The following is a 72089-nucleotide window of genomic DNA, read 5'->3' as shown; positions in this document are numbered from 1 at the left end:
AATCTAATGAAGGACCCCTGCTTAGAAAGTGGTTGAGGTGTGTGTGGGGTGGGCTGGTGATATCAGTGACTGAGTTTCTACTGATAAAGGGAGAAATTCTAATATATATAAAGCTATCAGCTCCAACTGATTGACACATTTGCCAAAGTCTTGGGCAATGTCCCTGTTGCTATATTTAAAGGGCATGTCATAGTTGTTATTATTTGAATTCTCAGCATCATTTGCTGCTGACTGTCATCTTTTGAATGAACCCATTCTCTTAGTCTCTTAGTTTTCAAAATATTAATTTTTATTATTTTTGTTATGTGCATGGGAAGGTTATATGCACATGGGTGCAGGTATTTGTAGAGGCCCGAGGTGTCAGCTCCCCAGCCCCAGCTGGACTTACAGGTGATTATGGGCTACCTGACATGGATGCTGACACTGGATCTCAGGTCATGTGCAAGAGCAGTACACACTCTTAACTGCTGAGCCATCTCTCCAACCCTGATTGCTTTCTATATACCTTTTGAGTGACGTTTTGCTTGTTTCTCCAGGATTGGTATTCTCCAAAGACATATGTATTCTCTAGTCCCAGGACACTCTCATTTGTAGAGATCTCATCCGTTGTCAAGGCTTCAGATGGGATCTTCATTTGCTGGGAATGGTTTTCCTAGTACCTGTCTTTAGACAACATCTTTCCTTTCGGTTAAGGAATATAAACTTATAGCAGCATCAACTCAAAATGATCCAGATATCTTATACAACATCAACTCAAAATGATCCTGATAGCTTATAGCAACATCAACTCAATTGATCCAGATATCTTATATATAATTGGATGTGGCAGCGCATGTCTGTCATCCTACTGCTCAGGAGACCGAGGCAGGAGGATCACAAGTTTGGGAGTAGCCTAGGTTACCTGTTTTAAAACAGCCATAAATAAATAAATAAGATCCACTACGGAGCATACTGTTTAATCCCCAATCCTCTTGTCTTCTCTGCCTATGAAGGGTGCCTACCTCTAGCCATCTGTTTGACCAGGTCAGGGGCCTGGCCGTCATCTTTGATTCTTCCTGTTCTCTTTCTCTATGACAGCTGCTCGTGTAAGTTCTCTTTCAAACTTGATTGCATCTATTGGTTTGTTTGTTTGGAGACAGTGCCTCTGTAGTCATCCTTTGGAGTACTACACACACAGGTATAAGTCACTATGCCTGACTCACAACTGGGTCTTTTTTTGTTTGTTCCTTTAGACAGGGTTTCTCTGTGTGGCCCTGGCTGTCCTGGAACTCACTCTGTAGACCAGGCTGGCCTTGAGCTCACAGAGATCCACCTGCCTCTGCTTCCCAAGCAGTGGGATTAAAGGCGTGCGCCACCACTGCCTGGCACACCTTTATAGTCTTTACTATGTACCAGGCTCCTTTCCCCTGGTTATTTTTTCTTATCTTTTAAATAAAACTTAGATTATTATTTCTGGTTAATCTGTGCATTCTTCTCGAACAATCAATACCACCTTTCTTCTCCCTACTTTTCTCACTGACGTGACAAAAATACCAAACAGAAGCAACTTTATCGTGGAAGAGTTTGGATCATGGTTTCAGGTAGTTTTATCCATCATGGAAGAGAAAACATGGCAAAATTCACATGACAGAAATGCTGCTCATTGGCAGAGACACCTCACATGCTAATAAACAGGAAGCAGAGGCTGGACTGGAGCAATATGTTCTTCAAAGACCTGCTCTGACTGACCAACTTCTGCCAGCTAGGCCCCACCTCCTGCGGGGTTCATGGCTTTTAACCATAGGTTGGTGGTGGAGAGTTTAAAACATACACCCGTAGGAGGCATTTCTGATTCAAATCACAACACTATCATGATATTAGTCATCATGTGTTGGTATGGTCTGGAGACTGCACTCTGCAAAGGCAGGGGCAGAACAGTCTTTTCTGCTGCTTGCTGTATCCTAGTGCTTTGCAAATAAGAGGGCAGGGGTCTGTGGTAAAATATTTGCTATTTAGATACTTACTCTGGCAGCATCAACATTTACGCTAAAACTTAGTGTCTTAAGACAACAGGTTTACATCGTGTCAGTTTTTGTGAGTTGCGATTTCAGCAGCAGCTTTGCTGGATGTTTGTTTCAGAAGGTTGGAGACAAGATGTTAGCCAGGGCTGCTGCAATCCAAAGGCTAAGGGGTCAAGATGGCTATTCACATGGCTCTTGATAGGAGGACTCAGCTACTGAGAAACTGTATAGGCTTATTGAGATATTTGATGGAAAATCCACATGACAGGCTGGAGAGATGGCTCAGTGGTTAAGAGCACTGTCTGTTCTTCCAGAGGCCCTAAGTTCAATTCCCAGCACCACATGGTGGCTCACAACCATCTATAATGAGATCTGGTGCCCTCTTCTGGCCTGTAATCATATATGCAGGCCGAACACTGTATACACAAAAAACAAAAAACAAATAAATAAATCTTTTAAAAAAAGAAAATCCACATGACAAATGTCTTGGTTTGGTTTCATCTATCTATCTATCTATCTATCTATCTATCTATCTATCTATCTATCATCTATTTTGGGGAGTGGTGGCTTTCGAGACAGGGTTTCTCTGTGTAAGAGCCCTAGCTATCCTGGTACTAGCTATGTAGACCAGGCTGGCCTCAAACTCACAGAGATCTACCTGTCTCTACTTCCCAAGTGCTGGAGTTAAAGGTTTGTGCCACTACTGACCAGTTAGTTTGGGTTTTTATTGCTGCAATGAAACACCATGACCAAAAGTTGGGAGGAAAGGGTTATTTGGCTTATACTTCCACGTGGTAATCCATTATTGAAGGAAGCCAGAACAGGAATTCAAACAGGGCAGGAATCTGGAGGAAGGAGTTGATGCAGAGTGCTACTTACTAGTTTGCAAGCCATGGCTTGCTTATCCTGCTTTTTTATAGAACCCAGGACCACCAGCCCACAGATGGCACTACCCACAGTGGGCTGGATCTCAATTGAGGTTCCTTCCTTTCCGGTAACTCTAGCCTGTGTCAAATTGCCATAAGAACTGTCTAGTACAACAAGATAGCTTATTTATCCTATGGTGATGATCCATAAGAAAGAGCAAAAAACAAACTGCTGTATCCTTCTGTTGTTGTTTGTGGTCCTGAGACTTGAACTTAGGGCTGCATACGTGCTTGGCAAGCACTCTATTACTGAGTTACATTCTCAGTCTTAACTGCTGCACCTTCCATGACCTAGTTTCACTTGAATAATTATTTTGCTTACACTGGCAGTAATGAATTCATTAAAAATGACTAAATGCCACTTATTATTAATGAGAGAAGAATTAGTTTCCACCTTTTGAAGGGCAAGACACCAAAGAATTTGTGCGTATATTTGGAACTCACTGCAGGACTTGAATAAAATGATCATGTGTTAAAAAAAATGCACTGTAGTGGTTTGAACAAGAATGGCCCCTATAGGTTCATGTATTTGAATACTTGGTCCCCAGTTAATGGAACTGCTTGGGAAGGATTAGGAGGTACAGCTCTATCAGAAAAAAAAAAAAAAAAGTGCCACTGAGGGTAGACTTGGAGGTTTCAGAAGACTTGCATCATTCCTAGTGTTACCCTTTCTGCCTAGTGGTGTCTCAAGAGGTAAGTGCTCAGCTTTTGCTCCAGCTCCATGCCTGCCTGCCTGCCACCATGCTCCCTGCCACAGTGGTCATGGACTCACCCTCTGAAACTATAAGCCCCAATAAACTCTTCTATAAGTTGCATTGGTCATGGTATCTTATCACAGCAATAGAAACTAAGATATGCACTAATCTAAGACCCTGTCATTCATTCATTCATTCATTCACTCACTCACTCACTCACTCACTCACTCACTCATTCCTCCATTGAGTCCCAGACACCAGCTGCTTCAGGAGTTTCTTTAAAGGAAGGCTGGAAATCCCCGTAAGAAGGTGAAAGCATGAAAGTAGAGCTGGTCTTGGTGCTCAAAAATGAGTGACTGTGCTAAAAGACCAGTGCATTCCAGTCAATCCAGTGCATTGGTGTCTCATATTATCCCAGGTTGACATTAGCCATCTCCATGGTTCGGTTCTGTCATCACTCCCAATAACAACTCTTTATGTTATTTGGGCTTGTTAGTTTGGTTCTGCCATTTCCATGAATATCTTTCTCATATCTTCTTTATCTATTAACTCTTGGGAGACAAAGTCAAGGTGGCGCACGCCTTTAATTGTGCTCAGTTTAGGATTTCATACCCATGGGTCACTGTGTAAATGCTGCCAGGCTATGTAGGGTTCTTCTATTGTACATACGAAGTTGCATATTAATAAGTAGCTTTGTGGTCATTTCTGGGGTGATGGAGACACCTTTCTTCACCCCCGGTTCTGTCCCACAGGCATAGGTGAAAGGTCAGATGTCTTTTGCTTGTTTGCTGACCCCAAACGAAATCTTTTCTTACCCCCCACCCCCCCAGACAGGGTTTTTCTATATTGCTTTGGAACCTGTCCTGGAACTCACAGGCTGGCTTTGAACTCACAGAGATCTGCTTGCTTCTGCTTCCCACGTGCTGGGATTAAAGATGTGCTCCACAATGCCCAGCTTCTTTTCTACTTTTAAAAGTTGCTTTGCAAATATTGTCTCATTCTTTTCCCAGTGATCCTTTAAGATTCAGAGAAGTCAGACTTGAGGTGTGGAAGTCCTAGGAAGTTCTGTGTAGCAGCTGCAGATGGATGGGACCATCAAGCTCTTAGAACAAGCTAGTGACAAGTTCCAGAAATAACAGTCTAGGGCCAAGCTGTAACCAATCTGGCAAGAATGAAGACACTTTAAAGAGACACTTGTGCTTCTCCATAGGCTTTCAGACCATTGAAACAATAACCCCCAAGGAACTGGAATTTCCCTAGGAATCTCATGGAGAAGGAGAAAGGCTAAGAGCCTGGTGCTAGCCAGTCACAGAGGGTTGGGTGGAAGGGTGGAAGTTGGGGTGGGGTCAGGTAAGGTCCACACACTCCTTGTCTCCTGTAAAGAGATTTCACACAGTTCTGACTCTATGTCAGACCACCTTGCAGGTGGGAACAGAGCAGGAAGCCAGACAATGCTGCTGGGCAGAACCACAGCTTGACCAGGATTAAGTATGCATACCTTTTGCCTTCTGTTTAAATCTAAAGAGGGTCTTGGGCAGGTGGTGGAGGTGGTCCTGGACATTGTTCTTTCTCTTATCAATGTGGTCAAACTGAAAAACAAAACCCCAAATACCTCCCTTTTCTGTTTTCCACTGTTATATCTTTTTTTTTTTTTTTTTTTTTTTTTTTTGTATTGTTTTGTTTTGTTTTGTTTTTTGTTTTTTCGAGACAGGGTTTCTCTGTGGCTTTGGAGGCTGTCCTGGAACTAGCCCTCATAGACCAGGCTGGTCTCGAACTCACAGAGATCTATCTGCCTGCCTCTGCCTCCTCCCGAGTGCTGTGATTAAAGGCGTGCGCCACCAACGCCTGGCACATTTTTATTTATTTAGCGTGTGTGTGTGTGTGTGTGTGTGTGTGTGTGTGTGTGTGTGTGTGTATGCCTGCACATGAGTGTAGGTATCCACAGAGGCCAGAGGTATTTAATTTGCCCCCAAGTGCTGGAGTTATAGTCAGTTGTCAGCTGCCAAAATGGGTTCTGGGAATAGAACTCATGTCTTCTGCAAGAGCAAAATAAACTCTTTCTTTTTTTGCAGATTTTTTTATTTGAATTAGAAACAAGATTGTTTTACATGACAATCCCAGTTCCTTCTCCCTCCTGTTCTCCCCTACCTCCACACCCCCCCAAAATACACTCTTAACCACTGAGCCATTTCTCCAGCCTCATTGGGTGTCTGTATTTAGCGGTATCTATTAGTCATGTGTCTTGTGTTTGTGACAAGAGCAACATAAGAAAGATAATTTTTAAAGGATTTTTTATTTTTATGTGTATGGGTGTTTGTCTGTATATATGTGTGTGCACCACATTTCTTCCTGATGTCCACAAAATAGAATTTCTTGGAATTGGAGTTATGCATGGTTGATTAAGAAATTTTGTTGTTGTGTGAGGGAGGGCAGGGAAGACTTATTGGAAATTTTTTATTTATGTGCATATGTGTATATCTGTGTGGGTGCCTGAGGGGGCCAGAAGAGGATTAAGGTCCTCTAAAATTGGAGTTGCAGATCATTGTGAACAATGTAGTAGGTGCTCAAAACCAAACCTGGGTCCTCTGTAAGAGCAACAAGTGCTCTCAACTGCTGAGCCAGGTCTCTATTCCCCAGAGAAGGTTTTATTTTAGCTCACAGTTTGAGAAGGGAAAGGGTCTATCATGGTGGGAAAACATGGTGCCTGGATTTTTGAGGTAACTGGTCACATTGCAGCCCTCGTGAGAAAGAGTAGCCAAATGGTGGTACTCAGTTTTCTTTCTCTTTCTCCCTTTTTTATTCAGTCTAGGGTTTCAACCCCTGAGATCTCATGGCTCATATTCAGGGTGGGCCTTTCCTTCTCAGTTAAAGGTCTCTGGAAGCACTCTCATAGTCATATCCAGAAGTGTGTCTCCTAGGTGATTCCAAAACCAGTTGAGTTGACCATGGAGATAAACCATCACATCCCAATCAATCCAAGGTGATTTTATTGAGGAAGACTGGAGATTCTGAGATTCTGAGAGGAGGATGGCACCATGGTTGTGTTTCTACTTTTAAAGTGCTGAGGTGTTCTTTTCCCTTTCTTCCATGTTGTCATCCAATGATGGCCCTTCTTTCCCAAGGGTCTTACATCTAAGTGGACAATGGATTGTAAGAGAATAGTGTGATCCAGTGTCTCAAACCTGGGCTGTAGGTTTGAGATACATGCTGCCTAGTAAATGTCTGATGTGGCCCCAGCATGAACACAGTCCTAAGTAACCTCTTAAACATTTACATAGACTTTGCCTCTCATTACCAGAAGACTCTTATCTTAGGGTTTCTATTTGACTAAAAGCAACTTACGGAGGAAAGGGTTTATTTTAGTTTCCAGTTTCACATCACAGTCCATCATCAAATAGGAACTCTGGTAGGGAGGGAACCCAGAGGCAGGAGCTGAAACAGAAGCCTGGAGGAGTGCTGCTTGCTGGTATGCTCCCCACGGCTTTCTCAGCCTGCTTTCTAATAGCTCCCAGGGCTACCAGCTCAGAGCAGCACTGCCCACAGTGAACTGGATGCTCCCACATCAATCATTATTCAAGAAAATGAACCACAGGCTTACCCACAAGCCAATCCGGTGCAGGCATCTTCTCAAGTGAGGTTCCCCCTCCTCTAATGACTCTAGCTTGTGTCAAGTTGACATAAAACTAGTGAGAACAACACTGATGTCAAGAGTTCACAAACTGTTCTGTCAGCTCACCCCTCCAAAAGTTCTCATTTGTGGATTTTTTGCTCTGCATTGGATAGACTTTGCCCTTTCACTTCCTATCCCATTTTGTCTGCAGCAGCTCTTCCTTTGCAGGCCAGGGTAGCGGAGGAGAGAGTGCATGAACAGCCAAGGGGCAGTAGGAGAAACTTCTCAACCCTCCAGCCTAAAGCACTCAGAAGTCAGGGTCACAGTTGTGCATCTCATTTGCCACTGACGGGCAGCAGCAAGGCTCTGCTGGGAGAAGAGTCCGTGCCTCTATGTGGAAATGTGTGGATGGCCTCATGACCAAACCCCTGATCTGCAAATTAAGTTCATCCAGGGCTGGAGAGATGGCTCAGTGGTTGGGAGCATTGGCTGCCCTTCCAGAGAAACTGGGTTCAATTCCCAACACTCACATGGCTGCTCACACTATCTATAATGCCAGTTTCAGTGGTTCCGACACTCTCACACAGACATGCAGGTCAAATACCAATGCATATAAAAATACAAATTAAAAAATTAAGTTCATTGACATGGCAATGAATATCTCAGCTATGTGTTAGAAGAAAAAAATGCAGGACCAGCCTATGGTCCTAACTGAGAGCCAAAGAATAACAAAGAAAATTGTGCAAAAGTTTAGAACTGGGACTCTTCGATCAAATGTGAAGCTTTGACATTATGACATGGCTGTAAATGAGTGAGTCATGCCCTTTTTAGCAGAAAAATATATGATTTTTTTCTGCTTTTAGCAATAATCTATTTACTATGATAGCAGTGTAAACAATAAAAGAAAACATAAAAGAAAAGTTAAAGTATGTAAAGTTAAAATATCTTGCAAGTCACAGAACATGGTGAAGACACTGAAAAAGGCTGCCTACAGGGTGGGGGGAATGTAGAATGGGATATTTGTATAAAACCAGATTTTTTTCTCTTTAGCTCTTTTTTTTTTTTTTTTTTCCCCAGACAGGGTCTCGCTATGTAGCCCTGCCCAGCTTGGAACTCACTATGTAGACCAAACAGGTCTTGATGGATCTTCTTGCCTTTGCCTTTCAAGTGCTAGAATGAAGGGTGGGGGTTACCATGCTTGGCACTAACGGGATCCCTAACAGGACATTGCTGCTTCTCAGCTTCTTTGTGTGCTTTTATTACATGCTTGTCTTCCATGGATATGTTTATCCTTTTGCATGGCCTTCGGTGTGAATAAAATGTTTTTACAAAAAAATCTCCTTAGAAGTGGGGTTGGGAGACCATGGTAGGCCTGGAACCGTGTAGATTTGAATTAGATTTCTACCATTTACAATAATAGCTATGTGATATTTTATGGATTTCTTGACCTCGGGGCTCCCCAGTTCGCTAATTTTTTCCCTCTTCTCTCCCCCTCCTCCTTTCTCCTTCCTGTCACTCCTCCCTTTATTTCCTTCCCTGTATCCCCTCCCTTCTTTTCTCCTGCCCCCTCTGCTCTCTTCCCCATTCTCCCCTCTTATCTCTTCTTTCCTCCCACAACCCTCTCGCCTCCTTTCTCTCTCCTTCCTTCCCTCCTCCTTCTCTTTTTATCTTTCTTTTGTGTGTGCTTATGTGTGCATGTTTGTGTATATGTGCTTGATCTTGTGAGTGTGTATGTGTGTGTGTGTGTATGTGTGTTGGTCTTTGCTTTCTACCTTGTTTGAAACAATCTCTCTGTTCACAGTTTCTCTGTATAGCCTTGCTGTCCTGGAACTCACTATGTAGACAGGTTAGCCTTGAATTTAATGACTACCAACCGCTGTCTCCTGAATACTGACTAAAGGCATGTGCCACCATGCCTCCCTCCCTTTCTTTTTGAGACAGGATCTTGTTATTCTTGTTATAATGTACAGGCTGGCCTTGAATTCTTGTTCCTCCTACTTCAGACACCTGAGTGCCTGTTGTGTGGCTGTAATTTTTCTTTTAAAAAGTTGCTGTAGAACAGCAAGTATGGTGGCATACATTTTAATTCCAGCACTGGGGAGGCAGAGGCAGGTGGATCTCTGAGTCTGAGGCCATCCTGGTCTACAGAGTGAGTTCCAGGACAGCCAGGGCTATATAGAGAGATCCTGTCTCAAAACAAACACAAAACAAAACTGCTGTCACCACAAACAAAACAAAAAAAAATTAAAACTCTACAAGAATTTCTTAATTTTTTGAAATAAGACCAACAATATACTGCTACTGAGATGGCCCTGTTGAGTCTGCTAGTGAGTGGCACCAGAAGGTACCAATAAAACCACTGCTTTGTTTTGCTATTTGCTTCGTTTTGTTTTTCTTTCTGTGTGAGCACTTGTGCCTGGACTACAGAAGGGTCTTGTTTTAGTAATGAAAGATCCTTCAAATTAATTTTTGCTTAAGGGCTGTAGAGGAACTTTCTAAGAAAGTGCTAGTGAATTATGTGGGCTGTCCTTCTGTGTGCTGCAGATATGTGTTGCCTTTCTTGGTTGATGAATAAAACTGATTTGGCCAATGGCCTGGCAGAATAGAGCCAGGCAGAAAATCCAAACAGAGAGAAAAAAGGCGGAGTTGAGGAGGTGCCATGTAGTCACCAGGGAAGAAAGATGTGAGGTAACAAGCCACAAGCCTCATGGTAAAATATAGTAAAATAGAAATGGGTTAATTTAATAGTGAGAGCTACTCAGTAATGTGCTCGAGTCATTGGCCAAATCAGCTTTATTCATCAACCAATAAACCAATAAAAGCAATACATATTCACAACATACAGAAGGACATCCCACATCAGGTGAATTACTTGGCAAGGTGAAAATAAGTGCACAGAACCACCAGTCTCTGTGGTTTGTATTTCTTTCATCTTCAAAGAAATGGGCAAAGAATAGGTAAACTCTGCCTTCAAAATTATGTTGAAGCATTTTATTAGACCACATGAAATCAACCCCCCCCCCTTTTTTTTTTTTGCCTCGAGACAGGGTTTCTCTGTGGCTTTGGAGGCTGTCCTGGAGCTAGCTCTGTAGACCAGGCTGGTCTGGAACTCACAGAGATCTGCCTGCCTCTGCCTACTGAGTGCTGGATCAAAGGCATGCGCCACCAACCCCCAGTGACATCAGCCTTTTTAAAGGACAAACACAATGAACTATTGGCAGTTTCATATGGCCCAGCTTGGTAGTAAGAGGCAGGAGAATGACACTTAGTGAGGGGCGAAGGACGGTCTGTGTGAGGCATGGATGCTCAGAAGGGCTAGAGCTACTTCCCTGAGTGTAGATGACAACGTACACTTCCCAACTCCAGCATTCTCCTGGATCTCAGGTTCACTCTGAGCAGCCAGCTTGGCTCTTGCTCTGCCCTTACTTGCTGTGAACTTTCCATCTTGCAGCTTAACCCTAGGGAGAGGACTCTCAGCCATGTGGCATTGACCTTGGCTTGCACTCCAGTCATTTTGGGCTCCTCCTCCAGATTATCAAGGGAACACAAAGTTCCTGATTGGATTTGGTGCTCTTCCCCAAGGCTTCCCTTTTTGGTATGTGGACATTTTAGACATAGAGGACAAAGACAGTTGAGGGTTGTGGGCTGGGATGTGACCTATGCCTAGCTGGGCAGAATGTAAGGCTCTCAAAGCTGCTTTTTCAGATCCTGCTCACTAGGAACAGGGGCTGCTCTTGGGGCCCCTTGGGGCTCCTGCTGACTGGTGAGACACCCTGTTCCTTACACTGTACTTCTGTGACACTGATTCCATTTCCTGTTATCGCTGTCCACTTACACTTTCTTCCTCCTCCCTCCTGGCAACTGCAGGGGGCCTGCCTCCAGCAGTGCCCAATCAAACCTCTTGCTGGAAGAACCCTTCAGCCCAGGAACACTCTTGATCAGCAGGGCACGCCCTCGCGCACACACAGACACACACACACACACACACACACACACACACACACACACACACACACACACACACACACGCCCTAGAGGCAGTGGAGGTGTGGGAGAGAGGGTGCCTGGTTGAGCTTGCATCCACTCATCTTTTGTTTGTTAAGCTCTGCCCTGGGTGTGTGCTGGACTGCCTTCCAAGAGGAACCACTCACAGGCTGCAAACAGCAGGCTGCGCCTGTGGAGAGGGCTACACGTGATGAGAGGATGCATGATGGAAGTTGAAAGGCTGTGTGTGTTTCCTCAAGAGAGACAAAAAGATCTGAAAGACCGAGAAGGGAATCCATTTGTTTCGCATGAAGCAAATAGTGTCATTTGAAGGATGCTTGCCAGATGTGGTGGTGCAGGCCTGTGATTCCCTTTACTCAGAGGCAAAGGCGGAACAATAGCAAGTTCAAGATCAACCAAGGCTACCCAGTGAGATCTTACCTCTAAAAGGTTGGGTAGGGGAGAAATGGTAATAAATTATTGCCATTTATACATATATATAATATGTAATAAATTTTCTAATAATGGAAATGACAGCCATTTGCCATGGGTTCTTCAATATTTTTTAACATTATTTAATAATCTCAAAACCATGCTAGCTTAAAAAGATAAACAAGCTTGAATCTTTCTTGTGAAATGTATTTGTCTTCTGGGTCTTACCGTGTCCTGAGTTGTTCAAAGGATGCATGGCTGTGACCCACGGCTCATGTCTTTGTGTCCCTTACTTTATGTTCCTCCCTCATGTCCCTTTCTTTCTTTGAAAAAAATTAAGAATTTATGTGTGTATGTATTTGTATGTGTGTCATGATGCCATGATGTGTGTGGAAGCCAAAAGCCAACTTTCAGGAGTCATTTCATTCCTTTTATCATGTAGGTCTTGGGACTCAAACTCACATTGTCCAGCTTGGCTGCAAGTACCTTTACCTGCTGGGCCCTTACTTTGTAACCCTCTCATCAAATCTCTTAACCTTTGACCTTTAATTTAGGCAAATCATCCCCACCCTTCCGTTCAGTTGACTCACCATTCGGGACAACCTTCTGTGACAGTTTCAGCTGAGTTCTCATTGAGCAATTGTGTGTTCAGTTTCCCAGCAGTATGGTATCTTCTTCAGAGCAGCCAGTCATTCATGGATTTTGTATTCTCTCACACCTCTCCCAAGACACTAATTATACTTAATTTAACATTCTCCTCCTTAATTTAACATTACAGGAGTAATGCTTATTTCCCCAGGGTCTAATTTCCTCAGTGCCTTGATTTTGGTGTTTGCCACTGGACTGTTGGTTTTCTCAGATGGGCCGTGATCCCTGGTCATATTTTACGTGCCAGATGAAAGTCTGGGTGTTAGCATTGGCGGCTAACACATTTATTTTCCAGCCTTGGTGGGAATCCCTTTGCCTTGGGCACTGACCCTCTATTATGAGAATGGGAAATAGAATTTTATGTGTATAGGGGAGGGGTTAAGTGTGGACGAGAGTGAGATCTGGAGCACAGACAACAGGCAAGAACGTGGAGTGCAGAAGAGATTAGGCTGGCCAAGAGATGAACTGGGGATGCCAGCAGATGCAGAAGGAGGCTTGGTGGAGTGGTAGGTGGAGAAAACTCAAGCTGAATGGCTTTTCTCAACTCTGAACAGTGTGAGGTCAGTTTACCATGGTGCGTGGGACTTGAGCAAAGGGAAGTACAGATAACAGGCACATACCAGAGGCAAGAAGATCCCTGGGAGGAGGTTGCCATAGCTGCAGTGACCATAATAAGATGTGGGGGTGGTGAGGGAAGAATGAGATGATGATTTGGAGCTGCTGAGGAGGTGTCAGGCTGGGCTTCACTGCTCCCCTAGGTGTGGAGCACTAGAGAGAGGAGGAGAGTCTTCAGTGTGGGTGGAGTGGGGGAGTTGCTGTCAAAGAGTACTTCTGAAGAAGGAACAGATCTGGGGAAGACACAAGTGGGGTCTGAGATGCTGATGTGACTTGGGTAGGGAACAGCAAGGCTGGGAGAGTGCTCAGGTCCTGTGGGGGGAGGAGGATGGGCCTCAGAGACAGGCTATGACTCATCTACACTGAGGCTATAGCTGTTGTCATGGCACATGGATGGGGTTTGGGGTTTCTGAGCACTCTGAAGGGCTCCAGGAAGTGAGAGGAAGAAGAGCAAGTTGTAAAGTAACTTAGAATGAAACTGTCGAAGAAAGAGAGTCAGTCAAAGCCACAGAAGCTCAAGGAAGGAGTTGTAGGAAAGAGGTGGGTGATAGGGTCGTGTGAACTGTAGCAGTGCAGTAGCTCGCAATGCTGGACTGCCATTTCTGAGCCACACACTTTCCTAGAGGTTACTTGTGTAAGCCTTATGAGGTTGTACCTGCTCTCATTTTACAGACAGGACCACCCAGACCAGAGATGCAAGTGTTTGGACCCACTTCACAACCAGCATGGTGTGTCAACATATGGGACCCAGAGGGACTTGTGTAAGAATGTAGAGCTGGGGTGTGGGTGGTGGCGCACACCTTTAATTCAAACACTTGGAAAGTAGAGGCAGGCAGATCTCTGTGAGTTCGAGGCCAGCCTGGTCTACCGAGTGAGTTCCAGGACACCCAGTGCTACACAGAGAAACCCTATCCTGAAAAACCAAAACACAATCAACCACCCACCCACCCACCCAAGCAACCAACCAACAGCTGTTAATACATTTTAAAAGCTCTGAAACTCAGGATATATTTTGAATCTTTAAAGAGAAGCTGTGCTCTGCATGCTGGACCCTTGTTATGTAGGGACTCCATTGCCTCAGTACTAACCACCATTCAAAAGCCAATGGGCAAGTATGGTTGTCAAAGAACATATCAGTTCCACTCTATTCCCTCTGCAACCTTCAAGATGAAGCCATGGGGCTTGGAGTGTCAGATGAGAACCTTGGTGTGGCATACAGAATTGTCCACTGCCTTAAAGCTCTTCCTTCCAAGTTACCATTAGCTTTTCAACTCACTATCACCTCCTCTGTTCTCCCTGGCCTCCTGGTCACTCTCTGTTATACGATGCATGTTAGTGAGCCTCTTCTTTCTGAAACAAGAGCAATCAATGAGGGAGACATGCATGGCTACATTTAGGGTCTGCTGTCATGTGCAGAACTTGGACTTCTCTTGAGTCCAGCCTCTTCTATGTTGGCTTGTCACCAACTTTGTGAATGACTGCCCACTGTTCCATGAGCTTAGAGGCTCAGGACACATTGATATCTCCCAAGAGTGTTACAGAGTTCCTTGCCTAATGTAGATCTGCAACCAGTGTTTGCTGGCTATTGAGTAAACACGGAAGGAGGAAGTGACAGCTCCAGTGAGAGGAGAATCTCCTGTCCCTGGAACTCTAGGAAAGCAAGCAAGCTTCCTTGGCCTGCCTTGTGGCAGAAGCAGGAGACTCTGTCCTTCTAAAGGGAAAACCACAACTTATGCCCCTGGTTGCCTCATTTCTGAGTTTCTTTGGTCAACATGCCTGCAAACTTTCCAGAAGAGCCTGGTCATCACTGTGTCCCTGTGAGGACCAGCCAGCAGGTACAGACCACTCTGGAAATTTGCCCTCGGGGAGGGAGGGTGACAACCAGAAACTGGCCTGGCTGATCATTATCAGTGTGCTTTCACTGAAAATTGTATAGTGTGAGATAGAACAATACAATTGCTTAATAATGATTGTCTGCAAAAACCATTCTGGCCGAAAGCAGTTTCCACACAAACTGATTTGGGTGAAGTAATTATGAAAACTTGAAAAATCGAATTCCTGGATAGAAGTGGCAAGCACTTTCGAAGAATGAATACAGCTAAGCCTCAGCTTTCTAGTTTGCCTTACTGCCTGTTAGGCACCAGTCCCTCTCAGTCTTTATAGCTGGGTGTGGAGATTGAGGTGTGATTTGTTAACTAATGGGCCTGAAAAGATCTGCTTCTTATGGCTGAGGACAAACGCATTCCAATACAGCACATGGGAAAAGAAACCAAGCAAAGCTGATTTAATGAAGCCATCGTCCTGTTACCTTTCTCATTCCAGGCCCCACCTTTGTCATTTATGACCTTCTACCTCTTGCCCCACTCCCAACTTCTCAAACTGGATTCTAAACCACACATCCTTGTTTAGACCAGATCCCTGAGTGTAGCCTCTGAGGCTGGAATTCAGGTTGTCACAAAAGCCAGGGGAAAGTTTGTGGCTGAAGGGAGCTTTGTGATGGAAAACAAGATTAACTTGTTACACTATAATAGACATCTTTACATGCATTTTATGTGTGTGCACATGTATGTACATGCATGAAAGTGTGCACTTCTGTGTGTGTGTGTTGAAGCCAGAAGACAACTTTGGATATCATTTTCCTCGGGCACCATCCACCTGATTCTTTTTTTCTTTTCTTTGAACAGGGACTTCTGCTGGCCTGGAACTCACTAGGCGAGGCTGGCTGACAGAGCCCGGGGTCTTTCTCTCCCTGCCTCCCTAGTGCTGGGATTACAGGTACACATTAGCATGCCCAGTTTCTTGTTTGCTTTTACATAGGTTCTAGGGCTAGACCTCGACTCTCAGTGCTTGTTTACTATCTGAGCTACCCTACTGGTCCTATGTTCACCTTTTTTTTTTTTTTTTTTTTTTTTTTTTGTGGTGTTGGAGATCAAACCAAGGGTCTTACAGATGTGAAGGAAGTCTGCTACCACCTGAGCCACATCCCTAGCCTGTAACCTACATGTTAATACACATGTAGGTTATGCCTACATGTACATATGCCATGGTACAGTGGAGTGCAGTTATCCTCAGGGTCTGGGCAGTGTGCCTGTGTAGCTGTGTGCTATGTTGTGATGTGATAGGCTTTTTCTATAACACAGCTCACAGACTTTTTCCTTGCCCTCATTCTCTATGCAACACACTGTAACAATTACCGAAATGGCATGCATTCCTATTGTTTTAGGTAGTAAAAAATCACCAAGAGATGACCTAAAGTATGTGGGAGGATATGTAGGTTTTGTGTAAGTCCTGTGATGTATTTGCTGTATTGCTTCAGAATCCATGAGTTTTCATCTCCATGGCAAGGAGGGCTCTGAAACAACTCCCTGTACATGCCAACGAATGACTGCCTAATATTGTATATAGGCCCATTGCCACCCAGTGTCCCAAATCTCCAAGTGATAAGCTCCCCTACAGTATTCTTTGCAGGGATGATGGGAGGGATGAGGTGTCACAGAACTTGGAGGAACTGTCTGGCAGGCCATAGGTATGTGATGTGTCCTGGGTCTGCTACTCCTGACTAAGTGCCTCCATTCCACCCTTACTCCCCACAGTCACTGCCGAGGACCTTGTTAAAGTGGCCAGTGGTCTTTGTCAGCTACTTAACTCTGTTGGTCACATGAGTCATATAGTTGACCTTGAGCCCAGGTGCCCACAGGATTCTTCCAGATAAATGTCTGCACCGCATCACTCATGATCCATATTACGCTAGTAGTTGCCTTCTAGTTCTAACACACAGAGGTGGAGGAGGGAGGGTAACGAATTCAAGGCCAACCTGAGCTACATTGCCAGACTCTGTCTCAAAAACACAAAGCAAAACAAAAGACAGGAACAGCACAAAGACTCTATTGATTCAATCTGTTGACCTTCACATTTTTTTCTCATACTGAAAAAGAGTACAGGTGTTGCAAGTAACATAATGTTTTAAATTGATTCATTGGGGATTTTACATCGTGCACCCCAATCTCACTCATTTCCCAGTCCTTCCATGTCTGCCCTCCACCCTTGTAGCCACCCCCCAAAAGAAAAAAAAAGAAAAACAGTTTCTTCTTCCTGTGTCTTTCCACCTCTCCATCACCTCTTCACCTGCAGTAAACCCTTTCACCCAAACAGCTTTACTTGCAAATGTTTGTTGCAATGAGTTGTCTGTCGGGTTCAAGACCTCCGGCTTCTGGTACATAAATACTGGACCCTCTCTGAAACTTCTCTCAGATACCCTGCGGTTGTCCTGAGTCATGGAGATCCTGTGGCTATGGTCCCACAGAACAGTCCTTCAAGCACTCCAGAGGTCATAGAAGATGGGGCAGAAGTTGGGGTGGGCCAACTCAAAGCCCTGTAAGTGAACCTGGGTGGTAGCTGAGTTTGTCAGTCTGGGCCTCCATGGGACACCCCCCCCCCACCAGGGGAGGGGCGTAGCCAACATCCATACTATCATCAAGGTCAGCTCTCCTCCAGAGCATGGTGAGGAGTGAGGCCCTCTCTCTCATTTTGGCTGGTGGTGAGGGGACCAGCCCAGACATCAGCATGGTCTCAGGTGGTAGTCCAGACCTAGGCATCCATATAGTCTTTGGTGGTATCACGGCCAATGGACATCAATGTTGTAAATACTTTTATGCAGCTTCTCACATTGCCAATTTTTGATGCCTTTACTCCTCTCCTTCCTTCCTTCCTTCCTTCCTTCCTTCCTTCCTTCCTTCCTTCCTTCCTCCCTCCCTCCCTCCCTCCCTCCCTCCCTCCTCCCTCCTCCTGAGACAAGGTTTCTCTGTGTAACAGCCCTAGCTGTCCTGGAACTTGCTTTGTAGACCAGGCTGTCCTTGAACTCACAGAGATCTGCCCACTTCTGCCTCCCAAGTGCTGGGATTAAAGGCTTGTGCCTACACACACAGCCACTAAACATTTCTTGGACCTGTACTTTTGTATCATAGTGACCACCTACTGCTTTGTATTTCTCTCTCATGTACACAGCCTTTTCTTTTTTGCTTTTCTGAGATAGGATCTCACTGGATAGTCCTCTGTAGCCTGGAACTGGCTATGTAGACCAAGTTGGCCTTCAACTCATAGAGATCACCTGCCTTTGCCTCCCGAGTGCTGGGATTAAAGGCGTGTGATACCAACGCCCAGCACAACAGCCTTTTCTTATGTCACCTTTCCCTAGATCTCCTGACTCCCCAGTCAGATTCTATTTCCTATTGTGTTTGGTCTTGGTCATTGCTAGATCCTCTAGCCCTCTCTGAGTAGGAAGCCTTGCTGTTAGGACCTTAACTGTAGCTGAAACCCTAACTTGGATGTGAAAGATGGAGCTGGCTGTTGTCACAAAGCTGGGATTCCCTTTTGAGTTTCCTGTCAAGTGCTACAGGGATGACACACAGAGGTCGACTTCTGTAAGGGACACAAATCTGGGGAAAAAGTAAGAAAAACTAAGCAAGGACAATGACCCAAGGAAAGGCAGGTTGAGGGAGGAAGGCTACTTAAGGCACACAAGCTAGTTATCTGGACCCTCCTTCTGTAGGTGAACTTTTCTTTTCTTTTCTTTTCTTTTCTTTTCTTTTCTTTTCTTTTCTTTTCCCTCTTGCCAGTTCCCAAATAGCCATTACGGAGACTTAATATTAATTATAAATTCTCAGCTGATAGCTCAGACTTGTTACTAGTTACATTTTAAATTAACCCATATTTCTTATCTACCGTCTGTGGTACCTTCTTTCAACATGACATGTTTGTCTTACTTCCTGAATCTCTCATGACTCCAGAGATCTCACCCTTTTCCCCAATGTCCTCTGTGTCTTGCTGTCCTGCCTATACCTCCTGCCTAGCTACAGGCCAGGCAGCTCTTTTATTAAACCAATCAGAAGGTGCCTTGGCGAAGACACATCTTCACAGTGTACAAAAAGATGATCCCATAACATCCTTCCTTCCTTGGGGAAATAACATTGAAGCTTCAGGGTGTGCACCCTGTGTGGGCCTCTTCCCCACCAGGTCCAGTGCCTCTCTTAATAGCTCTCTTCTTCTTTCCAAAGTTTCCTGCTTGATTCCTCCACGCTCCCTTCTTCTACTCCCAGCAGCAATGCACTATTTCTACCCAAGACCAATCAGCTCATACTTCCGGCTCCTCTACCTGACTCTGACACCTGCTCTACATGACAGCTTTACCGCCCTCTTCCTCCAAGTCCTCCTGACATGGCACCTTCTCTCATCGGCTACCTTTATATATAATCCTCTGGTCACCAGGATGGCTTCTGTTCTGGCCAAAGCTGGTCCTTCTTGACTAGTATGTTATAAAGGCAGTGTTACTTTGCTTTCGTTTGTAGCTGTGATTCATGTAGAGGGGTTAGATGGCAAGGACAGGTTGCATGGTTGGTTCTGAATGGCCTTTGGAGAGGCTCTTTGGTGTGTGTGATCTTCAGTTTTGTAGGGCCATCACATTGTCTTCTGGGCTGGGTGTGGTGGTACCACACTTGCCTATAATCCTAGTAGTTGGTAGTTGGATGCAGGATGAGGATTTCAAAGTTGTCCTAGGGTATAGGACCTAGGCTATAATAGGATAGTCTGGAATACATGAGACCCCATCTCAATAAACTGAGATAACAAAACAAAATAAGAAACAACAAAATAAAAACTAAAGTAGATTTTCTTCTGAATTCTCACCAGAGTGTGATTCCTAGTTCCTTAAACATATAACTAATGTCTGTAAATTGTCCTGAATTACTCAGATCTCTGTCTTTAATTACTCAGTCTCCATATCTCCTTGGCCCCTCTGTAAACACAAAAGTAGACTTCAAGTCTTATTACCCAACTCCTTTTTTTTGTGTTGCTATCCTTTCCTTCTCTTCCCTCAACCCCTCCATCTCAGGGATAGAGCAGAACTCAGTCCCGAGCTTGCTAAGGAAGTATATTCTACTCCTGGGTTATTATTATCATCCAGGCAAACCAGGTCCTGCCCCTTGGGGACCTGACAGAGTGACCAACCCTGCTTGCATGGCAGGCAGTACCCTGGCTCTGTATGCAGGTGCAAAGGTCCCTTTAAGAGACAAACCCTGCCCACTCCTGCTCATTCGCTCTCTCTTTCCACCTTTTCTCTGAGGAGGAATACAGATCTCTGTCTGTCTGTCTGTCTGCCTGTGTGTCTGTCTGTCTCTCCTTTTTCCCTTTCTCCACTCCCTTCCTTTCCTTCAATAAAACTTGCTCCCATGTAAATTCTGCCTGGTGGTATGTTTGTCCCTTGCTTGTCGTGGGATCTGCCAAGGTCCCATGTGCAACTGTATCATAACAGCTATCCCCTGCCTGAAGGGTTTCTAGTCTCACTTCCTTGTTTTTGTTTTTTGTTTGGATTGCACAGTGTTTTCATCCCTTGTGGTGTTGTCAGTATATAAGTAAACATATGCTTTCCTTGGGCAGTCATAATCTCTTTCCAGAACTTACTGCTGTTCCCCAGCACGGGTGGGAGCACACCAGAGCTAGAACTGGAGGTGGAAGTATTGCTCCCTTTGAAAATCATCCTTGCTATTGAGGAGTTAAAGTGGCGGCAGTATTGGCAGAAGCTGCTTCTGATCATAGGAATCTTCCAGTGCTTGTGCTCATACGCTACATGAAAATGGAGTTCTTTTGGTCCCAGAAAGCTGCATTTTACTGACAGAACTGCCTCAGCATCATCAGGGACACACGCAGTGTGGAAATTTGAACTTGTTGAAACAAAATGACTCCCTCACTTTGTTAAGGAAAAATTTTGCTAAAGAAAATAATGAGTATGTCTTAGTGGAGAAAGACCTCAAAAATTAACACCTAGACTTGAGTCACAGCACAAAGTCACTTTTGGAAGGCATGTATTTTGGAATGAAGCACAATATAATGTAACTTGCCTTTGTGACCTCAAAGACCTTTTGAGACAAGGTCTCTCTTTATGTAGCCCTGGAACTTATGGTGTAGACCCGGCTGGCCTTGAACTCACAGAGTTCCTGCTTGTCTTCAGAGTGCTGGGATCAAAGGTGTGTACCACCACAATGAGCCCCACTCTCCCTTTTGAAGGAGAGTAATACTATGCAGCTCAGGCTAATCAAGGACTTAAGATCTTTGCCTTCTCCCTCCAAATGCTAGAATGACAGATATGTACAGCTAGCTTAGTCTTGAGCCTTTTTGTTTGTTTGTTTGTTTTTTTGAGACAAGATCTCACTATAGCCTCTAGCCTGGAATTGACCAGACTGGCTTTGAGCTCAGAGGGATCCACCTGCCTCTTTCTTCCAACTGTTGGGGTAAAAGCTATGCCCACAACTCCACCATACCTTTAGCCTCTGAATTTGGTACTGGTGACTGCCTCATGCTTGGACTCCAAACATGACAGTTGTATCTTGTGGAACATCTGCGCTCAGTATTACATACCTCCTGCCCCTTTCCCCCAATTGGTGCAGCTCTGGTCCCTCAGCACCCTACTCTAAGCTTTCTGTTCTGTGGAAAACCAGTCTTTCCAGACAAGGAACTGTGGGTCAGCAATGACTTTCCCTTGGAGCTATTTATATTTTACTAGGAGATTCCTGGTAATATTACCAGTGTCTTCATCCAAGTAAATATATCTCCAGTGCAGGGAATTTGAGGTATGTGACATGACAAGCCATGTGGATAATTTTGCCTGGGAGAGGGGTTCTTTTCCAACATCCCCCTCCCCTTGCAAGAGACTGTGAATTTTATAACCCATCCTTGTTTAGTTTCTTCATGACTGTTTCCTTGTCTGTAAATAAATAGAGATGATGGTTTTATAATCATTTCCTGCTCTAACATGTCCAATTCCATGAAATAAATGATTTCTCAGTACTAGTGTGAGAGAGGCCACCTATTTTATTTTTCTGGACACTCAGAGCTCACCAGTCATCATTTACACTGAACATTCACTCATCCAGGCACATGGCAGCATTACACATGATAGCTGAAAGGCAGAAGCAACCCCAAACTTCCATTAAAGGATGGATGAACAAACAAATGTGAGAAATACATCTAAGGGAATGTTCATGCATCTAAAAGGAAGGAAATCAGTTACATACTACAATAAACCAGTTAAAAACAATAAACCAGTTTATATATACAAACATGTATACACACATGTACACATGTATACACATGTACATTATTTATATATATACCCATCTACACAATGCACACACACATATATGCATACATAAACACACACATGTATACATACATCCATGCATACATACATAGATAGATGTGTTAGTTAGCTTTTTGTCACCTTACACAAGTCAGAGTCATCTGGAAAGAGAGAATGTCAACTGAAGGACTGCTTCCATTAGATTTGTCTGTTGGACATTTCCTTGATTAATTATTGACTTAGAATGGCCCAGCCCACTGTGGGTGGCCCCTGGGCAAGTGATCCTGTTGTATAAAATAGCTGAATAAGCTGTGGAAAACTGGCCAGTAGGTAGCACATTTCCAAAGCCTCTGTTTAATTCCACTCTCCAGGTTCTTGCTTGAGTCTCTACCCTGCCTTCCTCTCATGCTGGACTGTGATTGCAATGAGTAAGCCAAATAAACCCTTTCCTCCTGTGGTAGTTTGAACATAATTGGCCTCTATTATCTCATAGAGAGTGGCACTATAATCTCATAGGAGGTGTGGCTTTGTTGGAGGAAGTGTGTCACTGTGGGGGTGGGATTTGAGGTTTTCTACGCTCAGTATACCACCCAGTTCTCAGTTGACTTCCTGTTGCCTGAAAGATATAGGAATCTCAGATACTTCCCCAGCACCATGTCTGCCTGCATGCCCCCATGCTCCCCACCACGATGACAATGGGCTGAACCTCTGAAGCTGTAAGCAAGCCACCCCAATGAAATGTTTTCCTTTATAAGAGTTGCTGTGGTCATGGTGTCTCTTCATAGCAAGAGAAACCCTAAGACAGCTGGGCGTTGGTGGCACACACCTTTAATCCCAGCACTCTGGAGGCAGAAGCAGGCAGATCTCTGTGAGTTTGAGCCCAGCCTGGTCTACAAGAGCTAGTTCCAGGACAGCCTCCAAAGCCACAGAGAAACCCTGTCTCGAAAAACAAAAAACAAAAACAAACAAACAAAAAAATCCTAAGACACCTCAAAAGTTGCTTTTGGTCATGTAATTTTATCACAGCAATAGTAAACTAACACACACACACACACACACACACACACACACACACACACACACACACACACACACACTCAGTCACATGCATAAATAACTACATGATTCTAATGATAGGAGACACTTAGAAGAGACCAATAAGAAGAAACTGGTAGAATGGTGTTGTCATCCTTGAAGAGGAAGGAGGATTGAGTGATGTTGTCTTAGCCAGTGTTTTTATTGTTATGATGAAATACCATGACCAAAAACCAAGTTGTGGGGGAGAAAGGGTTTATTTGTCTTGCACTTCCACATCACTGTTCATCATCAAAGGAAGTCAGGCCAGGAACTCAAGCACGGCAGGAACTGGGAGGCAGGAGCTGAGGCAGAGGCCATGAAGGTGCTGCTTATTGGCTTGATCTCCATGATTTGCCAACCTGCTTTTTTCTAGAGTCCAGGACCACCAGCCCAGGGGTGGCCCCAACCACAATGGGCTGGACCCTCCCACATCAAACACTAATTAAGAAAATGCCCTATAGGCCTGCCTATAGCTAATCTTATGGATACATTCTCTCAGTTGAGGCTCCCTCCTCTCCAGTGACTAGAAGTTGACATAAAACTATTGAGCTCAGATATTGTTCAATGGATTTAAGAGTTTCCTTTGGACAAATAAAAATGTCTTGGAGATGGGTGGTGCTGAGGGTTACAGAACACTGTGAATGAACTTAGTAAGGCTGAACTATACACAAAAATGAATCAAGTGGTACATTTACTTTATATAAGATGTAAAAGTTCTCATTGAGCCTGGAATGACTCCACAGTATCAGGGATTGGTTAGCAGAGGCTCACAAATGTACCAGACTTCAACACATAGTCATTTTATTTCTCTTGTTGCTTGTTTTAGAAATGCATATTTAAGTTCAGCACATTTTGTTTCTATAGATCATGGGACCCGAAGGGTGTGTCATGTTTTACCAAGTAACATCCCCGATTTAAATGGAAAAAATGTGACATAACATAGGAACCTCACAGGTAGTGAAATATACCCAATTCCTCCTCCTTCACAGTCACACACACACATATACACACACACACACCACACAAAGGTAGTGTAAACAGTGTGTCTTGAATCTTCAAAGCATTTCTCTTACCCTAGGACTTTCCTTTAAAAAAAAATACTGGGAATGACAGGGCAGAGAACTCAAGGACAACAATTAGATTTCATTCTTTTATTTTAACTTCATGTATGTGGGTGTTCTGTTTGCATGTGTGTATGTGCACTACATGGATGCAGATGCCTGCAGAGGTCAGAGAGTGCAACGGATCCTCTGGATCTGGTGTCACAGGTGGCTGGGATAGGCTTCATTCTTTCTACCCAGATCCTGATGCCAACGAGAGCATGGATCTAGATGGTTGTCTTTAGCTTGCCCTGCCCTTGAACTCTTGGCTGCTCCTCTGGGCTGTGCAGGAACATACTGTCATTTGGAGGGCTACAGCTGGAGGGAAAACATCAAGTCAAAACCAGTATGCCATGCATGATTTTCTTTTCTTCCTTTTGGTTTTTCGAGACAGGGTCTTTCTGTGTATGTCTCTGACTGTCCTGGAACTTGCTCTGTACCAGGCTGGCCTTGAACTCACAGAGATCCATCTGTGTCTGCCTCCTGAGCACTGGAATTAAAGAAAGGCATGTGCCACTACTGCCCAGCAATTTTTTAAAGCTGCTTTTTTTTCTTAGTATCAAAGCAAAATATGTACTTAACGTGTGTGTATATATATATATATATATATATATATATTATATATATATGATTTGATCAAACCTTCTTGGTGTTGGTGTGTGTGTGTGTGTGTGTGTGTGTGTGTGTGTGTGGTGGCAGGACTAGAGGCTGGACCCAGGGCCTTGTGCGTATATTCTACTATTACCTTACAGTTCCTTTCCCCCACCCCCGAGTTGACCCTTTTTAAGAATATAACTAATAGGAATTAAGTACAATGTTCTTATGCAACCATCAGTGCAAGCCTAGCCATCCATCCCCAGGCTTTTCCATTCCCTGAGGGCTCCAGAGCTCCCCTCCCAACCCTCCTTTTCCAGACAGAGTCTGTCCTTGTGCTTGCTGGTGGTCCTGCCTTTCTGCTGTGCTAAGGGTACCATCGAGGACAAGACTGAGTCATGGACACCCCTTGTGGCCTCCTCTCACCCCTGTCAGCCTACACACACAAAACTCTTCTTTCCTGTTGTTAGTTTTCTTATTTTTATTTATTTATTAGTTGTCCAGGGACTGTTTATTTAGGGCAGTTGTTGCCTATTTTGCAAACATTTTTAGGGATAGGTACATATTGTGGTGTTTGACCCTGAAAAATAGCATTTATTAATACTCCGTAATGCTTCATATAAAAAAAGCAACTTTAGCATCTACATTTCCCTCCCTGTGGCTCAGCCTGACCAGCCATCTGTGCTAACCATTTTCAGGCTGTCCTCACAGGCAGCAGGAAAAAAGGTTTTCTTATGTTGGTTGTGAGTGGTACGTGGCAGAAAGTTGAAGGAAAGTTAATTGGCTAAGGGCTTTAGTGATTTTTTCCATTTTCAGATGCATAGGACCCCTGTGGACTTGCTGACTGCGCTTTGAAAGAGGGTGGGGAACAAAATTCTGCTTTCTGGATCTGCATACAACCCGTTAAAACCAGGCGCTGCGGACAATCCTCTGTGGACTGTGGCTGTTGGAAAACCATCAGCCCAGACAACGGGCCAATCCGGAGTCTCCTAAATACCAGCAATTGTCCCGTCCAGAGCCCATCTGTGCTTTGTGGGAATGGGTGATGCGAGTGAAGAAAATTATAGGCTACCCAGCCACCAGGCCTCTTGGAAAGATTATGGGGTGACTTGCCGATCTTTAGGTGGGTCAGGGGTTTTGAGGGAAGGTTGGAGTCAAAGCCTGTAGTTAGTGCTGAAAGGCGGAGTTTGGAGTCTCAGGGTTGGTACAGGTACTGCTGAGAGTGCCGGGCACAAAAGAATCTGTCTGACCTCCCGTCCTGGTTCCCACACAGCCGGTGGGTGACTTGGTTGCTGCCCTTCCTGAACCCGCTGGCTCTCTAGGAACACGATCGTGGCACAGCGACTTGTCAGCCCTGTGCCTTACAGAATGGGCAGCTGCCACTACTGGCTTAGATTTCCCCATGGTTGTCTTCAGGAGGGAGGCTACCACCCAGACACTCCAGTGTCTTCTGTGACTTGAGTTGCCTTCTAAGGAGGCCCTTGATGAGTCAGCCTTTTAACGCCTGCCATTCTCCACGGGATTTTTTTTTTTCTTTTTATATCCCCTTAGGCTACTTCTTGGCAATTCAGAGATTCTCCTATTACTGCTCGTGACTTGGGGTAGTCACAGAAAGCATTCAAGAGAAGCTGGGGAGGGTGGGTCACAATGAAATGGCCTTTGTTCAGTGTTGAGGGGTAAATCCTGCCCCACCCGCTCCCATCTCTGTTCATATGCTGAAATCATAATCCATGGGTACCTGGGAGTATGACTGGATTTGGAAATAGGGTCCCTGAAGATGTAATTAGTTAAAATGAGTTCACATTGTCTTAGCATGGGCCTTTAATGCAATATGACTTGTGTCCTTATAAAAAGGGAAATTTGGACTCAGAGAATGTGTGCACATGCTTGTGTTCAAAGCACACACACACACACACACACACACACACACACACACACACACACACACACACACAGAGGTAGAGGGATGTCTTGTGAGGATGAGGATGGAGCAATGAAGATTTAATAATATTTGAGACCAAAGATTGCCACCAAACCACCAGAGAGTGTGAGAGAGAGACGTGGAACAGTCGATTCACAGTGCTCAGAGAAAGAAGTGTCAAGCTGGAAGCTTGGGCTGGAGAGATAGCTCAGTATTAACTGCTGCTTTGGGGGACTACTGGGGTTTGGTTCCAGCGCCCACGTGGTGGCCCACAACCATCTATAGTCCCAGTTCTAGGAGATACCACACTCTCCTCTGACCTCCACAGGAACATGTGGTGTGTGTGTGTGTGTGTGTGTGTGTGTGTGTGTGTGTGTGTGTGTGTGTGTGTGTGTAGGCAAGAGAGTCATAAAGTAAGAGGAGGAGGAGGAAGGGGGATACAGCAGCCTCAACGAGTCATTGCTCTGAGACTTACAGTTGGCCAGGTAAAAAGCTGCAACACAACTTAGTGTCATTTTCATCAGAAAGAGTTGTGCTTCAGCAAATCACAAATAGTGAGACTTCAGCCAATCACAAGCATCCAGCTGATCACACCCCTCCCCAATAAAGCAAATGCCTGGCAGAAGCCAATCACTAGTCTGCTTTTGTGGTCTATAAAAGCTGCTTCTCTCCACTGTCGCTTGAGTTGTGAAATGGTCTTTGCTCAGTAACCTCATTTAATTTAATCTGTCTAGAGCTTTTCCTGAAGCCACCTGCCAACCCTCAGCTTTAAAAACCAGGAGACAGTGGTGGTGTACACCTTTAATGCCAGCACTCAGGAGTCAGAGACAGGTGGAGCTCTGTGAGTTCGAGGCCAGCCTGGTTGATACAGTGAGTTCCAGGACAGCCAGGGCTACACAGAGAAACCCTGCCTTGGAAAATAAAATCAAAAACCACAGCCTCCAAAGCCACATGAAAAACAAAGAAACAACCAAACCAGGGAACAGTAAATCTCTATGGTAGAAGCCAGCCAGACCGTGAATCTGTGTCAGTTAGAGCAAATCAGAGCACTTCAGTGCTTGCTTACTGAATTTTTCTCTTCAGCTATTTTTCTCTCATCAAAATGTTTAATGATCTCAGGGTTTCTCTGTGACTTTGGAGGCTATCCTGGAACTAGCTCTTGTAGACCAGGCTGGGCTCAAACTCACAGAGATCCGCCTGCCTCTGCTGTTCTGGGATTAAAAGTGTGTGCCACCACATCTGACTCAGATGCTTTTTTTTTTTTTTTTTTTTTTTTTGGTTTTTCGAGACAGGGTTTCTCTGTGTAGCTTTGGAGCTTATCCTGGCACTCGCTCTGGAGACCAGGCTTGCCTTGAACTAACAGAGATCCATCTGCCTCTGCCTCCCGAGTGCTGGGATTAAAGGCGTGCACCACCAACACCTGGCTGACTCAGATGCTTTTTAATACTAAATAGAGTTTGGTTATAGAAAAAGTTCAAAGAAAAAGTACTTTCTCCCTTTAAGACTTTTAATTTTAGTTGCTGTTGTTTTTACACTGGGGAAAAAAAATTGAAAGTCTTTCTAAAGCAATTTATTTGACATATTTTTTTAGGCACTTTATTGGCATCTACTGTTTCAGCTTGTGACCTAAGGTCATTCATTCACTCCTCAACCCAGACCCAGAGTTTACAATGGACTGTGTTCTCAGGCCTAACATTTCCCACACTTCCTACCATGTGAGGGCTTCGAGAACTAGGGTTGCTGGTTCCCTGAAGCAACGCTGGGTGTCCTGCTTCTCACTGTAGGGCCTCTTTGAGGTGTGCTTGGTAGCTGTTTGTGGATTTTTCCTTTACTGGATGAGTGAAACACTATAAAACAAAACCATGGATAGGAGCAGACCAGTGTGTTCAATTTGGGGCACACTTACTAAACTTTTGTGAACTTCTGTTTTTTTTTAATCTGTCAGAGGATACTGTGGAAGGTCTTGGAGTCTAGGCCTTGAACATGGCAAACCCTTTGTGTAAAGGTCCAGGTAGTAAAATAACTTACCAAACTCACAGTTTCTGTTACAGCTATGGAGGTACAAAAGTAACCACAGACAATATGTAAACAAACAGGAGAGCCATATGTAGTAAGATTTTTCTTTGGGCCACCAGCTCCCAAACAACAACACAGAGACTTCTAATTATTAAAACTGGGCCTTAGCTTAGGCTTGTCTCACTATCTCTAATAACTTAAATTAACCCATTTATACTAATCTACATTTTTCCTCATGGCTCTTTTTTTTTTTTTTTTTTTTTTGAGACAAGGTCTAGGTAAGTACATCATTTTTTTTTTTCTTTTTTTGTTTTTCGAGACAGGGTTTCTCTGTGGCTTTGGAGGCTGTCCTGGAACTACTACCTCCTGTAGACCAGGCTGGTCTCGAACTCACAGAGATTCACCTGCCTCTGCCTCCCAAGTGCTGGGATTAAAGGCATACGCCACCAACGCCCGGCTCCTCGTGGCTCTTTACCTTTCTTTCATTCTGTATGTTCAATTCCCTCCATGTCTTGTTGGTGTCTACCTCAAGCACCTAGAATCATCCGAGTTCCTCTCTTTGCCCCAAAGTCCTCCTTATGTCTTCTGCCTAACTATTGGCCATTCAGCTTTTTATTACATCAACCACAGCTACAGTATATATTCACACAGTGTACAAATATCCCACAACAGCCATATTCCAATAAAGCTTTATTGTCAGATACTTTGAAGTTCAAAAAGCAAGAAAATTCATGTAATTTTTTGCAAGTTATAATCTTTTTAAAAAATATTTCTATTTTAAAAATGTAAAACTTTTTTTTTTTTTCTCACAGGCAGTAGAAAAATCAAAGTGGCAGACAAGATCTAGCCCACAAACTTTAGTTTGTCAACGTCTGGTCTGATGAACAGACCCTGAACTTTGGGGTCAGAAAAACTAGGATTTCAAGTGTGTTTGTCACTTGCTGGCTGTGTGACCTTGGGTGGATTACACAATCCTCTCTCCAGAACTTGAAGAGTTGGTGTGCACACTGGAGATAACTTATGTAAAGTTTCCGGCTTCCAGAAAGCACTTAGTAGCTGTGAGTTGCTTTTTGATTTCTCTCAGTGTGAATTCATAACCCAAACACACAGTCTATCCTAAGCCTTGCAGGGCAAAAGACACTGAGAAGTAGATGTATTTGGGGCTCAGCACACCAAACATGCTCTTTGCCCTGACTACAAACACAAGTGTGCAGAGTGCTTGTTTATATAGGAGTCTCATGGCTCTCCACAATGACAGGGAGAGATGACCTCTCACTATATCCAAAGACTCTCTCTCTCTCTCTCTCTCTCTCTCTCTCTCTCTCTCTCTCTCTCTTTTGTTTTGAGACAGGGTTTCTCTGTGGCTTTGGAGCTTGTCCTGGAACTCGCTCTGTAGACCAGGCTGGCCTCAGATTCACAGAGATCTGCCTGCCTTTGCTTCCTGAGTGGTGGGATTAAAGGCGTGTGCCACCACCACCCAGCTCTTCAGTCTCTTATAATTTCATAGCACATTAGAATAGCAGTTTGTTGGACCAGGAAGTTCAAACAAAAAAAATTTAAATGTTTTTATTATATGTCCTACAAAAGGGAGATCCCAGTACTCAAACATTCTGCTGTCTTCTATGAGTCCTGCCATGAAAGGACATTAAAGACTGTGAGTCAGTGGTGGAGGCCGTGGTGGTTGTTAAAGCCTTGGATCAGGAATTCTTCCAGACTTCAGAACTTGTTCACTTACCTGTATAGACAGATCCTGTGCCTGGGCATTTCAACACATTATGGAACTTTTTTTTTTTTTTTTTTTGAGCAAGTCTCAAAAATATGTTTTTCTCTGGCTGGCCTGGAACTCATTATGCAGATCAGGCTGGCCTTGAATTCATAGAGATCATTCTGCCTCTGCTTCCCAAGTGCTAGGGTCAAAGGCATATGCCACCATGTCCAGTCAAACATGAAGGAGCTTAAAGTGATTCACATGTTGTTTTGGTCCATTTTGTGTTGCTATAACAAAATATCTGAGACTAGGTACTTTACAAAGGATAGAAAATTTACCAAAAATTTCTGGAGGCTATAAAGTCTCTGTTTTAGGTGCCAGTAAAAGGTTCAGGCAGATACCTAGGCAGCTTAAAGGGCCCTGTGTTACGTGGCCACGTCATGGCTACATCACTCATACAAGGCTGCTTAGGAACTCAGGGCTCATGCTCGAACTCCCCCTTTTAAACCCACAGCATTATTCTCCCCCGTCTCTCTTTCTTTTTCTGGTGGCTGACCTCTCTCTCTTCTCTCTTACTCTCTGCCCTGCTCTATTCTTCCATTTCTCTCCTCTCCCCCTCTAGCTCACCCACCATATAAAAAGCTGGTTAATGTGCTCTCTATAGTCCATGTCCATCTCTCGAATTTCTAATTTAAGCAAAAGAATAACATTTTGATGCCCAATATGGTTTAGGCTCTCCCTGGAACCTCTCCCACCAGGGGTACTGGAAATTTTGGGGATCCTAGAATCTGAACGGATGACCCACTTTCCATCTCTCGGTTTTTCCCAGCCTTTCCTCCTGCCTGCGGCAGCCTGAAATGCTAGAACTCTGTAAACTTCAACTTGCTGCTTTTGAAACTAAGGCTCTCTGGGACTTACTCCTCTGCCAGTTTGCTACAATCTGGTAAGACACCCCTTCTATTTCTCACCTGTCAGGTCCAGTACTCCGCTCCTGGCGGCTAGCCTCTTTTGGACCACTGGGTCCATTTTTTGGTTTCGGACTGCTGAGTCCTTATCTGGCTTTCTGCCCTTGGCTGTGCTCTCAGGCTGACAAGTTCCAACAGTGATCTGTGCCATTTTTGGGCTCACCCATGGGAAATACATTTTGTGGGACCTTTCCGGTTGCGGCCAGTAAACAGGTAAATGATTTCTCATGTTTTTCCCCACCAATGAGGTTCCCCCCCCCCCCCCGAGTTTTTGTAACCTAGCACTGCTCATATAGACCCACAAGGGGTCTCTTGGGTTTTGTACTCTAGCACTGTCCACAGACTGGTGCATTCGTTTCCCAGACCTACAGTGGTCTTTTTGGATGTTGTGCTGCTTGGACTCTGGTGTCCTGTTGGTTTCACACATCTTTCTGCCTAGGTTTTTGGGTTTAGTTTCAGATCCATGAGAGGTCTGCCTCACTCATGGAGAAAAAAGTCACTTCTGCTGGCAGTAAGGAACGTGCTTACGATGGCCGCCATCTTGGCCATGCTGCCTAGCCTGGGGGCCACCATCTTGACCATGTGACCTAGCTGTAGGCATGCCCACCCACTCCAGCAGCCTGTGCTGGCAAAGCCTCCTGCCAGATCTTTTTTGCTTTTCAATTTTTTGTCTCTGATTTCTTCTTTCCCAGACCCTGTTGTGCATGGCTTGTTTACAGGATACTGTGCCTTTCCAGGGTCCCCTGTTTTTTCCTGCTGTGGACCTGCCTTCTGGCAGTTTCTAATCTTGTCTTGTTAAATCTCCTGATGTGTCTGTCTGCTTGTCTCTGTACATGTGATTTAAATTTAAATCTATACTTAGCTAACTCTATATGCAACTTAAATTAAACTGTGCTAAGTCTCATATTTCTAAATTGCTATGTATCTTTAAATGATGGTAAACATTTAAAATCATAAAGGTCTATTTCAAATTAACAAAATATTTATGCCACTCAGTCCATCCTGTAAGCCAATTACAAAGGAACAGCTTTATATTACAAAAGGGGATTTTTCTCTAACTAAAGACAAATTTTTGACGGCTGAGATACCAAAAGACAGACAGCCCTCAAATGCTCAGAGATCAAGAGAACATGGCATTTAAAATGTTTTATTAAAAAGCTTTTTATAACAGAGATAGGCCAGCTGCTGGCCCCACCCCATTTCCTCCAAGAAGACTAGTTGGCACTGAAGAAACTCTAGCCACAAAAATGGCAATGCTGGCCACTGAGCAATCCTGCCCTTCACCTCAGCTGCTGCAAAGGACTCTTTGGACCATGGACAAGAGGACAATGGAATCAACTTTCCCCACGTTTCTTGGGTCAACGGTAGGCAAGTCTTCCTACAGTTCCCGATCCACAGGTCCCATGCTATCACCACAAGGCGGGTGTCCTGCAGCCCACAACTATGGATGGAGGACCTTGGGGATGGCTATCCATGCAGCCTGCTGCCAAGTCTCTGTTATTCTTTAATCATTAATTGAGGTAAAATTTTATCCCTCTCAAGAACTCTGATGCTTTTGACGACTGGTAGTCTTGCCAGCTTAAAGCAAAACAGATTTCAGGAACAGGTATTTTAAGGTTTCAAGATGATAAAGTGAGTTGAGACATTCAAAAGAATGAAATACGTTCCAGATTTCTCTCTTTCTCATGCTACTGTTCATAGTCATAATGCTTTCAGCCAAGTCGCTTCTAACATGAATATCCTGCTAATGTGTCTAAAATTCATGTTTCCACAAACTCTAAGGATTTTTGTAAGTTGCAGGGAGCTGAATTGGATTCAAACAAACAGGTCAGATTCACTCCAAATAAATATTATTCAACCTTTCCCTGGTTTCCCTCATCTTTGGACCCCTTGGAAACCTCTCCCTCGTCTTACAATCTTCCCCTCAAGTACCAGGACCTAAGAAAAATATTTTTTTTCCTAAACTTAACTTTGTCCTCTGCTCTGCCAACATCTTGCCAGGTCTAAGAGGCACCAGAGTTCCATAAAGCCTGTACTGTGATGGAGCAATCAGCTACCAGGACGTGGCAGCACCCCAGCTTTCTCAGGTCCCCCAAAGATGGTCAACGTCCCCCAGGTCAGCAGGAAGAAGTCTTGAGAATTCGACACCTTTATTTCTTAATCTGCCATGTCTAACACCCCACCTTTTTAATAATAAGTAAAGGTGGGAATGAAAGGTTCAGGCAGATACCTAGGCAGCTTAAAGGGCCCTGTGTTGTGTGGCCATGTCATGGCTACATCACTCATTAGAGGGCTGCGTAGGGACTCAGTGCACATGCATTTAAACCCACAGCATTATTCTCTCCCCTCTCTCTCCGGAGGTTGACCTCTCTCTCTCTCTCTTTCTCTCTCTCTTTTCTCTTACTCTCTGCCCTGCTCTGTTCTTCCATTTCTTTCCTCTCCACCTCTAGCTCTCTTGCCTTATAATAAACTGGTTAATGTGCTCTCTATAGTCCACGTCCATCTCTCAAATTTCTAATTTAAGCAAAAGAATAACAGCCAGTATCTGGTAAGGATTGATCTGTATTTTCAAGATGGTATCTCGGATGCCATGAACTATGCAGGTATACTGTGTCTAAATTCAAGGAGCAGGAGAGAGAAAAGCAACAATGCTAGCGCCTTTTGTCGTGATGTAAATGTATGTATTCATGAGTGTGGAACCCTCATGACCTGAGCACATCTTAGTCAGTTCCATCTCTTAACACTGACACATCAGGGATCAAATTCCTGACACATCAGTTTTGGAATACACATTCAGCTCATCGTGGATATATTTTGACTGCTGGATTTAGCTTTTTTTTTCTTTAATTTTTAAAAGTGTGTGTGTGTGTGTGTGTGTGTGTGTGTGTGTGTGTGTTTGCTCATACGCTCACATGTGCCCATGCACAGGTATGTGGAGGCATGTGTCTGGTGGTCAGAGGACAACTTTGTGGAGTCAGTTCTTTCCTTCCACTTTTACTTGGGTTCTGGGATCAAACTCAGCCACTGGGCTTGCATAGTAAGCCCCTTTACTCACTGAGTCATCTCACATGGTTGCAAGCCAAGAAAATTCTGAAAACACCAGTGGCCAGTCTCTGTCTTCAGATACCAGACCAGGGACATAGATAGGATAGTTGATCCAGAACACAATAGGCTTATGTGAGCTGAGAAGATGAGGTTCAGGTACGGGGTAACCTAAATAGAGTGGGAATAAGAGGGAACTTGCTGTATAGCATGTCTTTGTTACATTTGGCAAATCCTTTGGGTAGGGGTTTGAGGACTCCCAGTGTCTGGCATTATGTGCCTAGCATGAGACCATGGGTAGACCAGTAGTCCTTTCAGCCTTGATATCTACACCTATATAACAGAGTAGTGTTTGACCATTGCTCAGATCAGTATGGTGGTACCATTTCAGATATGGCTTTAGTAGTATCTTGTATGAGGAAATAAGATCAGAGGAATTAAGATAGTTCTTGACATCACACAGCAATGGGAGGGACTGAAATGTAGGTCCTCAGCCTCCTGTTCTAGTTCCAAGTCAGCCTACTTTCATAACTTCTAAATCTTTCATTGTCCACCTTGTTTCTTCTTTATCTAGTTTTGGAAGTATGATATATATATTTGCATTTCATAAGAGGTCAATAATAAGTTAAAGAACACAATTTGTTTACTGGCATTTTATAAACATTGATTTCTTCAGACATTCAGCAGCAGGCAGTCTGTCTTTAAAATGTGCTGAGTTTGCTTGTGAGTTCAGGGAAGATCTTGTGCATGCCATGGAAGACACTCAGGATGTGGGCTGTGTGTGTGGAGAGGTTTTCAATCTGCTCTTGGTTTTACAACCAGGAATCTGAGGCATTAAACTGACTCATGTCTAACTCTTCCAGCTTCTAGTCAGATATTGAGGTCATTTGTTGTGGTATTTATATTTGTGGGTTTTTTTGTTGTTTTGTTTTTTGTTTTTGTTTTTGTTTTATTTTGCTTTTCAAGACAGGGTTTCTTTTTTCCCACTTATTTAAAAATTTAAATTAGAAAAAAGATTGCTTTACATGTCAGTCCCAGTTCCCTCTCCCTCCCTTCCTCCCCTGACCCCCACTTATACCCTACCTATCCCATACCCTTTCTGCTCCCCAGGGAGGGTGAGGCCTTCCATGGGGGGGAATCTTCAGAGTCTGTCATATCCTTTGGGATATGTGTGTCTAGGCTGAGGGAGTATCCCTTTATTTGGAATGAGCTCACAAAGTCCATTCCTATGCTAGGGATAAGTACTGGTCTACTACAAGAGGCCCCACAGATTTTCGAGGCCTCCTCACTGACCCCCATGTTCATGGGGTCTGGATCAGTCCTATGCTGGTTTCCCAGCTATCAATCTGGGGACCATGAACTCCCCTTTGTTCAGGTAAGCTGTTTAATACAGGGTTTCTTTGTAGCTTTGGAGCCTATCCTGGAACTCACTTTGCAGACCAGGCTGGCCTCAAACTCACAAAGATCCACCTATCTCTGCCTCCCGAGTGCTGAGATTAAAGGCATGTGCTACCACTGCCCAGTTTATTTGTTTTGTTTTTATGTATCCAGGCTGACCTCCAATTTGTGATCCTTCTGCCTCAGGCTTCCATGTGATAGGATTATAGGTGTGCACCACCAAGCCCAGAAGCGTCAAGTTCTTGAGTCTCTGGCTCTTGTTTCCTCATCTGTAATGTGGGGGAAGAGAATATGTATATCACAATGAGTTTCTACAAATGCAATTGCATGACTTGCAAACAGAGGTAGCAGGGGCAAGGCCTGGTGGCACATATAATCCTATTTGGAGGCAAGGACAGGAGGATCCCTAGTTGGAGGCTAGCCTGGGCAATGTAGAAATGCCCCCATTTCAGTTGGCAACAATGAAAATAAAGAGGAAGAGGAGTGGTAACAGCTATAATCAATAATACCCAGCCAATAACCCCATTAGGTATAGATGGCTAGTCTATAGTGAGGACAGAGGGGTTCCAAATCCTCCTGCTTGTCATCTAGCATGTACTCACAGCTCTGTGTGGGGACATCACTTTCCTTGGGGGTCCACGCAGCCTAAAAAGTATAACACCAGCTGGAAGTAGAGGGAGACACAGAGCTCAGTAAATCTCAAACTGGTTTTTACAGTTGAAGTGACAAGTATCGCTTCTTCTCACTTTTCACTTGCCAAGTCAAGTCACATAATCAAGGCTGCTGTGACCAGGGAGAGAAAACAAAGTTTTCCTCTAGTCAAAGGTAAATATTTTAAAACACAGCCTTCAAGAAGTAAAAGAAGTGTGACCAGAGAAAGTCTGATAGACAGAGTGACTACTAGCACCAAGTAGACTTTAAGTTCTGATTCCTTTCAGAATAAATGATTTGTTGAGAATTTTCTCAGAAACAGTTGTCATTGTCACTCCTTTGTCAAGGTTATTTAAAAAACCAACATACATTGCCAGCAATTGTCAAACACAAGGAATTCTGGGAAGCCAAGCTTCTGCTTGCTGTCTTCAAGGGTTCCAGAGGCAAACAACGATCAAAGCAAACAGCTCATTTTTGGTTAGCCAATCTAGGTTTTAACAATGAATTTGGAAAAATTAGTAGCATTCTGGAGATGTTAATTTAAGTGAGAAGACACCCCTCTCCCCATTACATAATACTGGTCCATCTTTTACATCATCCAGGGGTCCTTTAGTTACAGGAAACATAACTTTTCTAGAAAAGAAAACTAATAACTAAAACCAAACAGAACAAAAATCCCTTCCAGCAACAACCCAGTAATGACACTAAGGCAGCTCGGAGAAGTTCCAGGAGTGTCTGCACTCAGAAACAATGAGTGGCTTATAGTCATTGTGTCACCAGATTGTTCTAGCAGAGACCTTCTGCCAGCAAGGCTTCAGGCACCACTGCCAGCACACCTGCCAAGTCACTCTTGAAACTCCAGAGTCTCCCTTCGTTCCAGTCCTGGGTGACTTCCTCCTAATTTTTAATTTTACTTTGATGGCCTCTCCCTAATTCAAATCTCAGGCATTTACTACCTCAAGTGTGGGATCACATTCATCATCCTCAAAGTGACGGAATCTGCTATGGTAATGCCTTGTGACTCATACAGCATCCCCATTCTGAATTACATTGTTCTTCAATATATTATTGTAAGGATAAATCTTTATGCTAAGCTGCCCGAGCCCCACCCACAAGTGGGTGCCGGAAATAACACACAGAGTCCTATATTAATTACAATGCTGCTGGCCAATGACCAGGATTTCTTATCTGCTATCTCTGTCTTAAGTATCAACCATAATTATTAATCTTTATATTTTATAAAGACTTATCTGATAGCGGATGTTGGCGGCATGCGTCCTCTCTTGTTGGGCTCACTTGGCCACTCCCAGAGAAGAAAGGAGGAGGAAGAGAACAATCTCCTCCTTGTCCCTGCTTATATTCTGAGTCTGTCTGCTATGTTACTTCCTGCCTGGATCACAAGACTTCTCTTTACTACATTTCCCAGAATCTTCCTCCACTCCTAGTCCTGCCTAACTTGCTTCCCTATTCGCCAACAGCACTTTATTTATCAACCAATAAGACAAACATATACACAGAAGAACTTCCCCATCATATTATAACGTTAAAATATATCTTTTAGGGACAAGAACACATATCAGTGGCAGCATGGCTTACCTAGTATTTTTGATGCCTTGGGTTCAATTCCCTACAGTACAAATACATATATTTTAGACTTTTTTGTTTATAGATAGGTTACAATGTTAAAGGGTTTTTTAAGTTTTAAAAAATATTTATTTACTTTATTTGTATGTGTGTTCCTGAGTGGATGTATGTATATCATGTGGGCGCAGATACCTGCAGAGGTGAGAAAAGGTCAGATTACCCCAGAGTTGGAGTTTCAGGTGGCTGTGAGCTTTCTGACTTGCATGTTGGGAACTGAACCTGGGTTCTCTTGCAAGAGCAGTATGTGCTTTTCACTGCCAAGTCATCTCTCCATCCCTGACAGGTAACAGTTTTAATCTCTTTTTAAAGCATATCTTCTCTTTTTTGAAAGGTTTTACTTAGCTATAGATATTATTTTCTTCTTATAGCATTGTATGGGTTTGATCTCAACATTTTTTTGTTCTAATTATGACATTTTAGAAGTCAGTGAGTGGCCGGGCGTTGGTGGCGCATGCCTTTAATCCCAGCACTTGGGAGGCAGAGGCAGGTGGATCTCTGTGAGTTCGAGGCCAGCCTGGTCTCTAGAGCAAGTGCCAGGATAGGCTCCTAGGCTACACAGAGAAGCCCTGTCTTGAAAAAAAAAAAAAAAAAAGTCAGTGAGTGAACATTCAAAGGAAGATCATTCAAAATACTCTGTCTTCTGCTGTATCCATGTAGTGTTTAAAGATACAGTCGCTTAGTTTCTTGGGATTCTCTATTCTATCTCCTCTTTCTTCTCTTCACCCTGCCTCAGCTTTGCTTCTATTCCTACAAGACTCTTGTCAACAGCAGACCCCAATTTGCAGCTTCACACAAGCAGGGCTCTCCCAGACCCTTTGGTCTTTAACTAGAAATGTTTCCTCATGAGCTTGGATCTCTTAGATTTTGGGCTATTTGTCAGCTTCCCATCATTATAACAAAGTCCTGAAATAATCGGTTCATAAATAAGAAAGGTTGATTGTGGGCTGGGGAGATGGCTCAGCAGGTAAGACACATGCTGTACAAGCCTGAGGACCTGAGTTCAGCTCCCTAGAGCCCACATAAAAAGCAGGAGGACATGGTCAGGCACCAATTACCCTAGCGCTGAGTCAGATGCATTGGCAAGGATGGTGGTAGAGATAAGAAGATCACCAGGGTTTCCTGGCTGCTAGCTTTGCTCGAGATTCAGCAAGAGACCTCGTCTCAAGGGAGTAAGGCAGGGAATGATACAGCAAGATGCCTGGCATCTTCTTTTTGAACATTGCATGCATGCATGGATATGCACATCTGCATACATGTATGTATAATATGTACACATAAGCTCACACATGGGAGCACACATACACAAACCGGGGGGCGGGGGGGGGTGGCTCTTAGTTCTAGATGTTTCAGTCCATAGTCAGTTGGCTCTGTTGCTTTCAGGCCTGTGATGAGGCAGCGCATTTTAGTAGGAGCATGCTTTAGTTCTTTAGTTGCTTCTTGCTTCCTCCCTCACTCCCTCCCTCTCTCTTTCTTTCTTTCTTTCTTTCTTTCTTTCTTTCTTTCTTCTTGTGATGAGACACCATGACCAAGGCAATTCTTATGAAAGAAAGCATTTGACTGGGAGCTTGCTTACAATTTTAGAGGGCTAGTCCATGACCATCATAGCTGGGAGCTTTCCATCCTGATCCATATGCAGTAGGCAGAGAGAGAGAGAGAGAGACAGAGAGACAGAGAGAGACTGGGCCTGGTGTGGGCTTTTGAAATCACCTCAAGGCTCACACCCAGTGACACACCTCCTCCAACAAGGCCATACCTTCTAATCCTCTCAAACAGTTCATCAACTGGGGACTAAGCATGCAAATATATGAGCCAATGGGGGCCATTCTTATTCAAACCACCACAGAGCACAACGAAGAGGATGCTGCCTGCTAAGTGGTGGCCAGGGAGTGAAAGACATGAAGGAAGGGATAAAGTGTTCCACAGTTTCTTTTGAAGACATGCCCCTATTGACTTAACTTCCACCAACAGGGCCCCACTCTTTAAGTTTCCACCATTTCCCAGTAGTACCACAGGCTGGAGACCATGCCTTTAACAGTGAGTCTTTGGGAGGACAATACAGATTTAAAACATAGCATTGAGAGAAATGTCTAGTTGTGTTTAATTGTCCACAGTAGTTTGCTTTCGCTTTCTCATTGCTTTATCTATTCAGGCTGTAAGGATGCAGAGGCATTTAAAAGCTGTGTCCCTGATCCACATTCCTACAATTCTCTGACCACATATTCCATTTTGAAACTTTTAGAACACTACTGGAAGTCATGCAGGTGTATCTGGTTGGTTGAGGTTAGGTTACATGTCTTTGTCCTCATAGAGATAAGGAGAAAATAGTTTTTGGACTCAAGCTCACAAGAGCTCTGGACTTCCTAAGATTGGGAATGTAGTGGAGCAAGGAAGATATTGAGAATACATGAAATGTATGCTCTGTGGACACACGTGCCAAGGCTCAGGTTTTACCCACACAAGCCAGGCTGATGCCTTCGCGGTGTTCCAACACTCCTAACTGCTTAAAACACTTGTCCTTGTGCTGTGAACCAGGCACAGGCGCATTGCTGCATGCATAAACATGACAGTTGTTACAGTGAAATTAGAGTATTCGGGAGTTTAAATTGGTTTATCTGAATAGAATACCAGGACACTGGTCAATCATATAAACCAGTTGTTAAAAAACCCACAAAAAAAAAAAAAAAAAAAAAAAAAAAAGAAGAAGAAGACTGATCTGAGTATCATTTGCTGGTTGTGTCAACTCTGACTTGGGAGATGAACAGAAGCACCTAGAGTTGAGCCTGTGCCTTTTAGGGATCTGTATGGACTAAGAATCATTTATGGTCTCTCTTAGGTCCAGTATGCACTTTTTTTTTTTTTTTTTTTTTTTTTTTTTTGAGATGAAATCTCACTCTGTGATCCTGCTGGCCTGAAAAGCCTCTTGCTTCTGCCTCTAGAGCATTGTGATTAAAGGTATGCACCACCACCATGCCCTGCTCCCCACCCCCAATTCAGTGCATCCCAACTGTAGCAAGTCTTTCTCTGTACCACCAGTCCCCACATCATGACACTGAGACTTATAATTATGAAAGCTGGACCTTAGGCTTGTTTCCAAGTAGCTTATAACTTAAATTAACCCATTTCTTTTTCTTTCTTTCTTTTTTTTTTTTTTTGAGACAGGATTTCTCTGTGGCTTTGGAGGCTGTCCTGGAACTAGCTCATGTACACCAGGCTGGTCTTGAACTCACAGAGATCTGCCTGCCTCTGCCTCCCGAGTGCTGGGATTAAAGGCAAGCGCCACCACTGCCCGGCTCATCTCCTCTTCTTTTCTCTCTGCCTGCTTAGCTATTGGCCATTCAGCTCTTTATTAAACCAATCAGATGGTGACTTGGCAAAGACACATTCTTTTTTTTTTTAAAGAATTTATTTATTTATTATGTATACAACATTCTGCTTCCATGTATATCTGCACACCAGAAGAGGGCACCAGATCTCATAATGGATGGTTGTGAGCCACCATGTGGTTGCTGGGAATTGAACTCAGGACCTCTGGAAGAGCAGCCGGTGCTCTTAACCTCTGAGCCATCTCTCCAGCCCAAGACACATTCTTATAGTGTACAAAAGATTATTCTGTAACACTGTTCATTTTCCCCTGTGGTCCTAACATGCTTTGGTGGGGGCTCTTTGCGCTTATGAATCAAACCATTCAGAGAAAACGTTTTAAAATTGAGACATATCTGCATGTAAAGTTTCTTCAGTTTTTTTTATCACTGTTTTTATCCAGGTTGCACTGGAATCACACAATCATTCTGCAGATAAGGCTACAGATTTATAATACATCCATCAAGTCCTTTCAGTAAGTGAGCCAGTCATTCCTGTGCTATCCAAGGTCCTGGGGAAGCATGCTATTTATAGTGCCACATGCATGGGCCCCATAATATAGTGTGGGCACAGAAACTGACAAGTGTAGGCTGAATCCTTTGGGAGGAGGCCCGCCTGGTTTCCTGTTTTGTTGCTATCTTTACTAAAAGTGCCCAAAGCGTGTGATTTTTGGAGTGGCTAGTCTGAAAGTTTTTCCTTAAGAATGATGTCTATCTTCTAAGGTGATGGTAATTGTCTGTAGAGGAGGGCTTCCTGGCTAGAGACCAAGAGGCCTCAGAGGACAGATGGAACTGAACAGCAGTGTGGACAGTCCTCCCAGCTTGTGGGCACTTAACTCTAGGTCAAGCTCATTGTATGCACATGCTTGCTATTGGACTCTTCCTGGATGATATGAAATAGGCACTATTAGCTTCACTTTGCAGGAGAGCTTTATGGGTTATCTGGTTTCTTGAGACACCGTCTATGTTGCACACATGGGACTTGAACTTGAAATCTTCCTACCTCAGTCTCTTGAGTAATTGGAAGACACACACACACACACACACACACACACACACACACACAGAGAGAGAGAGAGAGAGAGAGAGAGAGAGAGAGAGAGAGAGAGAGAGAGAGAGAGAGAGAGCATGCCGGGAATCCAGATAATCTTCTATTAATTAATTAACTAATCAACTAATTTTGAGACAGGGTCTCTCTATGTAGCCTTGGATGTCCTGGAACTCTCTGAATAGATCAGGCTAAATACACAGGAATCCATCTGCCTTTGCTTTCTAAGTGCTGGGATTAAAAGCTTGTGCTACTATACCTCGCTGTTATTTTATTTTACTTTCTTGATATGTTTTTTAAATTTTTTAAAAATTTGAATGAAACAGGATTGTTTTACATGACAATCCCAGTTCCCTTCTCCCTCCTGTCCTCCCCTACCCCCCCCAACTAAACCCCTACCTATCACATATCCTTTCTGCTCCCCCTGGATGGTGAGGCCTTCCATAGGGTGTCATCAGAGTCTATCGTATCCTTTGGGATAGGGCCTAGGCCCACCCCTGTGTGTCTTGGCTCAGGGAGTATTCCTCTATGTGGAATGGGCTCCCAAAGTCCACACCTATGCTAGGGATAGGTACTGAATTACTACAGGAGGTCCCTTAGATTTCCGAGGTTTCCTCACTGAAACCCATGTTCCTGGGGTCTGGATCAGTCCCATGCTGATATCCCAGCTCTTAGTCTAGGGAGCAAGAGTTCCCCGATGTTCAGGTCAGTTGTTTCTGTGGGTTTCACCAGCCTGGTCTGGATCCCAGTTTCTTGGTATTTAAAAGTACATTTGTTTTAGTTTGTTTCCTGTTGCTCTAACAAAAACCATGAGTGGAAACAATTTATGAGTGGGAAGTGTCTTACTCTTCTAAGTCACAGTCCATCATTGAGGGAAGCCAAGGCAGGAACTTAAAGCAGGGACCTGTAGCAGAAAACATGGAGGAATACTGCTTACTGGTTTTCTCTGTGATTCAAGCTGAGATAACTTTCTTACACAGCCCAGGCTGACTTGCTAGGGATGGTGCTGCCTGCATTATGGCTGAGCCATCCATAGATAATCGCTCATAGACTTGACCATAGGCTAATCTGATCTAGGTAATTCCTCAAATGAGGGTGTCTTTTCCCAGATGACTCCTCCCCCTCCCTTCTCTTCTTCCTCCCTTTTTTCTTTTCTTTGAGACAGAGTTTCTTTGTGTAGCTCTGACTGTCCTGGAACCCTCTCTGTAGACCAGGCTGACCTCAAACTCATAATGATTCACCTGCCTCTTCCTCCTGAGTGCTGGGATTAAAGGCATGCACCACTGCTGCCCAGCCCCAGGTGACTCTTAAATTATGTCAAGCTGACAATAAAAAAAAAAACTACATTTACACTACTTGCAAACTGACACACAAGCACATTGCCATTAAACCATAACTTTTTCTTTCTTGTTTTGTTTCCAAGATCTAATGTTACTATCATAATATAAAATATAATACAACTTTAAAACAAAGATTTATTTTTATTTTATTTGTATCAATGTTTGCCTGATATATATATATATATATATAATTTTTTAAAAAAGTTACATACTTCTTATTCCAAAAGGAAAGAACCAGAGCATAGAAGCAATCAAGCTAAAGCAACCCTGCTCCCCTCCCCCCATAAATTAGAAGTGTAAATAAAATCCCATAGTTCATCGTCTGGCATCTGGAGTTCACTCACAATCTTCTGGGCTCCACAGGGCTTGGTAGTCTAACCTCTCCAACTCTGCCATCCATAGCACACACTCTCAGGCTCGGGATGGCTCTACTCTGCACCTGCTACCATCCTTAGTTGATATTTCATGGTCCTGGCATCGCCAATATCTTAGGTCTGTACAGCAGCCAAGGCTTCATCTTCAACAGTGGCCTCTCAGGGCCTCTCTGCAGGGGCTCCAACACTGCTAAGAGATGTCAAGTCTCAGCTGCTCTACATGACTCCTTCATGTCTTCAAAGCCAGTACCACATGGGAGACTCTTGTACATTATTTGCCAAGTTCTACTGCCAGCTTGATGCACAGCCCTTGGGCCCTTTGGACTGTAGTTTCTGTGTGCTGATCTTGAGGAAATACCCTTTCACTGTCCCAGTGAAGCACAGAAGTTTACACTCTAGTGATGCTGATCTTTTATTAATCACAGCTGGTTTTGTAGCTCCAGCTGACCAACATCCATTGTCCCAGTAAATCATAGAAAGTCTTATTTCAGTGGTGGTAGTCTCTTGTTCATCACTGCTGATTCTTGCAACCACAAACTCTTAGTTTAAAATATCACACAAATATGGTCCTGATAGTCTTTGTTTCCCTTAGAAATGTCACAAGCCAGGCTTCTATTGTCTGCATTTCTCTCAACATTCTTAGCTCCCAAGCTTCCACAGAAGAGCTCATTTGGTTCTGAGTAGCCAATGGCTTTTCTCCCTTTCTTTTCTTTTCTTTCTTTCTTTCTTTTTTGTTTTTTGTTTTTTTCAAGACAGGGTTTATCTGTGGCTTTGGAGGCTGTCCTGGAACTAGCTTTTATAGACCAGGCTGGTCTCGAACTCATAGAGATCCACTTGCCTCTGCATCCCAGGTTCTGAGATTAAAGCATGTGCCACCACTGCCCATCCCCAATGGCTTTTCTAAGTCAACATTTCAAATATTTCCACAATTTTCCAGTAAACAACATGACTAGGTCCCTTACAGCAATACCTCAGTCTCCTGGTACCAATTTCTGTTCTAGTTTGCTTTTCTGTTACTTTGATAAAATACTCTTTCAATAGCAATTTGTGGGAGGGAAGGGTTTGTCTGACTCATACTCCCAGGTCACAATCCATCCCTGAGAAGTTAAGGCAGGAGCTCAAATAGGAATTGAAACAGAAGTCATACAGAAACGTTGCTTACAGGCTGGCTCTCTGGCTTATGCTCAGTTAGGTTTCTTCTACAGCCCAGGCCCCCCTATCTAGGGATGCTGATGCTCAGAGTGGCCTGAACCCATCTGCATCAACCTTCAATCAAGGCAATCTCTCACAGACGTGGCTTCACATGGTTAATCTGATGGAGGCAATTCTTCAATTGAGGTTTTCTCTTTGTAGGTGATTCTAGGTTGTGTCAAGATGACAATAAAAATAAAGACATTTAGACTCTGTGTGTGTGTGTGTGTGTGTGTGTGTGTGTGTGTGTGTGTGTGTATGTGTATGTGTGTACTAGGGACTGAACCCAGAGCCTCAGACATTCTATCAACACTCTACCACTGAGCTACCTCTTCCACTTTTCACCCTGTTGTTTTTTGTTGGTTTGTTTTGAGATAGACTCTCTCTAGTAACCCTCGCTTTCCTGGGACTGATATGTAGACCAGGCTGGCCTCAAACTGACAAAACTCCACCTGCCTCTGTCCCAAGTGTTGGGATTAAAGGTGTGAACACTATCTCACTAGCTATTTTTATTAAGAAAGCTGAAACAAAGAGCAATTGTGTCTGAAAATCAGTTTTGAAGATGTATTTAGTTAAAAAAAAAAAACACTTAAATTATGTGAGTGTTTTGTGTATTTGAGTGTAGGTGCCTGAGGAGGTCTCTGGCTGTCATAGGCAGTTATATTTGTGTGTGTTTGTGTCTGTCCTGATGTCTGAAAATCATTATTTGTAAAAACAGTTGTGTGTATGTGTGTGTGTAAGACCTATGTTTGGCATCCAGGGTGTGTGTGGATTCTTCATGTGGGTTCCAGGGACCCAACCCAGATCACCAGGATTGGGAGGCAAATGCTGCTCCTGTTGAGCCATATTGCAGGCCTTGACAATTTGTCTTTCCTTACATGCCTCTAAGGATGGTGTCAACCAGTGGCATTGTAGGCATTGGTGGGTAGACAGTGTTCTCTGGTGCTTTATAGCATTACTTCAGTGGCTTTTTCCTTACATATTAGTCACTGAGACCTTGGGGTTTGGGACATTGTAGTTGCATAAGGGGACAACAATGACCTTTAAGGAGTTTGAGGAAGGGGCTGACTGGTCAACAGCATGTGACATGATACTTTCCAAGACAGCATGGCACTGGAGGTAGTGAGTGGTTGCTTCCTTTCCTTTCATGCAGGAAGGAGAACTGTTGGGGTGTACATGGGTGAGGGCTGAGCCTAGGGCGTTCAGTCTCAGCACTCAACATTTTGGGCTGTACAGTGCTGCACGCTGAGTCCTGCTCTCTGTGTTTTTGGATGTCCACAGCCTTTCTGACCTCCACTCACTAAGTTCTGGTGTTAGCAGCCCTTTCCCCGCCAGGAAAAATGTCAACACACATCACCAAATATCCCCCGAGGAACAAGATGGCCGCAGGTGAAGAGTCAGTATCACCAGGGGGTCAGAAGTCTGGACACTGAGGAGGATGAGGGAGCCTTCCTTTCAGTTGCTCTCAGTCGTCCATACCTGAGTCTTACTCGCTAAGCTGAAGGCTGGAAGTACCAATAGGCTTCATCTTGAAAATCTCCTGTGCAGAGCTCAAGTTAATTACTGGTGAGTAGAGGCGGGGGCTGGAATTGGGGTGGGGGGGGAGCGGTATTCCAAGTCAGGTGTTACTGGGTAGCTTATCCACGGGTATCACTTATAACAGACACCATCTGGCAGCTTCTTTTCTCAACTAGTCTTGCTAAGAACATGATGAGCTCTTCAAATCATCATTTTAAAATGCCACATGCACAAAAGCTCAGGGCCTTGGGGCAAAGCCTAGGCCTTTTTGTCTGTGGCTCTGTTTGAGATGGAGGGTTTTGTGTGTATTCATCAGCAAAGATCCCTTCTGCAGAAGGCTGTTTTAACAAGACCCACCTGCTATGAAAGCTCAGCTGGCGCCAAGGCCGGAGTCTGGGAGACTGGGTAAAAGGTTAACAGGAATAGTAAGGGCCCGAGTCTAAGATAGAATGGATGCTGGAGGTGTGGAGGAGATGATTAGACAATACAACCAGTCGGTCTGGGATGTGGCTCGGAGGAGGAAGTCAGGGCAAAGCCCAGGCTGTCTGGTTTGGGCATCACCTTTTGATAGGTGATGAGAAGGGGGAAGAACCAGAGGAGGCTAGGACAGGAGAGGGGAGAAAGTGGCGAATTGGGGCAGCTCGTTGGGACAGTGGAGGAAATTACTGCCACGCTGGAACCTGGAGCTGAGGATAAAGAGGCAGGCCTGGAGATAAGACCTGTGAGTCACACTATGCAGGTAGCAGTTGAAGCTGTGGGTGAGATTGCCCAGGGGACTGTGTGGAAGGAGACAGAGTAGAGAGGGTATGTGAAGACCAGAGGAGCCACAGCTGTTTTTCTCTCTGAGTCAAATCCTACTCAGGTTCTTTGTCCCACGATCCCTGTCCCAACCCACAGCCCACAGCGATTGCTCCATTCCTTACGCCCTCCTCTAAGGAATCTGAGCTTCTTGTCTTGTTCCACCTAAAGCGTGACCACACTGAGGTGTTTTGAGACAACAACAAAGGTATTTGTTTCCTATGCTGAGTTTTGCTTTTGCCCGGGAAGCCCATTACCAGCTCTAATAACAGCATGGGTTCCATTGGGGGGGGGGGTGTCCTGTTCCTGCCTTCCTCTAAATCAGTTAAATCTGGCCACAAATCCTCCCTCTGTTTTGATGCCCCTTGCTATGGGATTCTTAGTTAAAGATTCTAGGTCCAGTGAATGTTTTGACTAGAGGACAAAGCTCAGGTCCCTTAGAAAGAGTTCACAATTCATTTCCTGACTGCTAGCACTGGGCTCCGGCCGATTCAGTAGTTACCATGTCTTGGGTCTGCTTGGTGGATGTCGAAGCCAGATTTTGAGAGCGTCTAGGAGATACTCTCCTGTGAGTTTCCCTTTAAAATCATCGGATGGCCAGCGGTCTATTTTACTAAAAATAAGTTAGATGGTGAAGCAACGCGCTGGACAATAGAGCATGGGATCTTTGTTTATTTTGGAAAAATCTTAAGATTCCGTTAATCCAGTTGTAATTGGGGATCAGTACTGGAAAGACTGGTTTGGGGCCTTGGCGAGCCAGACTGCTGGAAGGAAAGAAGGACAGCTCAGAAGCACATCAGTGTTTTCTCTCCTCACTAGGGTTATCTGCCAGAGAAGGTGCCTCTTGCTGATCCCTGAGCGATTTTCACCAGGCAGCTTCTGAACTTTAACCTACTGTTGCAACCAGGATTGCGCCTGCGTGGGAGTCACAGGATCCGGGCCCCCAGCAGGGGTTACCTAGGCTACAGGCATGCTCTGACTGCATCTGGCCCAGGCAGTGAGGGGTGCCACGGCCTGTTAGTTAGTTCTGGTGTATGAACAGGGGGTGGGCACCAGTGAGGCATGGTGACTCCCGGAGAAGGCAGTGTGTGGTCTAGAAAGCTTGCTCTTTTCCTCTGCTTCGGGGTAAAGGTTGGCAGCATTCGGGGCAGTGGCTTAGGCTGTCACGTGGTTTACTCATCCGTCTGTGTGCTCTGAGTGTGCACTCTTGGTTTTTTTCCCTCTGAGTTTTTACCCTAGATGATTTTCCTTCCTGCCCAAGTTGCCTGTTTACTGATGGTGTGAGTCACAGGGTGATTACCCAGTGTCCACATCGAGGAGAATCCAGGCGTGTTTCAGCTGGACAGCAGCTGGGAGCTCCAGCTCCCCAAAGTCAGGGCTGACTCTTGACAGGCACTGGCAGGTGCTATCCCCCTCTGCTTCTGCCCAGGGCTCTCTCTTTTCTCTATCTTATCCCTCTGCCATGCCTCCTCCCCACACCCCTGCAATCTTTAGCTCAGGGATGCACAGCGACTGTCTTTGAACTTACTGAAGTTTTAAATACTCCAAGTTGGTAGGATGGCTGCCCCTAGCCTACGTACCCAAACTCATTTCTGCATTTCTGCATTTTTTTTTTTTTAGGTTTAAATACATCTCTTGACGAATAAGGGCAACTCCATGTAGGGCAGTGTCGTTACCATTAGTAGGTCCCACTCTGCCTCGTCATTTCTTCACACATGTGAAGTTTGTAACTGTGGGTTTAGGTGTTCCTACTACATTTTTTTTTTTAATTGCACTTTGGCAGGAGGCACAGTGGGGCAGGAAGAAAGGTGTACCATGTGGGCCTTCCTCGGCTTTACCCCAGATCTGGGGACATGCTCCAGGTGGTGAAGCTTTAGGGCTGAGGTGAAAATGAACTTCAGATGGGAGCGGTTACAGGAATGGGCAGCAGAGAGGCAGAGGAAGGGCCTGCTGGCCTTTGCAAGCAGCCGGGGCTCGCTGGAGGGTCTACAGGTATGAGGGTGGGGTGTTTTCAGCCTCTTATTGGGACTAGTGGACTTTATATGTCATCTTCCGCAGTAGCCCACCTCCTCTGGCTGTGAGCTGGTATGACTCAGGAGTAGTGGAAATGTGGAAGGCAGAGGAAATATACCAGGAAAGCTGTTTTTGAAGCTGCTTGGAATTCCTTATCTCTCCATCCTTTTGGTAGAGCAGCTGGAAAACTACTTTCTCTTTGCTGTGGAAAAGAATGGCCTGGTGGTTAGCATGGTGGACTTGGCCAGCCGATGGCAACTGCAGCAGGAACTATGGAAGCTAATTGACATGACAGCCCAAAAGTAGTTGCCACGTTGGCAGTGAGGTGCCGGCTAGGCTAGGATGGTGTTCCATAGCCTGGCTGAATATGAAGAGTCCCAAGAAGGCCCAGGGCAAATCCAGTAAGAGAGGTGTGGTGGACTCAGGTCAGGTGGGCAGGTAGAGTGGAAGGTTATGAATACAAGAAGTTGTTTAGAGTTTTGGAGGTTCAGCCCATCATCTGGCATACAGGTTGAGAGTCCTTTGTCTCGAAGGCAACAGGAAGTCTAGTGACTGTCACACTAAGTGAAGCTTGAGAAAAGGGCCTCAAAGTCCACCCCCACAGTGACACACTTCCTCCAACAAGGGCACACCTCCTATTAGTGCCACTCCCTGTGAGGGTCATTTTCTTTCTAACTGCCACATTCCATTCCCTGGCCCCCAAAGACTTGTAGCCATATCATAATGCAAAAATGTATTCAGTCCATCTTCAGGAGTCCCCATAGTTTATAACAGTCCCAAACTTGTTTCAAAGTCCAAAGTCTTCTGAAATTCATGCAATCTCCTCGATGTAATCACCTATAAAAATCAAGACCAAAAAGCAGATCACATACTTCCAACATAAAACGGCACAGGGTATACATTACGGTTCCTGAATGCAGGAAAGGAAGCATAATGAGGAAATGTTGGACCAAAGCAAGATCGAAAACCAGCTGGGAAAACTCCAAACTCTGCATCTTCATTTCTGATGTCAAAATGCTCTCCCATCTGGGGTTCCCTTCAGCTTTGTTGGCTGCAACACACTTCTTTCTCTTGGACTGGTTCCACTCCCGGTTAGCAGCTCTACTCGGCAGGTATCCCATGACTCTGGCATCTCTAATATTTTGGGTTCTCCAAGGTAATCTAGGCTTCAACTTCATAACTTTATGCAATGGCCTCTCTGGTTGGCCTATATTCAGGGACACCCCTGACACTAGCCTGGTCTTAGTGGCTTTTATCTCCTTGAACAGAGGATTTAGTTCCATTTCACTTTCTGATGCCCCCTTTCTCCTTAAATATTTTTCCTTGCTCAGCTTGCTCCTTTCCATTACAAATCTTCATTAGCATCCCCACTAATATCCACACGACAGGGATTTGAGATTTCTTCTGCCAACAGAATTAATCCAAAATTCTTCATTTTAGCCTCAGACTCCAGACAAGGGCAAAAAGCTACCACTTCCTTCACCAAAATATCACAAGAATGAGTTCTAGGCAACATGCAAAGATACTTCTCTGAAACCTCTTGAGCCAGCTCCCGACATTTCAAATCATTATCAGTACCACTGTCTTCCATGCTCCTACTAGTATGCCCCATTAAGAAGTGCTTAAAGTGTTCTACTGCTTTCCTAACCCAAAGTACCAAAGTCCACATTACTCCAAACAAAAACATGGTCAGGCCTATCACAGCAGTACTTCAGTCCTGGGTACCAACTTCTGTGTTGGTTTGGATTTCTATTGCAGTGAGGAGACACCATGATCACAGCAACTCTTATAAAGAAAACATTTAGTTGAGGGTGGTTTGCTTACAGTTTCAGAGATTCAGTCCATTATAATTATGAAGGGGTGCATGACAATGTGCAGGCAGACATGGTGCTGTCTACAGCTTGACCAGAAGGCCACAGGATGCCAACTGACTGTCACACTGAATAAAATTTGAGAAAAAGACCTCAAAGCTCACTCCCTCGATGACACACTTCCTCAAAGGAGGCCACACCTCCTTTGAGTGTCACTCCCTTTGAGGGCCATCTTCTTTCAAACCACAACCTTGATTTGTAAATTTCATGGGTCTGTATGTTTTGCTTGCATGTTTGTGTGCTGAGAACAACCAGAAAGGAGAAAATCCACTTGTGTGACTGGTGCTCCTGGAGGCATTCGGTCTTCTGGGCCTGGGATTAGAGAGGGGTGTGGGTGAGGAAACTGAAAGAGCACCAAGTGTTCTTAACTGCAAAGTCATCTCTCTCTCTAGCCTGGTGCTTGTTTTTAACCCCAACATTCAGGAGACAGAGGCAGGTGGATCTCCAGGAGTTCAGTGCCAGCCTGGTTTACATAGCATTTTCCAGACCATCCAGGGCTGCATAGTGGGACCTTGTCTCAATAAAACAACAAAAATAAAAAACAACAAAGGAAGGGCTTCAGGGTCAGAGCTGGGTTAAAGGTCAAGGGTCACTGTTTAACCTTGGAAGATTCATTCTCTGTGCCTGTGAAGAAATCAACCTTCCAGTCTAGATAATTTAGGTGTTTGGTGAGATCACCTGGGACAAAGGCAGGGCTGCCTGGAGTTAGTGGCAGCTCTTCCCTTTCTTTTAGGAATGGCCCCTTTATTTTGCTTCCTCCTAAGACCTACCTTTCCTGCTCCTTCAACACACACTGAGGGACTGTCAAACCCACTGCTCTAGCACCTTCAAATCTGATTGTGTATATCCTATTGACAGCTGGTTCCCACCTCTCTGGCTATGACTTCCTGGGTGACTGCTTGGAGGAAAAGAGGACCACAAGGAGACTGGTGCACAGAATTCATGAGCCTGACTGTGAGTCTGAGATGTTCCTACTATGGAATTATATCAAGCAAATGAGTCTGGAGAGGTGGGCTCAGAGTGGTTTTAAGTGAGCATTCTAGCCTCTGGGATTGAGGCAAAGGGGATAAAAGTTGCACCAAGCTGTTGTGTCTCATCTCCTGTCCTTGGAGCCTTATCTTTCATTGAGATAACCAGAGCTTGACTCACGCAAGGAGGTTTAACTCCTTCCTGGATGGTTCAGGGCCAGCTCCTGAGAAACTGGAGAAAACGAGCAGATATAGGAAGAATTGTTTGTTGACTCGATGGATATTTATGAGAAGCTCGTAGTTGCAGAGAGCATATAGGTATCTGCTTTCATGCAGTTGAAATCCTTCCAGGGGGAAGGAAAAGAACTAAAGTGTTTAAATAAATAAACAAGAGATCTCAGCTTGCAGCAAGGGCTGTAAAGATAAAGAAGCAGGCAGTGGCTCTCAACTTTGAGCACGAATCAAAGTCACCTGGAGGGCTTGAGAAAACACAGGTGGCCAGCCCCCACCCCCCAGAGATTCTGATTCAGTGTGTCTAGGGTGGGGCCAGCATTTGCATTACTAGCAAGTCCTCTGGTTATATAGTTGCTACTGATCCCTGGACCAACTTTGAGAGCTAGGATGGTGTGTGTATGTGATGATGTGTATTTGGGGGGTGATGGTCATATGTTGGGGATGATGATGTTGAGGGGCGATGGTGTGTATAGTGGTGGAGGTATGTGTGGGGGTGATGGGGTGTGTGTGTGTGTGTGTGTGTGTGTGTGTGTGTGTGTGTGTGTGGTGGAATTATGGTGTAAGGCAGTGGTGGTGTGAGGGGTTGGTGGTGCTGGGATGGTGTTGAAGAGTGACGGCATGTGTGGGGTGATGGTGTCAGGGAATTATGATGCTGGGGGCAATGGTATCAGAGGCTGCTGGTGTGGGGGTGGTGTGCGCAGGTGTGTGTGTGTGTGTGTGTGTGTGTGTGTGTGTGTGTGTGTGAGTGTGTGTGATGTCAAAGCGATAGAAACTGCATTATTTGTAGTTCTTCTGAGGTAAAGGACAAAGAAAAGGAAAACCTCTCCCCTCTCCCTCTCTTTTGTCAATATTCAGAATAGCTTTTGGAATCTCCTTGAGGATTGTCTTCGGATGGCAGGTCTCATGCTCCTTTGCCATCCAGAATCTTTCATGTCTATTTATTCTCCTAAAGGAGCAGTGCAAGACCTCCCCTGGATCTGGCACTATAGAAGCCTCAACGGGAGCATAGAGACAGACGGCCTGCTCCAGTTGTATGCAGCCCAGACCCACCTCAAATGTTACCTCCTGTGTCTGAGCTTACATTTAAAAACCTGTATACATAAAAATTGCTGTGGCAAATAGACTATAATCAATACCGAGGCAGATGACCTAACTTCTCGATCTGTCTTTCGGTGTCTGTAGCAGGCCTGCCATAACCGAAGCTGTGTTAACTGATTTCAAATATTCATTTGATAGTTATTTACACCCGAGCACTCTGCCAGGTCTACTAAAGATAGGCCCAGGCCCTCATGATGCAGAAAAGTCATCAGATAATCACATGTAAGTTGTCATCTTAGTTTCTGTGGCAGGGGAAGAACAGGGTGACATGGAAACACAGAAACATAAGAAGATAGAGGGCTTCCAGAGGAGTTAACAAATACAATGAGGGATGAGTGGAGTAGGTTAGGAATGGCATAGAGGAGGGAAACATGCACAATTATTTTAGAAAGAGATGCAGGGTAGCAGGGCTGTTGGTGGCACACACCTTTAATCCCAGCACTCCAGAGGCAGAGACAGAGGCAGGCGAATATCCGAGTGCGAGGCTAGCCTGGGCTATAGAATGAGTTCCAGGACAGCTACGCAGAGTGACCCTGTCTCAAAAAATGAGAGATAAAGAAAGAGAGAGAGAGAGAGAGAGAGAGAGAGAGAGAGAGAGAGAGAGAGAAGGCCAGAGGAGAGGGAGAACATGACACCTTCCCTGACAAGTACTGATCCTGTACAAACCCAGCCAAGAGGTGGGGCTAGATCTTGTGACCTTTTGGGGATGAAGGAGCAATGAATTTTAGGAGTTACTGAAAAAATGTCCGAGGGATTTCATTGGTGGGCTGCTTTTTATACTGAGTGTGAGGTTCTGGCTTATGCTCAGTGTGGGGATTAATCTGCCACCCGTGTTAGGACAGCGAAAGAAGCCAAGGACTGGATTTTGCTGTGAGTTGGCTCTGCAGGCAGGCCCTGGGCCCCTGCTTTTCACTTCCTCCCACCTGTTGAACTAGGAGTCTGGGCAAACCAGTTTTGAATTCTCTGCATCAAAGAGCCTTCTTAGAAGCAAAGCCGCAGCTCTATTGCCATGTACTTTAGAGAAAGAATACACCCAGAAGGGAATACATCCTCAACAGTTGTAGAAATGCTCTCAGGGTTGTTCTCTCTCTGCTGACGACCTCAGAGCCTTGCAGGGCAAACTTCCGTGTAGCCTGTCTGCAGACCTGTCTTATTTTCAGCAAGCTGGCTTGGTTTTTGATGTCCCATTCTTTATTGTTCGGCTACCAGGACAGGGGCTGCCTCTAGCAACATCCTGGGAATGTCAAGCATAGATTTGGGATTGTATCTAAGAAAACACTGGGCTCCTGGAGGGACAAAACAAAAAACAAAAAAACTGCTCACCATCCAGTGTTCAAGGCTTTTAGTCCCCAGTGTGGCCAGCTCCGGGTGATTGTACTTGTGTGTGTATTTAGGGGTTAACGGTTAACGGTTACCCAGTCTAATATCTGTATGTTGTTTATTTCCATAAACATGCTTCCCAGTTGCTTTTAGTTAGACAGTCTTCTTTTTATGCCTGCATTTATACAGAGATGAGTATGTTAAAAAAAATTAAGGTCAACAAAACTTCTAACATAGAAAGTGGATGGGCTCAACAAATTTTCTGGTTCAGTGTTCATGTGTTTGGAAAACCTGCATACTTGCAGGTAAAGTTTGTGTTTTGTGTCAGAACTGTTTATTCCCTGAAACTTGTGGGGCCCTCACCAGTGTTCTAAACTGCGAGGATTGAGGTTCCCCTGGGCACCCTGCTTTCTTCATTAGGCAGTCCCCCTCTTCAGAGCTCAGGTCTTGTTTAGACTTGAAGACAAATAGCTCCCTACATACTAATGGGCTTGTTTTCCTTGTACTATAGCTGACCTGGAATTCCCCCCATCCCTTCCCTGTTTCGACCCTAAGAAATACTGAAGGTCGGCTGGAAGTTACCTGCAAGGGAGAGGTGTGGGCTCCTCCTTATTGCTCAGGATATGTTTCTCAGCCTGGATTACATACTTGACTCAGATGCAAAAGATGTCAGCTCGGGGTCCAGACCTTTATAGGCCTTCTCTTGCTGTGTGTTTGAAGGCGGCAGGGAAGGAAGGGAAATAAACTTCCACCTTGCAACACCATGCAGGTGTGAGAGGGAGGAAAAGCTGCTCAGGGATGCTGCCAGATGCAAATTACAGTTTCTGGGTGGGTGACAGAAGAGCTAACCTTTTTTTTTTTTTTTTTTAATGCAAGGCCTAGAAGCAGACTTGCAAAGAGAATCTACATGATTTTAATGAGTCTCTGGGCAAAACATATTCTAACCTACTGTCCTGTAGGAAACAAGTTTGAGTGCAGTCCTGTCCTGCCCCTCCACCTCGCCACCCCCACGGTGACACAATACAGTGCCAATCTAATTCATGGGCTCACAGTTCTACATCAAAGAGCGTCAAGCTTAATTTTGGGGGATAATATGAAATTGTCCCTACAAAGCCTGTTGAGTTAGCTTCGACTTCCCACATCCTCAGAGACAGTTGCTGTTAATCATCTCTTAAAATTTACCAGTTTGATGGAGAAGAGATGGCATCTCACTTTAATGTGAAATTTGGACTCTGGTTGTCCTGGAACTCTCTAGAGCAGGCTGGCCTTGAACTCAGAGATCTGCTTGCCTCTGCTGGGAGTAAAGGTGTTACTTTTCCTGATTTGCTAGTGAAGTTGAACAACTTTCATGTATTTAGCAGCCGTGTGTGTTTCTCATATATACTCATAAATATTTTCTCATATATTTACCCTTGGTATTTTACCTTGTTTTGCTTTTGCAGGCTTTCACTTGTTGTTAAGGAGGCGATAGAGTCAACTGATGGATGAAAGGGCACTGTAAATTGGAAAGATGATAGCATTTTGAAGCAGCAAAAGGGCCATGGAGTCAATTTTGCCCCTATACTTTGTTTTATAGGGAGACAAACTGACGTTTAGAGAGGCGAAGGCTGCCTTCTAGCTGGCTAGTTGCAGCTCTGAAAATTGATTCAAGTATGAATATTTTCCCCTCCTTTTTGCCTCCAACAGTGTTTACTGGGTATGTTGTTGTTTTCTTTCCTGAGTACTGTATCTTCTGGCAAACATCATCGATGGAACAGCAAGCAGATGCTGGCTATAGAGGGAGAGGAGTCTATAGAAGGATGCTGTCTGTCTATAGGGGAGAGAAGAAGGCTTATACAGGGATGCTGTCTATAGGGAGAGAGAAGTCTATGGGGGAATGTCTGTCTGTAGAGGGAGAACTTAGAGAAGCTTGTGTGCTAATACAAGCCATAGAACTACATAGTTTCTCAGAAACACTAAGAGGGTGAAGACAAGATGGTTCTCTGTGATAAGAGGCATTTCATACTGATGACATTAAGGGAGTGACAGAGGGAGGCTGCTAAAGGCCCCACTGCTACATGGAGCTTCTAGGGCCAGTGTATTTTCCAGTTCTTTCCAAACTTGTAGCAGAGTATCAGTAAAAGCCGTCAGATTCACAAACCTCCTTCCTATACTACTTAATGAAAACTATTCCACATGATCTGGGGCTGTGCTGTCAGAGTATTTGGCTTGCAAAGTAGATGGAGTGTGAATCTTATGAATGGATTAGTCTTCAAATCCCGGGGAGACCAATGTAGGGAAACTTCCAGATGCATGAGCCCAACCCTGCGATCTATCGCTTCTTAAGTGCTGGGAAATGAAGATGGGTTTGTTCAGAATGGTGTTTTGTCATGTGCACGAGGCTGGAATTAGAGGTGGTTGAGCTGTCTTGTTCTCATGCAATCTCACAAGGAAGGGGGTCAAGATGGGCAAGAACATGAATGTTCCCAGGCCTGTTTGCTGTACTTACCAGTGTAGCCTGGGGCTGAGCTTCCAGAGTGGAGGGGACAAAATTTGGGAATATGGAAATATGTGCCTGACATACCGGGACCAGTGTGTTCCTTGACTTCTCAGAAGTTTCAGGTCTACAGTCTCCTTCTCCTAAGCCCTGTGGCTACCAGAACTGCTATAGCAATATGTCTTACTGGAAGTGGCTAGCTATCCTTGGGAGGACAGGGCAATTTTGGGAAAACAAAGTCAGTGGGTAACCTTGTGTGTGCAGCCAAGTTGCTAGGTCCCCTTCCTTTCTCCCTTCCCCTCTCCTCTCCTCCCTTCTCCCTTCCACCTTCTTTTCTTTCCTGCTTTCTCTTCTGCCTGCCTTCCTTTTAACTGTGCTGAAGACTGGTGCCTTCTACTAGGGAAGTGCTTTAGATGCCGCAGTACCTCCAGCTATTGCATGATTTCTGTATAAAAAGTTAGCAACATCAAACATAAATGTCAGAGCTGAAAAACCAACACATGAGATGAGATGCAATAAACACGGCACTTAACCCTTGAAATAAAAGATAAACATTGAATGGGTTCATGCATGAAGGGATCTTTCCCTACATAAATCTAAGTGCATATATAACTAAACTGCCACTTTTAGCTTTCCTTTAAAAAAAAAACCAAAACCCTTTTTACTATGGGTGTTTTGCCTGCATGTATTTCCATGCACTACATGAATGCCTGTTGCCTGAGGCGGCTAAGAAAGGACATTGGAGCTCCCTAGAACTGGAGTTATAAAGTATGGGTGCTTGTTGAACCCTGGTCTCCTGCAGCCGTGCTCTTAACCCCCAAGACAGCTCTCCAGAATCTTCCCTTTAGCTTTTTTATATGCTATGTTTTCACCGTTTGCTATTAATTTGGTTTTGAGATAAGGTTTTATGTAGTCCTGGATGGCTTAGAACTCACTATGTAGCTAAGGATGACCTTGAATTGATCTTTTGGCCTCTATTTCTCAAGTCTGTTTTCATCCACTGAGAGAGCCAAAGTTACCTTTTAAATTTTAATTGCTAAGCCTTAGAGATCCATGAAACAAAAATGCTTCTGATCTGCAAGCCCCTTGTCCAAGGACAGACAGTTCCTGAAATGCTGGAGGCTATTGTTTCTGGGAGATAACAAGTCACATGTTTTCTCTCCCTTAAACAAGTATGTTTGACCCATCTGTACCAGATATGCTTGATCACATGTGGGTGGGAAGGTCAGAGGCAGGAAATATGTCAGGATGTATGCTTGCCCCTGATTGGAGGTACATCAGCATGTATGCTTGCCCCTGATTGGAGTAACATCAGGATGTATGCTTACTCCTGATTGGGGGTATATCAGGATGCTCTTGATTGGACCTGATGGGAAATACTTAAGCCTCTGCAAAACTTGACTTAGGGCCATTTTTCTGGGAACCAGAGATGGACCTGGCTAGAGCCCATCTGCCTGGCCAGTATTTAATTAAAGCTTGCTTCAAATTTGGCTTTGAACTGTAGTAGTGGTCTTATTCTTGACCAGTGGGATTAGTACTATACCCTACACATCTCCCTCAACCCATAATTATATCAGAAGAAGGCTTCAGATGTCATGTAGTCCCATCAATAAGGACTTCAGGATGTCTCTATCTCTAGATTTATAGGAACAATTCAAGTTTATTTTCAGGCTTGAAATGTTTCAGACTGCATCAATTACTATTATCAATTACCTCATTACAGCTCACATGTTCCCAGTTATAATGTGATGGCCAACAGGTGGTTTGCTTGCTAGACTTGGGATCTAAAAATGGTTTGTTTCTAGTAGGACTTGCCAATATTCGATATATTTGTCTTTTTTAATCTACAGAAACACTGTCATCTTTTGTCCCCCTTTAAAGACCATGAGGGCATTCTTCCCATGGAATTTCTTCTAATTTTACATTTGCTGGTCATATGGCCAGGTTTGTGTGTCTTGTCACTCTGTCACCTGCATTTCTATGCCTCCAAGTTGGGTCAGACTTGAGATTTGATCAGACCTGAGCCTGGTGGTTTAGCACACAACCCTGCCTTGGAGTGGTTTGTCACCTCTTTGATCTCTCTTCCCTCCCAACTCCCTCTGGTTCACTTTCATCCCCTCTGGCTTTGACCTTTTCTGACTGCTCCCTCTGTAGACCTGTGGTGCTCTTTCTTCCTTTGTTTCTAATCTCCTCCCTGTCTTGGCTTAACTTTTGTGATGCCTGCCATAGTCGCCTACTGAATACCTCACATCTGTTTCTAATACAAGCTCTGACTCGTGGCAGGTGGCCAATAAATATTATCTGGATGAGTCAAGGAAGGGGTGAACTATCCTAACTCTTCCTCTACCTGTCTTGACAGGGACAGTGTAGCACATACTTGCTGAGTACCTGTATTGTGCCAGGCAGGCCACATGTCCAGCTCTTGGCTCATTTAAACCATCATAGCAGCCCAGATAGGTCCTGTAATCATTGGCCTCTAGGAGGAAGTGTGGTAGACATGGAGATATGATGCTCACAGCTCCAGTATTGACCTCTTGTTTGAGGTCATGTGCATTCTATCTGTCCTGTCTACAGTGATGACTGGTCAGGTAGGGGTGGATGTAAAGCTTGGCCCTCCTAGCTGATGCTGGCCAATCCTGACAGACACATTTGCACCAGCATTGCCTACGTAATTAGGTAAAGTTTGGTTCATCCTATGATACAGTTCATCTTCTCCTCTACTCAACCTTGACTCCTCACCTCCTTTCTGCTGTTTGCCTTTCTCTACAAGCCAAATCAGTAGATGGAATAGTCTTTCCTGCCATCCAGCTCCCAAATAACCACAGAGACTTATTATTAATTATAAATGCTCAGCCAATAGCTTAGGTTTGTTGTTAACTAGCTCTTAAATTTAAATTAACACATTTTTATTAATTTATGTGCTGCCACATAACTTATGGCTTGTTAACTCATTGTGTACACATCCTGCTTCCCCTGTCTGTGGCTGGCTACTCTGCCCTCCTTTATCCCAGAGAGCTCTCTTCCTGTCCACAAGTCCCACCTAACCTCTTTCTGCCTAGCTATTGGCCACTTAGCTGTTTATTAAGCCAATGAGAGCAACACACCTTTACAGTGTAGAAAGCGATTATTTCACAAGTCTCTTCTGGTACCTTCATCCTGGAAGCTCCAATTTGAAAGGGTTAGGTAGACATCCGTGTGTACTGAGAAATAGAACAGATTTCACTGAGCTGTAGGATCCTGGAATAATGTGTTATTCCTATAAGTATGGTTATCTCCTAGATCCTTCAAATGTGGGAGAGCCATAGGCTCTGTGGCCTGGCTCCATTCTGGTTCTAGGCTATGTATCAGTTAGTTTTGTGTTGCTATGACAAAAATACTTGAAAGGCCAACTTAAAGAGTGAAATAGTTGTTTTGCCACAGTTTCATAGGGTTTAGTCTGCAGTTGCTCAGCTCCATGTGTTGGGCAAAGAAAGCATCATGGTGGCAGGAAGCATGTGGTAGAGAAGCTTCTTCATGGTGAACAGGAAGTATAGAGTAAAGGAATCCGGGTGAGACAGCCCCAACAATACGCCTTCCTTGACCTACTTCCTTTCGTAGGCCCTGCCTCCTATCTTTCACCATTTCCCAATATTAACATTGTGTTATGAATCTAGCAAAAAGATAATTAAGCCATTGATTATGTCAGAGCTTGGTGATCTAATTGTTTCTGGAAATCCATGGCAGACACACCCAGGGTGTGCTTCCCTACCTACCCCCCTACCCCAGTTGGTTCTCAATATACTCAAGCTGGCAAAATTAACTGTCACGAGTTGTATTTGTGAACCAGGCCATCAAGGTTTAACATGTTTCTGTAGAAAACTGAGTTCTTCATCCCCACGATCAAGTCAAGTTGTATATTTCCTGCCACCTGACTCAGAAAAGGCACAGGGTAGTGCAGAGGGGTGAAGCCTGGAAAGGAGGTGGTGGGCACTGGAAGGATACTGGCTGAGGTGAGTGATGATGGATGAATGCAAGCTGAGGAGAAGCTGCTGGGCTGGAGTGCTATGGGAAAACTACACCTGTTGAGCAACCAGGAGTCTCTAAACTCCAGGGAAAGAGCAGGACCAGGGAGACTAGGCAGGCCAGGGAAACAGGGACATGGTGTTGTGAGCTGGCCTGAGCTGGTGACATCAGAAAGATGGGCAAGGCAAAGAGATACCATCAAAGAAAACCCAGCATGACCTTAGAGGGGAGGAGGGAACCGAAGATGAATTCTATGTCATTACACTAGAAAAGACATTTAATTTTAACTAGTGGTCTAACGACTGATGTAAATGAGTACAGCGTGTCACATCATCCCATTTCCACCCTTCAGAGTGATGCGAGAGCACCCGAGGCTTTTGCCGGGCTGGAAGAAAAGAAATTTGCATATTGTATAGTGGTTGTTGATTTCCTAATCTCAGTAAAGTGAGCTGTGTGGGGTTGGAGGAGGATGGCAAAAGGACCCATGGAAAATAGGAGTTCCTGGGGTTCCAGTTTGTAATTCGTTCCTTGGAGCTTTGGGGCGATAACCTTGACCTCCTACTCTAGCCCTGCACACATGGTCCATGTCCATGGTGTGCGTTGCACACCTTTTCTTTTAAAATTGCAGACATTACCTTGTAGTCTGGTTCTCCTCCCCTCCCCTCTCCCTGGTTAGGGCCTGACTCCCGGCTATTCCCAGCTTGACAATGGCACTGAAAACATCTGATGAGTGAACAATGAGAGAGGGAGCAGTCAGCAGTGTATTTTCCAGTGGAGTTTCTAGGACTTGAGCCTACCTGCAGGCTATAGGGGTGAGTGGGGGGTGGTGGTGAGGGGGATGCTCAGGGCTGTGATTTTCCACTTGTCTTCTAGCTTCAGCAAGGTGATGACTTCCTTATTCTTTTGTTCAGCTACAGGATCCAGCCCCTGGCGCCCTCCTCTATGCTTCCTTATGACTTCTGTACATCTTCTGTGGTCCAGTCTGCCTTCTGCCTCCATTCCATGATGAACTTTCTTCCAGATCATGGACCATAGAAGGAAAAGGACCTCTTCAGGGCAATTGTTTTCCAGCTGGGACAGAAACAGCTCTTTCTTCTTTCTTTAGCACCCCTTTGGCTGACCAGGGCTCCCTTTGATCTATTGTTTTGTGGCTTTGTTCCTTGACAAGTCCTCCAGTGTTTACCCAGCAGCAGAGAGATCATCAGCAGAAACCACCGATTTGCCACAGTTCCCCAGGCAGGCTCTGAACCCAGCTGGTCCTGAGACTGTGGCCATTCTGCACGAGAGAGACTTCCCAGTGAGGAGAGAATAGGTGGCTCATTGTTCAGTACCTTCATGCTGTAGCGGGGACCACCCACTGGTGGAACCGGCAAGGAACACAGGGTGGGTTGATGTCAGGAAAGAGGAGACCAAATCAACTGGAGGCTTTGTGTACAGGTGGGAAGCTGTGGCCAAGCTGGTATCAGTGAGCATTTAGGGCGGAGCTGGAATGCAGTGTTGGCTGATCCTTTGAGGACAGTCAGATACTATTTATCTGTTGTTCATCTAACAGACTTTGCTGGATCCACATTGCCAGTAAGAGATGATGTCTGGAGCTCCTACTCTAAGAATCTATCTACCCCAGCAACCAGCCCCTTTGTTACCCTTGGAAATAAGGGGATGGGAGGGTGGGAGCTTAGGGAGGCAGGGTAGGAGAAGGAGGCTGAGCAGTCTGATCCCTAAATCATAACCCTGACCCAGTGGAAGCCCAGGAAGCCACTGGAAATTTCACCCCAACTCCTCTTGTTCCACTGTGTTATCCAGGGGGTGGAAGAAGTTGTTGGCTCTCTGGTTCATGGTGTCAACTGAAGGGAACTAGAATATTCTGGGGAAGACACCAACTTCTGCAAAGGTGAAGAAAAAGAGAGCAACACTGAGAAACACTGTTTTGTGATGGGGTCGGGGTGACTGTCATGGGGCAGTCAGGGTTCAGCACAGCAGGCAGGTGAACTGGCCTCATGGACATGAGGGGCAAGGCAGGAACTGTGGGGTTTCAGGGCTGAAGGGTAGAGGTGGTTAAGACATGTATGGAGCCTTGTAGTCTGTATGTACACTGCAGTACTGAGGGAAGTTAGCAACTGGTCATAGACCCCATGCTATTATTCATTGGTTGGCAGCACTGTTATTCAAACCCACAGCGCCCCCAGGTTTGCTTTATCATCCTAGACTCCTGTGATCACATAGGGATGTTCCCTGGGGACCTACAGAGGCTGGGGCAGCTACAGCCAGGTATTCCATTCTGTGACTGGTATTGGAAGTTGATGACGTTTGGCCTGCTCTGTGGACAGCCATAGATGTGACTCAGGTGTGGAGTTGTGGCTAGGTTGTGTCTTAGGGTTGGACTCTATTCCCTAGAGAGGATCCTGACTGAGTTAGTTTGACTGTTTCAGGTGATGAGAGACAGAGCTGAGGACAGGTGGCCATGGAGACAAGAAGGATACAGGAAAGCAAGGTAGGCAAGGATGTTACAAATGATAGCCCAGGACTGAGTACAGCCTTAACATTCAGTTATTTCCCCTTCACAGTGGGCAGGACTGGGCATGGCTCCCTCTACTAACTGCTTTTGTCAGGGGTAGGTCTGCTCTTTGCATTGGTCTCTACTCTCCCCGTGCTGGGGACCCTTGTTTGTCTGCTGTGGCCTTGTTTAGTCCATCACTGCCAAACCAAGATCTTGGTGCCAGCCTTCCCCAGATCCTGCTGCTCCATGGCTTCTGTTTCCACCCTTTATAGGTGTCCTTTCTACTTCCTTGAGTACACTCAATTACCTGGAATCCTGTCTATGTCCATTCTATTTAAGTTCCTTGGAAATAAAAACAGCTTGGAGATAGGCATAGGATGGGGACAAAGCCACTCTTGAGCTGGTCTGCAGGGGTTAGTTATGAGTAATATTTGATACAAGTAGGCCAAGACCAAAATCAAGGTGAGGCACAGGGTGGTGTCTGGAGCTGCTCATACTTTTGTTCAGGAAGGCTGTGTGCAGGACAGCTCCTCAGGGGTGTGCCTCTACTCTCACTGAGGTAAAGCAGAGCCCACACTCTAACAGGAACTGAGAAGGACCAGGATACAAAACGTATTTCCAGGAATATCTGCACAAGAGGATGAGATGTGAATTTCTTTTCTCTGGAATGGACATACGTGTAAGTGAAGGGGACTGAGGAAGACACAGGCCCCCAGCTGGTGAAGTAATGGCTGAGTAGGAAGGAGAGAGATGGTGCCAAAGTTGAGAGTTGATTCTCTTTAAACTCTTCCAGCCTGAAGTTGGCACAGCCTGTCTTCCTAGTCCTTGCAGCTGACTGGCCTCAAGGGGTGGTCTGCACACAGACTTTGGACAATAACTGACCAAGGTCACAACAAAAAAGTGTAGGGGGTCCAACATGAAGCCACCTAGCAAAACACATCTATACAAACAAGGGGTATTTGCATATAATCCATGCAGCTGGGGGCCTGTTTCCCTAAGATAAGAATCCCATTCTTGTCAATTCCAAGTGCTAAGAAAGCATGTAATCTATAACCATCTAAAGCCACTCCTAGAGGCTTTACCTGGGGAGTTAACTAGGTCACATGCTCAGAAGTCACAGGCTGGTGACTACAGCTTCACGGGGCAATGGCAGTTGGTTCCTGAAGGGTATCTGGATAGCTTTCCTAGCCCGAGAGGCTAGGGGCTGGAGACACGGCCTGTAATGCCCTCCTGCTGCAGCATCACATGGCTATTCCCTGCAGGGGCAGGAGGTGCCTTGAAAACACTGTCCTGTTTATTTTGCTACTCTTCTGAAGGTAAATGGCAACCTAGCCAGATTTACAATTGCCTGAAGGATTGTTATCCAAGTAAATTTGGGAGTGTAAAGATAAAGATCCACATTTGCCTGTGGATATCCAGATTTTTAGGACGGGAACTGGCTATGTAACCTCTGCTACCTCTAAACACACAGCAATCCTCCTGCCTTAGCCTCTGAGTGCTGGGATTGCAGGTGTATGTCACCACATCCTGTTCCTTGTGCCATTTATTGAAGTGACTGCTTCTTTGTGTATTTTTGGCAGCCGTGCCACCACATGTACAGAAGTTTGCTTCTGGAGTCTGTGATTTGTTTCATTGCTCCACATGTCACGTCTGATTTTTATGATAGAACCATGCTTTTTTTTTTTTTTAATCACTGTAGTTTTTCAATTTGGAACAGCATTATAATACCTGTAACTTTGATTTTCTTCAGCAAGATTGTTTTGGCCATTCAAAGCCTTTGGTCCCAGACTCTATGTTCTTGCTTATATGTGAGAAAAAAAAAAAAAGTGAATCCTAGAGGCAGCAGATAAATGGGTGGTTTCTGGAGGCAGAGGGCAGGAAATAGGTGAGTGGTACAAACTTGCAGTCCCAAGTTACTAAGCCTTGAAGCTGTGATACACAGCATAGCGACATAGTTCATGATGCTCTACTGAGTACTTGATACTCTCTCTAAGGGCATCTTAAATCCCACCTCAAAGTGATAACTATATGAGGCGGCAGATGTGTTAAACAGCCTGGATGTGTCGATTCCTTTATAGTGAATATGTACAGTCAGTCCACGATACCCAGACTAGATCCAGCTCCTCCACTCCCACCCTCTGATACCAATATCCTTAGTTGCTCAAGGCTTTTATATAAAAATTCAGTTAGAGTTAGCATAGACCTAGGCACATCCTCCCACACCTTTTAAGTCACTCCCACCACCTTATAATTCCCAACATAATGCAAATGATATGTACACTTTTTTTTTTTTTTTTTTTTTTTTTTGCTTTATGTTGTCTGGGGAAAAAAGTCAGAAAAAAAGGTCTATGGATGGGGATTTTTGTCACTATTTCCTTCCAGATTGGCTGAATCTGTCAGGGTGGAACCCATGAATATGAAGCATCATGTTTTATATTAAAAATAGAGACAATTTTTATTTGTTAATTATATATGTCTCAATAGAATTGTAAAACACATCAAAACCAACACAGAATAATCCCAGGCAGTGAAATACATGGCACTCAGGAGAGGGGAGACACATTACAAATTACAGAGGTATTTTGTCATTGTGCTGTAGCTCAGCTTGTATGAAAATAAAGTGGAAAGATTGGACAAGGGGTATCCCAGTCTCATCAAGGAGACTCGGGAAAAAGTCCGAAAGTGTTCAAACATTTCAGTGGTTGAACCAAGACAGTAAAACAATGACCACCACTCAAAAGCGAGGGTTTTTTTTGCTTAGATGTATGAAATGAAACATAAAGGGCCTTAAGCCAGGCCCTAGGTTAGACTTTCTGTCTGAGTAAGACAGTAGATCTTCACCGTTTGACCTTTGAAAGCGTTTGAGAGTCCTTGGCTGAATTAAAAAAAAAAAAATACAAAAGACAAAAGAGTCATTGATGTGTCCAGACAGGGTAGAATGTGTAAACTAGATAGTGAGTTTACTGTGAAAGTGTCTGGAGGACAGTTTGCTGATGTGGTTATTAGAAGCAGTGAGGCATCTATCACTAGAAACTCCTGGGGAGGAGGAGAAAGATGTGTCCAGGAAGTGCCACATGCTAGAACAAATATTGAAAATCTGCCATAGCCCAAGTGACATCACCTGCAGAAAGGAGAAAATGTGAGCTAGTGTCATTGTCCAGCCAACGAAAGCAGAAAAAAACCATGATTTCCAGATCCTCAGCTCTGAAACTGACGAAGTCAGCTAGTTTTGCTTTGAGACAGTATTTTGCTGGTAAAACACGGATGCCAACCATGAGCTCAGGTCATCAGAGACAGGGCCTTTAGTTCTACTTTCAGGACGGCAAAAAAGGAAAGTAAAAGTGTTGACACCAGCTGGCAAATGCAACTTATCAAGCCTAAAAGAAAATGATCATTTGGACCATGTCCTAGATCAGAAAGGACTGTTTCATCAGTAAAGGTTGATGCTGTTCCTACCAGGAAAAGATCATTCTATAAGTTCATCTGCTGTGGGACATCCCTGAACTTAGATGGATGTTGAACGGTCTCTGAGGAGAGAGGATCAACACCCAGATCCACTACAGCTTTGGGAGCAGAAGCAGAGGACTGTGTATATTTTATAACCAAACTGTGAAGGAAGAAAAGTGAAACCATTGAAACTCATGGACTGTAGTAATTCAAATTGTCTTTTCAGCTGAAGGCATTTGAAACTGGGATGACAAAAGGGACAGATTCAGTCTGAGACAAAAGCTGAAGTTTGCACAAACATAGCATTAGAGTCACACATCTCAAACAACATTGACGACACAATAGAAATCTCAAAATGTGCAAAACCATGTGAAATCCATGGCAAACTCAAAAAGTAGATCTAAAAATGTTAAGTAATTAGGGGTGTTCTCTGCTTGACAGTAATAATACTGTCAAGATACAAAAATATTTTGTCATGTGTTTGTTAAACTGTACTGTAAATAGTAATTTATACATCAGACAAATTGTCTACTTTAAAGATAACTAATGAAAGAAACATACCATAGCTGAAAGTTATAGTGTGCTTCCAAAGCCTCTCCTACCAAGGCTCACTAAGGTATTCTGTTAAATACCTTTTGATCTTAGCGGGCACTGCTCACATGGGGGGTGTGTTTCCTAGGCACAAAATGATGTGTGACTTGTCTGTCTTCCGTGCCAGATTCTGATTATTTAGGAAGGGCCCATCTCTTCTCTCTTTCTCTCTCTCTCTTTTTTGTTTTGCTTTGTTTTTCGAGACAGGGTTTCTCTGTGTAGCTTTGGAGCCTATCTTGGCACTTGCTCTGGAGACCAGGCTGGCCTCGAAATCACAGAGATCCGCCTGCCTCTGCCTCCCGAGTGCTGGGATTAAAGGCGTGCCCCCCCCTGCAGATCCTTTGATCTTATTCAATGTGCTAGATGCTAAGTTTTGTTTGGTGTGCTTTGCTTCAGCTAACTTTTCCAAGTTCTGTGTGCCCCCCTCCCCCTTTTCTACTTAATATATGAGGAAACCCAGGTCTAGGAAATTTAAGTCCCTTTGCTGAGATCACCTGATTCATTGTGTGACAGTTAGTATGGAAGTCCTTTTCTTGCTGTCATCTACATGTGTTTGTTACCAGGACTCTAAGTAACTCCCCCTGGGGCCTGAGCTCTGCTCTGGATTCAAAGACAGGCAAGAACCACCCCTTGGGTTCTGTCCACACTACTCTTAGTTTACGTCCATGCCACTCAAGGGTGCAAAGATAGAGTTATGGTTACAAAAGAGTAAGTGGACAAGTCACAGTGGTTGCCTCACTCCACATGGAGGATGTCCCAAGACTGATGACTAGTGATCGATCTTCTAGCTGCTTGGAAGGTGCTGGGCCAAGACAGCAAGTTTGGGGGCTACCATATCTGATGAAGTAAGTCCAAGTATTGTGTTTCCCCTTACTTCAGCTTAAATCAGCAGACTCTCATGACCCACCCCACCTATTCCTAGACAGTACTCAAGAAACACCACTTTGAAGCTGTGTGGCACTCACCTTTAATCCTCTTGGGAGGGAGAAGCAGGCAGATCCTCTGTGAATTCGAGGTCAGCCTGGTCTACTGAGCGAGTTCCAGGACAGGCTCCAGAGCTACAGAGAAGCCCTGTCTCAAAGCAACAACAACAGTAACAACAACAACAAAGAAAAATGAAAAAAAGAAAAAGAAAAGAAATATTACCTTGGAGTTGGAGAGATGGCTCAGCAGTTAAGAAAGCATACAACGCCCTTCTCTTTCCCTTTTCTCTTAGTAGATGAGGAAACCCAGGCCCAGAAAATTTAAGTTCCTTTGCTGAGGTCACCTTTGCTGGTGTGGTGAGAGATGGCTAGTATGGAAGTCTTTGTCTGACTGGAAAGCAGTCAAAAGAGCTTACTGTAGAGGACCCATGTCTGGTTCCTAGCATCTGTGTCAGGTGGCTCAGACCTGCCTATAATTCCTGCTCCAGGGTATCTGATGTCTTCCTTTTGTTCTTGTGGATGCTTGCAATTATGTGCACATGTCCCCTGACATAATTTAGAAGTAAATAAATATTAAAAAACAAATCACTTGTAAGAGCTTGGCATGTAGTTCAGTGGGAGAACACATGCTTGGCATGCATTAAGTCCTGTGTTCAATTCTAAGCTCTGAAAAAAATAGATCACACGTGACTACACTATCCATGGTGGCTGAGTCCGGTGCTGTCTTGTGTAGAAGTGGCTTTGAATTCAGAGATGATGCAAGCTGCTTGTAGAAACTAGGAGGCTTCACTCAAAGTAGTTTGTTTAGAGGCCCGAAAATCTAATAATAATACCATGTAAGAATAAATAATTTAAATAAACCACAAAAACACAGGCCTATAATCCCAGCTCCTTGGTAGTCTGAGGCAGGTTTCAAGTTCAAGGCTAGCCTGGGCTACTTGGGAGGCCCTACCTTGAATGAATATATATATATATATATATATATATATATATATATATATATATGGCTTGGGCTCAGTGTCAGGGCTCTTGGCTGGCATGTGCGAGTACCCAGGCCCTGTCAATAAAACAAAACAAAACAAAACAAAAAACAAAATGTTATGGACTCTTACAGATGCAGTCAATGTCTGTCCTCATTAAATTCTCCCAAAGCTACAAGCAGAATATTATGGTTGCTGTGGGCAATTAAAAATACCCACAAGTGTCGATTGCATTCCATCCCCACACCCCACATGATCAGGGGGACTCTGTGAAAGAGTAGGGAGGGGCCCAGTAGAGAGTGCAGGGGCCCTTCTCCAGCCTCCACCTGTTTTGAACTCTGCACTGTGAAATGGCATGTTACCTGCAGCTCTCTGTACCCATAGGCTTTGAGGACTCAATCAAGCTATTTGAAATCAAAACAAAAAGCCCCCAACAGTCTGTTTGCATCTGTATGAAACATATACAGGATATTTTTCATGTGTTTATCCCCTAAGCAATACAGTACAGCTTCTAGCCACACATTGTCCGAGGTAGACTAAGCTCTCTAGGGGTGGTTAAAGGTGTGTGGGAGGTTCTGGGCAAATACAATGTCATTCTGTGTAAGGCACTTGAGCGTTGTGGAATTTTGATCTCCCAGAGGGGCCTGGAATGCATCCCTCACGGACACCCAGGGAGGAAGATATTCCCATCATTTGAAGTCGGAACTTAAAAGCTTTAGAGTGTGCTGGAGCTCAAGGTTCTATAATTAAGTACAAGGCAGAGTTAGGATTTAAACTCCTGCTGTCTAGGGTGTCCCACTACTGTACACTGCCATATGCTTTTTCATGACCTGGAACTTGAAAGAGAATTGAGTTTATCTTTAACTTTACTGTTGACCTTCCTGATCACCCGTGAATATTTGTCCCTTCCCTTCAGTCTCCTCTGCTTTTCTTTATCACCTGGATGATGCTCCCCTGTGGTTGGCCAGACTGCAGTGGGAGGGGTCAATAAGAGGGAATATTCAGGATATCTCCAGGTCTGTGGGTTCAAGTTTATGTTTAATGCAGAATGTGCTTGCTGCCTCAAAAGCACTGTGATTAATATTTGTGAATGTATTTTTGGTCATAGGCTATGATGGTCCATCTAAGTTTATACAGAAGGAAATCAGACTTTGGATTCTAAAGTTTGAGAGGGAACTAGTTAAAGAATTGAGTGTGCTTGCTTCCTTTTGTTTTTACCAAGAAGTTTCGCATGTGAGTCAAACCTGAACCAGATTATTAGTCCTGTTTCTTCATACAGGGCTTTCCTTACATGCAAGAACTTCACAAGAAATGGGGACTCAAGTGAGGCTTAGAGGATTCATGCAACATGAAGCTTTGGGGGTCTGGAGTCATGGTTCAGCGGTAAGAGCACTGGCTGCTCTTGCAGACAACATCGGTTGGGTTTCCTACAACCACATGGCTTACAGCTTCCTGTTGTTTCAGTTCCAGGGGACCTGATGCCCACTTCTGGCCTCTGTGTATGTCTGCAAGCATGTGGTGCATATACATCTACTCAGGCACACACATACACATAAACAAATCTTCAGAGAGTGGTCTTGACACTACTGCCTTTTTTTTTTTTTTAACTGTATAAAGTGAATTTACCATCCTAGCCATTCTCAAGTTCAGTGTCATGAAATAGGGACACTTACATTGTTGACAATGCCCATATCACTCCAGAAGTCTGTCAACTATCACATTGAAACTCTTTTTTTTTTTTTTTTTTTTGAGACGTGGTTTCTCTGTGTAACTCTGGCTGTCTTGGCACTTGCTCTCTAGACCAGGCTGGCCTTGAACTCAGAGATCTGCCTCTGTCTCCTAAGTGCTGCGATTAAAGGCATGTACCACCACTGCCTGGCCAAAC

Source organism: Cricetulus griseus, chromosome 3 (genome assembly GCF_003668045.3).
Source record: "Cricetulus griseus strain 17A/GY chromosome 3, alternate assembly CriGri-PICRH-1.0, whole genome shotgun sequence".
Taxonomy (NCBI): domain Eukaryota; kingdom Metazoa; phylum Chordata; class Mammalia; order Rodentia; family Cricetidae; genus Cricetulus; species Cricetulus griseus.
Note: the sequence above shows the minus strand (reverse complement) of the source record.